Below are 64756 nucleotides of genomic sequence, written 5' to 3' on the forward strand. Positions count from 1 at the left end.
TCTCCAAAGAGGCAACACGGGGGTTGCAGGTCTCACACACTTCCACTTGCACGCACAGGAAAGAAACCCTGCTGCAGGCAGCTACTTTCCATCCAGCCTCTCCACACCTACCCGCTTACGAGCTAAGGATGGAGTTTAAGCCGGGATCCAGAAAACAGCCCTCACAGACCTTTGGGGAAAGCTTGGATCCGAACTCAAGCAGCGTGGCTCCAGCTTCTTCTGTCATAAACCCCACTCTCCCACCTGGGGATTAGGAAAGCAAGCAGTGCAGGTGTTCTCCGAGAAACACGCAACCCGGGCACGCCAGCGCTTTGGAAACCTCAGAGCAGCTCCATTAGTGGCGGCTCCACTGCCGCCCTGCAGCTGGGAGAGCCCTGCGCCGGTTCCCCGCCACGCCGGGGCTGGAAGCTGGCCAGCGAGCCTTCCTCCAGCTGCTTGTTTTTGCCATAAAGAATCCAAAGCCCAAGCCAGCTTTAGTAACGTTTCTCCTCTGCAGAAACACCGTTTCAGCACACTGAAGTTTCCACTTTAAAGAAACTTTTGCCATTTATAGGGGCCAAAGGCATGGGGGAAGCGGACCCTTCTCTTTGGTGCTTGTATAGCGACCCACAGCACCAGGTCCTGGGCTGGACCGTGGCCCTGCAGCACTGGAACAACAACCAGCAGGAGAAACAAGTTCATCGCGGGGACCCTCAGGGCACCAGAGAACCTCAGTGGTGGAAAGTGCCCTACCCCATCCATCTCCAACCTCCACAGCAACAGCATCTCCTTCGGGGCAGCATAGGCACGCCCAAATATTCTAGACTAGGACGAAATCAAGGATTTTCAGCTCGCTCACTCCTCCTTTCCCTGAAGTCACACTGCAGTAGCTTCTCACCAAAGCTGGAAGAGCTCCAGTCACTGCGCTGAGGAAGGAGCAGCCACCAACCACCAGCAAACACCTCCAGCCACACAATGCTGTCACTGGCATGGATTGGTCTATGGCTTGTGTTTCTAGCACAGAAGTTTGGTGTCTCGTCCAGAGATGCTTGTACCAGCCCTTAGAGCAGGACACCATATCCATCCCCACCAGGCTGGCTTTTCCCTCCCCCAGAGTCATCACTCTAAAAGGGCTGGGGGGACCGGAGAACAACCTCTCTGCTGTATGAACGTGCGCTCCACAGGGCAGGGAAAAGAATTTAGCTCATTTCCCTCTCCTTATTTTGGGTACAACCCAACATTCCTCACTAAAGCCAGCTCAAGGGCAGCTTGAGACAAGTGGAAGAGCGTTGGGGTAACAGAAATGGCACGAGCACACCCGAGTTGAGAAGAGCCTCCAGGCGCTAAATATCAGCTTGAGACGTGCTGGCAAAGCCACATAGAAAGGGCACACTGCCTAGCTCAAACTCCTGACGCTTATTCTTTGTTTGTGCAAGCACCTAATTCCCTCCCAGATGTTTGCAAAAGCTCGGGAAGTTGGCACAGTCGCAAGGAGTTGGCCTTTAATTAACCAGAAGTCAAATACAAAAAGGACGTCAGCAACCTGTGAGCTGCACTGCTCCCTCTGACCGGAGCGTACAGCTCTTCTCCGGGTCCGTACGCACCCGTGTCGCTCCATACCAAAGCTCTTTCATGCCAGCATGTAAAAAAGGACTTTGCTGGTGCTGCTTACATTTCTCCTGATGCCCTTTCGACACGCACCATTGAGCAAGCTGAACAGACGCATCTCCCACCCCCCTCAAACCGTAGCTGTAACGTCACGCTCCCCAAGGACGCCGACGTGCCCCGTGTCAGTCAGGTGAAAAGCCACCAACGCAGAAAAGCAGAGGTTGAGACAACACAACCACCGTCTCAGCCACACCAGAAAAGCCGTCCCCAATGTCCCGTTGAGCCCTCGCAGCCGCTGCACAGCACACAAACACGGCTCTGCCTGGATGCCCCTGGGTTTCCGAGTGGGTCCAGCCAGCACAAATCCTCTCCAGCTGCCTCCGAAATGCTGCTGACACCCAGAGCCCCGGGATGCCGACGTGACTCACAGCCGCAGCAGCCCAGGGGGTGCCCCACGGCAGGGATGGAGAGCTGTGGGCCAGTTCTTGCCTGTCACACCGCAGCAGGCAGGTGACACCCACAAGCTGCGCAAAGGGATCCTGTAAAGCTGTCCTCTGCCCTGGCCCCACGTCCCTACACACACGCTCACCCTGAATTAACTTGAGTTTCCATCACGTGTATTTAAAGAGAGGGACAATAGTACCAGAAACGGGCCATGAATATATGTCATCCCTGAACAGAGGTAGTGGATCTCCTACAATTTGTTAAAGAGAGTCCTTTCCCCCTCTTCGTTAGTGTAGAGGTTTTTGCATTGTTCGCCTGGGTTCGGGGCTTCCTGGACGCAGCCTCGCCAGGATGAGCAGCAAGAACCTAACTCCTGCTGCCGCCCTGCAGCGTCCGCTGGCTGTACGGCTGGCCCCGGTGGATCTTCACGTGTTTGGCTAAATGGTCACTGCGGGCAAACTTCTTCTCGCAGGCGGCACACTGGTACGGCTTGACACCGGAGTGGGAGCGCTTGTGACGGGAGAGCTCATCCGACCGGGAGAACCTGCAGGAGAAGGGAAGCATGGTGGATCCAGCCTCCGCTGCTGGACGGGGCAGGGAACACGAGGACCGCAGCACGAAGGAGGCTGAGGTCTGTCTCTGCCACGGCCTCTTGGGGTGACCCAGACAGGTCACTTCTGCTCTGCTCCATCCAACCTACCAGCGAGGCACGGGTACCCCAGGCTGCTGATGGAAGAATGGACAGAAATAAACCCCTCCACGGGGTGATTTAGAGATAGGAAAGAGGAAGAGAATTCACCCATTGAGATCTTAATTTCTTTCCACTGCTCTTAAAGGACACTGTCCACCTACTTCCTTCATTTGTTTCAGCATTGCTGAAACCTTTTGGGACCTGACAGCCCCGAGGCCGGGTGCTGGGATAAATTGCTTTTTGGGGCACCAGCCCAGGCTGGCAGTGGCTAAAGGACACTGTTCACGAGCCTGGGTGAAAAGGCTTTACTATCGCTCCCACATCCAGCCAAGAGCATCGTGGTTGAGAGAAGGCTTGTTCTTCCTGAGAGCACGGGTTCTCCCGGCAAACTCGGAGCATCCCCTTGTTTCTCAGAATGGCAGGAGTTTCCACTGCCAGCCTGGGCTGGACTGGGAGCAGGGGAGAGAGAAGCACCTGTGAGCTGGTTTAAATACCGAGCACAAGGGAGGAAAAGCAAACGCACCCAGCCCGGAGCACAGCAGCAGAGGATTCCACGCCGCAGCAAGTTGACTGCTGTTCTGAGGCTGCAGTAGCCAGGACCACGGGAATACCCAGCGTTCAGACTGTGCCTGTGTAATTCCCACACCTGGAGCAGATCAGCTGAACAGCCTGGAAAGTCCCTTTAACCACATGCCTGTCCCCATTTAACTCCTCCGTACCCTTTCTTCCACCTGGCACACACAGATCCAGACCTGGGGGCACCTGCGGCAAGTTGGTCCCCAGCAGTTTTACGCCACCTCAGAGGTCTCAGCGAGGCCCGGGAGGTGGTGGGACTTCAGCATATCTTGCATGGCCCAGTGTGAGGGGAGTGCTGGAGAGGACTGGACAGGCTTTACTCCTGTTCTGCCTCTAAGGAGCCAACACAGATGGCAGGAGTATTAGGACAGAAGGGTTTTTCCATCTGGCTGAAACATGCCCACGCAAAGAAGCACAAAGCAAGGAGCTTCAGATGTAACCCCAGACTCCCAGCGATAGGATTTCAAGCTCACACCTGGTATGGTAAATACTGCGGCTGCTCACAAAAGGCTCTGCGAAAACAAAATGCGTCCCAAGGCCATCCTCAGGTCTTCCATGCAAACCACTGACTTCTTTTCCAGCTTTATTGTGAGAAGCGAGTTCCAAGGTCTCAGCTCCTCATGGAAAACAGGGCCAGGAGAAATGACAGATATATTGACAGAACCCCAGCCGCAGCTGAGGACATCACTTGACGAGATAACTGCTCCCCTGAGGGGAGGGCAGGGCAGCAAGCGAAGCAGAGCACAGCATCTCGGCAGACAGCCTGCAGGATGCTACCACCATCCCTTTCCTCCTTCCCAGAGGGAGAAGTGATGCTCGTGTTGTTGCCGTTGTCCCCCTCCTCAGTCCCCAGGCTCTGAGCATCAGGTGCAGGGGGGTTCAGCAGTACTGGAAAAGGGGCTGATGTCTCTAAATATGTACTGCGGGTACAGGTGAAACGGAGGGACAATTGCTGACAGCAAAGGGCCAGCAGCTTGGCAAGAGAGACTCCCAAAATTCAGATCTAGTCTCATACCTTCCGGAGTTTCACCGCCCCGAGCCAGAAGCCATAACACACCATCCAGGGAACCAAGGCAGCAAGTGTCTGCCAAAGCATTGCATAAGAAACCAGGAAAGCTCAGTGCTGCCAGCACCAGTTTTCTTTGTGATATGCTTTGAGATCGGCTGATGAAAAGTGCTACGCAAGACCTGAGGACTATCAGCCCTTCTTGCCAAAGGCTGCACTGAGCATCCTGCCCCCAGGGACAGGTACGTGGGACCAGGAAGAGAACACCACAGCCGAAAAATAATCAGAGAAGTGCAGCAGGATTAATAAGCAGTGTTAATTTAGGGAACGCAGATGCGAGAAAATTATAACCACCATCATATGCAGAGCAAACGCACCATGGAGATATGCTACAGGCCCATGGGTGTCTGAGCGATACAAGCAGCCAGGGCAGGCAAACAGCAAGAGAAAGCAAAGGGTTGCTAAACAAACACTGAACAATGCGCTGGCTCCTGAGGAAGCGGTGGGACTCCTATTTCCTGGGACAAATATTAATGGAAAAAGCCATTTTTGTGGCCCCAACTGCAGAAATTGTCCCGAACCAGACAGGGAAAGCTTGCAAAATTACACCATCACTTGGAAAAGCTGCATTGACAGAGGGTGTTTAGGCATCCAGCTCAAGGGCGATTTGGGGGGTTTGGGAGAGTGGCAGCTACGCTTCCCCAGCTGGGGGTTTTCGGCACTTTTGGACTGAGTGAAAACTACCTAAAACCCTCAAAAAACTTTACTCCTCCAGGCCTCCTTCCAGGTCTCACCTATAATGCACTCAGGAGAGAAAACTTGTGATTTTATCCTGGATTTTCACTAGCCAAGAGCTCTCCTGCATCTTGGCAAGTGACGGCAGGCTTTCGGCGGGGACACCCACTCGCCCCGCGGCTCCCACTTACCGCCAGCCACAGTTGGGCCAAGCACAAGTGTAGGGCTTCTCGCCGGTGTGCCGACGAAAGTGAGCCTTGAGGTGGGAACTCTTGGTGTACATCTTGCCGCAGCCCGGATGCGAGCACTTATGGATGCGGACCAGGGAAGGGGGGGCTTTCTGATACTTGGGGGTTGCCTCCACCTCTTGCACGTCCCCTGGCCTCGTGGCGACCGGCAGGGGGGCAATTTTGACATATTTTTGGTCCATGACGGTGACAGAAGGCTGGACCTGAGGGAGAAGGGACAGGTTTTGGCCCTGCACGCTGATAACCAGCTGGGCCACCCTGACGCCACCCGTAGCACTCTGTGCTAGCGGGCTGCCACTGTCCATCTGGAGAGGCTGGATTTGGAGGACAACAGGAATGCTCCCAGCAGCTACTGCCTGGTCACTACCACCAGTTGTCCCTCCAGGCTGCGCAGCGTGTGAGACATCTTCTTGAACCACACTGGAGACAGGCTGTCCCCCAGCGCTACCTAAGCTGATCTCAGATTTGATCTCGACTTTCTCTCCAGCTGGGTGAAGCTCGCTTGCTTCGTCTTTGAGGAACTCGGCCTTCTCCCTTAGGAACTCCTCAATCTCCTCCAGGGTGGGAATGAAGTCCTGGGAGAGGCTGCTGCAGAAGTCGGGCAGCCTGAGGTGAGCCTCGCAGACAGCGAATTGGGGTTTTGTGTCTTCCCCCTTTGCACCAGGCAGGGGGAACGAGGTGCCTTCAGGGTGGTTGGTGCTGCCTGTGAGGAGATGGCCAGAGCCTTCTGGGTGGCCGGACACCCTCTCGCTGCTGTGCCCCCGCGGAAGGGATGGCGGCATGCTGCGTTGCAAGGCACTGGCAGAGCTCTCGAGCAGGGAAGAGCTGGTCAAGGAGGGCAGCAGCTCGTGGCAACTCACAGAGACCATTTGTTGACTCACGTCCTCTCCCCAGACAAAGCTCTTGGCTCGACGGGATCAGAAACCTCTGTAAGAGCTCAGCTGGGGCTCCTGAGGCTGGGGAAGTCTTCGTTCATCTGCAAGGGAACACCACCAAGGTTATTTCCAAATTATTTTTTAAGAATAAACAAGAAAACCTCAACCTTTGAATAAAATGGATTGTGCATTAGAAAGAAAACATCAAAACTAGTCAGTGGCCTTTGTTTTTAAAGAGTCTGTTGCTCCAAAAACACATGCTAACTGTTTTCCTATGCAGGACACCAACAGGCTGTAAAGAGCTAGATTCCCCCCAGAAGCAAACTTCTCCGGGGAGTTTATTAAGGTAAAAATACACAATGAAACACTTCATCCCTCTTCCACCTACGCCAGAGGGCAGGTATGTGCTGCTAGACGGCAGAGAGGACGACTTGCGGCTTACAACTAGGAGTTAACTGAGATCCAGGAGAGGGTCCTGGTTTCTCCACACTGCCAATGTTGGTACAACCGCAACCTGGTGCAGACCCGTGACGGCTGGATTAAAGCTAACTGCTTTGGGAACAGATAACAAGGCAGCTCTGAGAGCGCCTGCTGCCAAACTGCTTGGGGCCCCTGTGAGCCCTCACCAGTGGCCACGCCGCTGCGGTTCCGCTGGTGATCGGCGCCTGAACGAGCGCGTTTAAAGCCAGTTCAGGCAGGTCTGCCCCAGCCCAGTCCCACCTCCAGAGAGCATCGCAGACAGACTGTCTGGGGTCAGCTCACGGGGCCCTCGAGGACACAAACACCGCGTTTCAAACAGGTGAGAAAGATCACAACATCTCCGGGTTAGACCTGTGTGGTCTCCAGAAGGCGGCTGGTCTCCCAGGATTCAGCACATGGAAGCCACAGGCCCTGCTGGGAGCCCAGTGCCGGAGCAGCCACACGCCATCCCTGCCCCTGCCAGAGGACAGCCAGGGGGATGCATCCTGCTCCTGCAACACCCGAACCACCCGAGAAGGCAGGATCTTCTTACTTTTCACCTTCAATGCAGAAAGTGAGCTTCCAAGAGAAAGAAAACCTGTGCCAAAGTCTCTTATGAACCTTTTCCAGAGTAAGTCACTGAGTCCATGAGATTTGTAGAGCTACAAACCAGTCAAGCCAGTCCTTGTTATCAGTGCTCCTCAGGGTCCCGAGAGCTGGGAAAGGGGATTTTTGAGAAGCAGTTTGGATGTGATATAAAGGCTCTTCTCCTTAAGAAGAAATAATCCCCACATCGTTCAAAATCTGCTAAGAGGAAGATGTCACGTTGCTGGGGGCCATTTGCAGCGCTGCCCACAGTCTGTCTCCAGCACAACTCTGCACCAACAAGTCACGATGAGCAGAGGCCATCGCTGCGCACACGTGAGGTAAGAAAGGTGTTTGGGCCAACCTCAACCTTCAGGCTTCAAGTTTTCACCACAACACAAATTCGTGAACCATCGCCTTCAAGGCAGCACCCAATTTCACTCCTTCCTCCACACCAGTTTTATGATCTCTTTCTGATCTCTGCTTCTCTGACTCTCACCTCTTTCTGCAAGCTTCAGAGGCTAGAAGAGCCTTCCCCCTCTGGCTACCAAACACTGCTGTTTACCTCTTCCAGAAAGGCTTAAAACCTGATTTTCCAACAAGGTCTCCTTGCAGAGCAGCTCGGGAAGTCTCCATCCCTCCAGTATGCCCCCAGGACAACCGAATTAAACTATAAACTCCTCAGCTCTGGAGCTGAGTACATATCTTGCAAATTCAGCGTGAACAGTTTTGTTGACCTGACAACAGGAAGAAAAGCACAACCAGAGGGCAGGAAGGTCTGGTGGTTAAGATGCTGGCTTGGGACTAAGGAGATCTGAGCAGGGTCTCCTGCTCTGCTGCAGCCTTCTCATGCAGCCTCGGGGTACTTGCTGGATTGCTCTCCTCATCAGTGTCCCATCTGAGTGGGGGCAATAGTAACGTCCTACCTTGCAGAGCGGTGCTAAGGGGAAATGTGGGACCTGGTGGCATGCTCCATTACTAACAGACTCTGTAGATACCTGTCACAGGTGTCAGCGCCTTCCCAGTCCAAGGCATTTTTGCAAATTACACGTCAACAGTGTCGTCAGCCCAGAGTAGCGACTGCAAGAAAATGGAGACCTGACTTTGGCCTTCGGTGAAGCATACTGCAAGACAAGGTCAACGTCGTTTTCAAGCTTCACTTTGCATTTCCATTCCTATAGTTTTTCAAATCCCTAGGAGCACTCAATTGCTGTATGAAATCAGCAGATGTGCAGCTGGAGCACATAGAGAAAAAGCAATTTGCCCAAGGTCAGCCAACAAGCAAGAGCCGGGAACTCAGCCGAGGGTTACGACTCTCCTCTCGTGACCAAACACCACGAACAAACACCTGTAACTTCTTCAGAGCCGGGACTGACACTCACTGTGTCCGTGCAAAACCTGGACTTTCAGGACAACTCCAACACGCTAAATTAGTCGAACACTTAGAGCCAGCCCCACGTGCAGCTGATCCCTCAGTGACAGGGGGATGCCCCACACGCTGACCCACCAAGGACAACCGAGCGTGGGCAAAGTCTGTCCCCACAGCTGAAGTCTGTCCCCACGGCTGTCCCCAAACCCCACGGCGGGGCACGGAGCCAGGAGCAGGCTGGAAACCCCCCGGGGTCGAGGAGACCCGACCCTGACCCGGTGACCTGCTTCGTCCGCGGGGGGAGGAAAAAAACCCCACCACCACCCCCCCCACCCCGCCGCCCTTGTCCCCGCCGAGCCGCCCCTCCGCGGGTGCGGGCAGCTCCGCGGAGCGCGTCCCTCCCCCGGCACCCCCTTACCCGGCTCCGGTCCATGCTGGCACGGCGGCTCCGCGGCGCGGGGGCGGCTCCCGCCCCGCCCCGCCCCGCCGGGGGCTCGGCTCCGGCCGCCGGCCCCGTTGGCGGCCGGTGCCCGGCACGGCCCCGCACGGCAGCTGCCCGGCCCCGAAACGCCCCCCCAGCCAATGAAACACCCCCCCCGGGCCGCCCGGGGTTGGGGCTGTCCCGGGTCCGCCGCCTCGTCCGACTGCTGGAGCCGGTCCTCGAGGAGATGCCTCGGACCCTGCCGCCGCTTGCCATCGTCTCCTCTCCTTGTTCATTTGCGCTGGAAACCGTCCAGTTTCTCCAGCATTTCAGGGGAAAAAAGTCGAGTCCGAGCAGGTAGCAGCAGTAACGGTTGCTGCCGGCATCCATTTGGATACAGGCTTTCATTTCAGGAGGAACAGTTTTGGCAGTGTCATGGTGTTCAGATGCTGCTGCTGTGATAGGGAGGTGCATGGGGTCTTCTGTCCTCGTCCTGGCTTTACAGGCACCTTGTGGCTTCCTGAGGGAGTCATAGAACAGTTTGGGCTGGAGCCCGTGCAAGGCCGAGTTGAGAATGGCCTTGGGGCTGCCTTTGACGGAGGAAAGTTTTTCACAATGAGAACAATCCGCCACTGGAATAATCTCCCCGGGGAAGTGGTGGATTCCCCATCACTGGTCACTTTGAAGATTCCGCTGGACAGGGTGCTGGGCCATCTTGCCTAGACTGCGCTTTTGCCAAGAAAGGCTGGACCAGATGATCCTTGAGGTCCCTTCCAGCCTGGGATTCGGGGATTCTCTGACTGTCGGCTGAGCCCCACCGGACCACGCAGAGCAGCAGGTTCGCAGGCCGCCTGCCAGCAATCCTCTGCCAGCAGCAGTGGCTTTCCGGGCTCACAGGGTCACTCCGAAATGCCGGGTGTTCCTTATGGCGTGACAGGAGCCACACACCCTGCGACAGAAAAAAGCATGAGAGTAACGAAAATGACAGCGTGCTGCCCATGCACAGAGCAAACACACAGAGAGAGGAACTGTGTTTACCTTGGCGCTCTCAAACCTCTTGTAGGGTTTGATGGTGACAGTGGTTTGGGGTTAAATATTTAAGCAGAAGAACAACTTTGGGGCAAGAAGTGCCCATCTAGGAAAAGGGAGTTTCTCTTGCCCACCACAGCGAGCCCCACAAACCCAAGGAAGTGAGTGCAGAGTTTCTTTCTCTGCTTGGTAAGAAGCATGAGATTTGAGCCTGAACAAGAACTCCTGGACCAGAGCAAGGCTTCAGATTTGGAAAAAAAAAAAAAAAAAAAAAACAACAAAACGAAAGACCCCCCAAAAAACCAATCGAAATAAAAAAACCCCAATGATGAAGGTGCATGGCTATTTGGAAAGGGCCGCCCGCAGCTATTCCCCTGACTCGCTGCTGTACCTCTAGGTGTCACTTACCCCATGTCTCAGCAACACAGTCTTTAATGTACGTGCTGATAATACTTAAATTCCTTGCAGGGACCGGGAAGGTCTTCACTCCTCAGAATCCTCAGGCACTACCTACTGCGATACTGCAGGGTTCAAACACAAATGGCTTTGATTTACACCGTGCCACACAACGACTGGCGACGGCAACAGGGAGCAGTTCTTCCCCTGGGTTTGTACAGCACCTAGCGGAGCGAGCGGGATGTTCACGCCGGGGACCCGCCGCCAACACGCTGCAGCGAGTCACGGGGAACGGCAGGCGGCTCCGCACCGCCTCGTCCGCCCGCTCGGCGGAGGAAGGGGGAGGGAGCGGAGCCGGCCCCTTCCCCGGGGGGTGCTCGGCGGGAGCGCCCTGCGCTCGGGGGTCTCACCGGCGGATCGGGGGTTTGGCCTGGGGAAGGTGCAGCCCCGGGGCTCGGCCCGGAGGTGGGATCGGGGCCCAGACCCCGCTGTGTCCGCAGAGGGCGGGGCTTCCCTTCGCCCCGCCCCGACCCCGCCCCTCCGACCCCGCCCACTGCCCCGCCCTTCACCGCCACGGCGCCCCCCAGCGGCCGTCGGCGCCACCCCGCTCCGTCCGTCCGTCCGTCAGCGACACACACACACAATCGTCCCGTTTAAACACCTTTTATTTCCTCCTTTTCATAAAAATTTATAATAGCCTTCCTCTTAGACCGTATACAAAATATTTACTCTACCGAATAAATAAAACATGAACATCTCGCAGACAGTACGTGATCTCCAAAGAAAAAACAGCATCCACACATCCTTCCTTCCCTAAGCCGGAGATTCAGGAGCCTCACGTTACCAAGACATTCTCCCTGCGCCCCACCTCAGCACCCCTGGCACTCGGAAGGGAAGGCGAGGCACAGCGTGCTCCACCCGGGAGAAGAAAGCACAAGTGCACCCACTGCCTGACACGGGAACGCTGACAGTGACCCCGGCTTGTACCCATAGCTGTAAGTCCTGCAGAAAAATCATGTCCTAGAGAGGTTTCTATGTTCACACAAGTCGTATCAGTAACAGCGTGTAAGGGATGCGCTTACCTTCACTAGAACACGCCTTGTCCCCTGCTGCTCTACACGCGACACACATGAAGCTGGTCCTGGCCACACGCCGGGTTGGCCACAAAGGACATCTCACAAAGAAAGGAGTTTTCTCACCAGATGCTCTGGAAAATGCCTCTCCTGTCAGCCCCAGCGACAGCCTGAGCTAGGAAGAAAGGGGTTTGGTAACAACAGAGCACATGGATGGGGCCATCGCAGTGACAGCAAATGCAATGTCCCTTGCGGGTTTGGGGACGACAGCCCAGCTCAGGACCTACACAGCCAGCTCCTGGCCAGGGCCGGGATCACGCCGGCAGGAGGCTGCCACCATGAAGGGTTATGAAGTGCTTTATGGACAGGACAAGGCCACACCGAGGGGGATGCTCCCCACCATGTCTGGGGCTGAGCCAGTGTCGCACCCCAGTCCCTCACGCTGCTGCAAACCCCTGATTTCCCCCAAACCCCTCTTCCTCCTGCTCCCTCGCCCCGATCTCAACTCATTCTCCTCCAAGACCCCTGCCTTGTTCTCCTTTCTTGTATGCAGAAGCCTTGTCCCCCGCCTGCCCACCACCCACCCAGGACCTGGCTGCACGTGGCGGTTTCCCACTGCCTCCTCTCCCCCTGCCAACAGCCACGCTTCCAGGGAAAACGGCCCAAATCTGTTTGGGCTTGAACTCCCACGGGGGACAGGGTTAGCGAAGACAGAGCTGGGTCTTGGCAAACAACTCCTTCCCGTACCCATCTGCCCACTCTGTCAGCAGCTGGCAGGGGGCCCAGCAGACTTCTCCTGGAGTAATAGGAGGGTAAGACGGAAAGGAGCAATTACTGAATTCGCTGGGTTTCACTCCAGATGGAGAAATGGGAAGAAGAGTGCCAGGGGGAGGGGAGAAATCCAAGAGTCTCTTGGTGGATAATCAAGTAGCTCTTCTCAAACGTGCTGAACTGGCTAAAACAAGAGCAGTGCAGCCAGAGGACAAGTGGATACAGAGCCCCCGGTTCAGACTGGGTCGTGTCTCTCCAGCTGGAAGGGAGGATAAGCTCTGCTATCAACCCAGCCACAGGTCAGACCAAAGCAAGATGACGGGCGCCCGTCTGGGATGCAGAGAGCAAGAGCAGCTGGCTGCAGAGTCACGAGTTCAGTTGCTCAGCGGTCTCTTTTCTGAACATAAATGAAGTCAATGCAGGCACCTCCCCGGAAGCATATGTGAATTATGAGAAAACTGGACAAACCCAGCCTGCCCTCTCCTAGGACCAGTGAGATCAGAGCCAGCTCTCCACATGCAGACGCCAGACTTGCCGAGGAGACCTGGGTGCCAAGTCCAGGACCCAGCGCAGTGAAGGGGGTGGGAGAAGAGGGCACATTTGATCTGTCAGTGAAGGACAGGTCTGAGACCCGACCTGCACTGACTGATCCTACGCCCTCCAGCTCCAGAACCTGCTGCACATGCTCTGAGCCCAAACCTATTCATGTCCACCAGCTACGGCCAGGCTACAGCTGCACTGAAGCCACCTCAGCGGATGGAGGGCAGGTCACTCGGGGAACCTGGCAGACTTGTCTTCTTCTCTTGAGGGACAGATACAAGTGATGGATCAAGAACTGCAGCGTCTCCCTCCTTCATGTTCCAAACCAAAGGGTATTATAAAACAAGGCTGTCTCCCCCCCCAGCCCGTTGCTTTTTCAAGGATCACTTGGATGCCCGTAGTGAAGCATTTAAGGCCTTTATCATCAAACCCGTACACCTGAAGTTTAGTGTGGAAGTACTCCTTAGGCACTTAAACCAAATGGCTCAATTATCAAAAACACTTAGCATCGTAGCAGCCTCCACGTGTGAAGATTCCCATCATTTTACATTAGAAAAAATAAAGGATACTTCAGCAGTCAGGTAGGGACCTGTTTGAAAAATCTTGGGCCGGAGGTTACTGATCACTAGGAGCATTCATCCAAGAAACACTCCACCTTTGGCAATAACATTTTGCCTCAAAGACTTCCTCCTGAAGCCTTGAGTGGACAGACCAGGGTAGGAAGTACAGACAAAAAACTGTTTCTGTAGGTGGTTAAGCAGCTGCCAAATCCATCCCCAAAACAGCTGCATTTCAGCACGCAAACCTTGTTGTGGGAAAGGGAGGCTGGTAGGCATATAATTTGAGAAGAAATAAAATAAAAACAGTCACCCTTTACGGGAAAGAAATGTTTAAAAAACTTAGGAGAAGCCCTCTCAGGACCCGTCTGCAGACAGCAGGGGAGTAACCTGGCTTCCATGCCAAGGAATAGTCTGACAAGACCTTGCAAAAATAGCAACAGATTGCCCTTCAGCAGAGCCTCACCACTGCATCTCACTGCCCACACACCTCCGCAGAAAATTCGTCACGAACACTTTGTTTAGACCAGCCAAAGTTAAGGACTGCTGAACTTCTGCATACTCCCAGCCTGGCCTCCAAACACGCAGTTCATGTTTTGCTCCGTGCACCGCAGGCAGCGTTTGGATCATTTCGAAGTTTAAGTGCTGACTGTGGGCCAGGACCTTGACTCCTACTTGGTGTGCGGGTAGTTTTTGAGTGGTCGAAATCCGCCACAAACAGAATTATTCCACGCGGATGGGGAATGGGACTGGCCAGAGGGACACACAGCGGCAGCCACTCTTCTGCCAGTGGAAGATGACTCACAGCTGGGAGCTCAACAACCTCAACAACGCAGGAGCATTTGGTCCCAGTGCTAGGGGAGCAAGAGGGCCTTTGCCTTTCTCAAACGGGTAATTGTTTACGCTGTGCCTCATTAAGAACCTTGACTCCTGTCTGGAAGTAAAATAAAATAAATTAAAAAAATCCCAAACAAGCGTAACAGTAAAGACATAATCTGGATCAGCAAATGACAGGCACAAACAGCATCAAGAGTTTCTGTCCTGCTCCGCGTCCTGTCCAACACACCAAGAACTAACTAGGCTGTGTAAGCGGCGGCAGGCACGTTTTGTCCTACCTCCCTCCCGTTCACGGTGCTGTTTCCAGCACACTCTGGGTGCGCTGGCAAGGTGGTAACTCAGCCACCGCACCGGGATGCGGGGTGCTCTGCAAGGTGTGCTCCTGCCAGCCGGCAAGCACAGCCCCGAGCCTTTCTGTCTGGAAGGAAGAGCCTGGTCTAGAAGGCTGCTTTGTGCCCACAGCTTTGAGGGAAAACAGACACAGACAGTGACCAACTCCAGGTACCTACTGGAGCAGTGACTGCTGCTGAGTTCAACTAGCCATCAGTGGGTGTCAACTAGCCATCAGTGGATTTCTCCAGCTTCCTCGGGGATGGTACCCTTGTTCTCAGGTAGCCTCCCAGGAGAGCTCTCCCTGTTCTACTTCATTGTCACAGGATGAAAACCCTCCAAGAACAGATTTTCCCTGTGTAGGGCAGCATATTTTAGGGGCCAGGTGCGGAAGAGCCACAACAGCCTAGATCTGTCAGGGGAGAGAGCAGGCAGCAGTTCTGAGCGCTGAGGAGTGAGAGGTCAGAGTTACTGAGAACTGCGTAAGAAAAGCTAAAAACAATTGTTTAAAAAAAAAAAAAAAGTTAAGTCCATTCCATCTGATGCAACTTGGTACATAGGTAAAAGGTAAGTCACCTTTTGGAATTGGTCCTAATGAAACGTTACTTGTTTTTCCAAAACAAGACATAGTAACTTTTCTCCTAAATGGTTTCTCCCAGTCAGAACAGAGGTGGGAAAGGACGAACACGTGCGTGCACATATATGCACCCCCTTTGCTCCGAGGCCAAACCTTAGCCACCCATCTTTTTTTTTTTTCCAAGGAAATCTCCTCCCAGTGTCCTATTTGCAGAAGTATTGCTCAAGAAGTTGAGTAAAACTACAAGAGGCAGCGGAAGAGGATACAGCTATAACTGGAAAACAGGAGAGCCAATGATTTCTTCCTCCCCTCCCCATACCACTGCCTCTCCTGCTCAGTTTAGGTAGAATTACAGAGAAACACGACCCGTTATTAAAGGAAAAGTCCATTTCCTTTCTCTCCCCTGTACAACCCCCTTTGGTGCTGGCTGTGCAGTGCTTTCTTTTGATAAAGGCACCTTTGGAAAGCACTTATGGCCCGAAGCACAATGCCCCGATGCCTCGTATTTACACCTGAGATTAGCCCTGCTGCATCTCTCCTGGCCCCAGCCCACAACTAGCCCCCAGGGCTACAGCAACAGCATGGGGAGAGCAGGTCCCACACGAGGCCTCCCACAAGCGGCCGTGTGAACACACACACATCTCGTTTTGCCACATGCAGGCACCCGCGCGCTGCCCTTGTGCCTTCCACGTCACACTGAATACTTCGCCATGTCACTCTTATCAAAGACAACTTTGGTTGCAAAGTAAATGGCCACCAGGCCAAAGCCGGCAGCTGACACCATGTAGGCAGTCACTGACTGCGTAAACTGGACGATGGACCCCATGAAGAGGGAGGGGACAACCTGAGAGAGGAGGAAAGCACTGTCCAAAATAGCCAGGTCCAGGCAGATGCCTCGTCCGGGAGCCACAGAGTCCGGTTCTCCCACCATCATCATGAGCGAGACGTCGCAGGAGGAGCTGACGCACAGAGCCGAGCCGGCGGCTGGAGGAGAGGAGGAGGAAGAAGAGAAGAGGCTCCCAGCATGTCCATTCTGGTAAGGCAGCTTCTGGCTGGAAAGGAGGCCTTTAGAGAAGGCTGATTTCTTATTCAGTCGAGCTGCATCTTCCTCTTCTTTGCTCTTATATTTATGCAAAAATACCTAGAGGAAAGAAAGAAGGCACGTGAGGAATGAGAAGGCAGAGGTAGGGTGGAGCAAGCGAGGTGGGGGGCAGAGGGGCAAAGCCACTCTGCTTTGTGTGCCTTGGGTCAGGCTGGTAGAGGTGGGGAGCGCCTGCAGTGAGCCTGGCCCACGTGAGACGGCCTCCAGGAGCCAGCCTGGCTTTTCCCGACTGGCACAGGATTCAAAGCAACCCTGACTCACCGGGGGAATCTGGCCAAACGGTGCCTTTGTTATGCTGGAGCTCTGGAGCTCAGCAGAGTGCTGCAGCCCATAGCCAGCCCGGGCTTTGCACTTGGGGACATTTTGAGCTGAGCCCTGGGTTGTCACCTCCTCACTGGGTGCCAAGGGAAGCCGGGCACCAACTGCAGCTCACCCCATCCTGAAATCGGCTGATGCACACCTACAGGAGAGGACTGAAGGGCTGGAGCCCACTTTGGACGTATCAGAGCCAGCGCACTCCAGCGCAAACAGAAGTGTTTATAAAGTAGAAACTCAAAACCTTCCTGCAGAAGAGCCCAAAGGGCAGATGAACAGTTCAGAGCCCTGGATGCATGACCACTTCTTAATATCTGATACTTAAAAGTGACACCAGCGTAGATGACACAGTGCTGGGAACTGAGGAAAGAGCTCTTTTCTCAGCTCTGCAACGGACCGTGCATGCGTGACCTCAACCGAGTTGCTTCATCTGCCTGACCTGAGCCTCCTCATTCAGGCTAGGAAAGGGAGAGGGAAGAAAAATCTTTTTCTCCTCACCCATTTTTTGCCTCGCTTTGTTCAAGCTGTGAGACCTCTGGGGCATGGCTCACTCCAGCAGTATTCACACAGAGTTATTTGGATCAAAAAGCTCTCCACGTTAACGCCAACAACTAATGGGCAGTCACGTGCAGACAGCAAAAATGTTGCAGAGCTCCAGCTTTAAAACTCCAGGGCGTTTGCAATTACGCACGACCACTGGTCTGCACAGGGAAGAGCAGATAACGAGGGACACGTTAATCCATTATCTGCACGGTGAGACTGAACAAACAACGAAAATAAAAAGGCAAAACCAGCACCTGTTTGAGAGCAGAGAGCGCTCTACTCAGCTGCAGGGCTCAGAGGGGCTTGCCTGAACTATCCTTCATTTTGGAGGAGGGACCTGCGGGTGCTGGAGTGCGGGCACTCCGGCTCTCTTGCAGGCCATCGCAAAGCTTTCAGCAGCCCTGGCACCCACCCAGCTACACCCAGCCCTGCCCTGGCGTATGTCAGCACCAGCCAGGCTCCCTTCGTGCCGCCCCGGGCCATGGCTGCAGATCTGTAGCACAAACACTTTCAGATTCAATCGGAGAAGAGAAACCAGATGAGAAGAACTTCACTAAATAGCAATCATCTTCCAAAAGCTTTACCGGGGCTCTGCTCAGCTGCTCGCTGTACCCTTCAGCTCCGCAATTCTGCCCAGGCTCATGAATTTACACTTAAATGCATCAATCCAGGACTGTCACTTATCTTATGTGGAGCTTAAAAATCCTGCCACATGCCTCCTATTGCCATCAGACTTCAAAGTACCTCAAAACCTGGCACAGAAAGGGCATTGTGCGAGCCAAACCAGGATGTCCCCCACAGTTCCAGCCCTTCATATTTGATGCTGACATTCCCCCAAGCCTGCTCAGCTGCCCTGAAGGCCCGTGCCACATTTCTTGGTTTCTATACTGACCCAGGCTATTCAGAGAGACGAGTTCTGTCAAGCGTGTTTGAATACCTAGTGTGGAGAATTAATTTCAATCCAGAGAAAATGACTTACACACATACTCACAGGAACGAGCTTAGTGAGAACCTGCGCTTTAAAACCAAACCTTGTAACACAGGAAACAACCACAGGAGCCACCAGTGCCTCCATCAGCAGCTTCACCTCCCTCTATAGTTGATGGGGAGTGGTGGGAATGAGGAACCCAACTCTCCCTAATCTCATGCAGAAGACCTGAGAGCCCACCATGCATCTCACCTCTACCGAGCTTCCAGGCACTGTTAGGACATGCAGGTCTTTTCCTCCTGTTCTAGACAAGGTTTAGTGGCCATGCGGAGATGAGAGGCCATGCAGGAAAACGGACGGACTTACACAGCCTGCGCAAAGCAAGGAGCTCCAGCGGAGGTGGCCCTGCAGGCTTTCGCCAACGATCCTGCACAGGGTGGAAGCAACAGCCACTTTGGATGCCCCTTCCGCTGATTCGCTTTGGGAGGAGTGTTTAAAGTTAAAAAAAAAGTGGGGGGGGGGGGAAGAGGGAAGAGAGGAAGCAGGAACGAGGGAAGGCGAAAAGAGATGATGACAGATTTCAAAAGTAAGAAAAAAGAAGAGAACAGAAATGGGGAAGAGGGAGAGATTTCTGTAAAAGGCATTTTAGGGACTACTTCTTGTGGGGTCTCCCTGCAGCCTGCTGCAAAGTAGTTGGTAAAGGAAGGAGGAACTTTCAAGTTAGGGCAACAGAGAGACCAAACCCAGCTATACCCCACACCTCATTGTACTAGAGTGTTTCCCTGTCAAGCCTTTGGCAAATATTTGGGCATGTGGCCTTCACATTCCCAGCCCGTGGAGTTTGGTTTTCATTCCATTGATATTATGTCCATGGGAGATCCCAGCCAAACCGAAGCTTTTGCAAAGCAGAACACTCCCTCGTACCCCTATTTTGACAGGGTGCCTGGTGCAAATTGGGATGGGTTGGTCAGAAGTATTTGTTCAATGTGAACATCTGGATGCCTGTGGTAAAAACTCCTACTTATTTTACTGCATAGCGAACCGCCTGCCATTGGGATGAAAGAGCTGCTCTCAAACCACAAATTAATTTTGCATTTGCAGCACAAGAGAAACTCCTATTAATCCAGTGTGCAACTCAGGAACCTCCTAGGACTTCTCCACAAGGATAACATCTGTGGGACAGGATTACTAGCTTTTGTATTGGTGTCAAAAGTTTCACAACGTTTATTCTTCTTGGAGTTAGGGGAATAGGAAGAACCTCAGTTTATGTACAAAAATCGGAAAGCAGGAGCCCTAAGAGCTGAAAATTCTTGAGGTTTTCAGCACCTCACATTGGCAGTGCTGCAGATGTGACTCGGTTGCAGAATGCACACAGGTATAACTAACCTGCATCAGTTTCCCTAAAAATATGCAGAACACAGAGGACCATAGGACATCCCTTTTGATACACCAATCCTAGCTGATTTCTCCCATCTTACCCACTCGCCACTTTTTAAAATTGCATAATACTTGCTGTAAGCAGGGGATGCCTAAGGAAGGGGATGCTAAACTCTCTTATCTCCTCCATTTCAGATGAGTCTTCAGAGAAGACACAGCCCGGAGACAGGAGGCACACGTGGAAAACCTTTGCACAGAGGCACATGTTTCTCTTCCATGGGCTGATCTGACTGTACCAGCCACAAGTGGCAAAAGAGGCTGGCCGAGCTGTCCTCACAGCTAGCCAGCACATTGGCCTCTGGAGCAGATCCCTACCTGTTTTTCATGATGATAGAGTGATGCCAGGGTGTATGGCAGGATCTGGAGTGCAGAGAAGGTGAAGCCCGTCAGAGCAGCTGAGATGGTCACAACGATGACACTGTGGGAAAGGCACATGACGAAGGCAGCCACGGGGAAGAACACCACGCTGGCCAGGTAGACCGCCCGCGTCCCAAACTGCTTCACCATCCGGTCCATGATTGTCGAAAAGAAGATGGATGTGACGCATTGCAGGAAGAGGCCCAAACTACCCATCCGGACACCTGCAGGTAAGCAGAGGTGTGAGAGACACTGCCCTGACTGCACCCAGGCTTCACACAGCCGAACGCCTTTGGGCCTCCTTCCCTCTCCTTCGGTGCCCAACTCAGGACAGTCCATGCAGAGTGTGGCACAGCCGCAACCACCTGGCTGGGTCAGGAAGCAGAACAGCATCACCTAACATAGTCCCTGTCTGCAGCTCCCACCCTCCCTCCACCAGCAGCGAGTACTTCCTACTGCGCTCCCAGGCACCCCGGTCTAACTAAAGGGGCAATGGGAGATAGGAATCCAAATGCCACTCTTGTCTTTCGAAGTCGTTGGCACCTTTCTACTCGTGATCCAGGATCTGTCACCTGCTCATGAACCAGGATCTGTTGTTATCTGATGCCAAAACCAGCAACAGAACAAAAGGAATTGTGCTTAAGCCAAGGTAAAGTACACAACATCCACTAAACGACTGCAGTATCCGGTAGCAATCCGGACCTTACCCTTTGCAAAGATCTATCAGATTTCAGGGAATTAAAACCATTAACTCTTTGAAGCAAGGATCATTACTCAACACATGTTTCTATGACAGCTAGCACAATGGAGTCCTGACCTGCTGGAAGCTATACAGTGCAAGTGTTAAACAATAATTAAGCTCCCTCTAAGTTAAATAGACATTCAGCACAAAGAGGCAGTGTACTGCAGAGCTCACGGAAGCAGTGAGTGGAAAACTCCGAGGGAAAGATATACAGCTGCAGGAGGAGGGCCAGGAAGGTGCCTCCAAGAATAAAATACTTAGATTAGTGAGAGGAAAAGAAGGGCTGGGCAGCAAGTCAAGGCTCTGGCACAGCACAGCAGGCAAAACAGGACAACAAGCAACAACAGTAAGCAGGTAACATGCGGCAGTGAGCAGCATCCCGTGATGCGGACGCGACAGCTACTGACTGCAGTGGTAGCACTACCAGAAAGCACTGGAGAGAGGGGTGAAAACTGGGGAAACTGCTCGAGGGCTCCCCAGATACAGATGTGAGATGAGAATCTCACAGTAGCACAAAAGGAAGATGCAGCAAAGCCCACCTCACCGCTTCTGAGCACGTCCCGGCTTTCCAACCCCTGCCCTCCAAGAGACGTGGAGCACCATCACCCCTCAATAAAAAAGAGGGAATAGCAGTAAAAGGACCCGGCAGCAGCAACCACAGCCCGCAGACAGAGCCGGATACGTCCTGTTCGGCATGTAACCTGCCAGACTGTTCTGCCACTTAACAATTCAGCCCCAGGCCAGAGCTGCGCTGCCAGATCTAGTCCTATGCTGGGTAGCTCAGAGGACAAAGAGGTGTTTCCCTATTTGGTCCACTGTGCAACGCTCCGGGGGCCATGGAGGAATGTTTTGTCCTGACTCACCTGTAGAAAGTCTAGTTTCCTGTAATGTTTTTTTGCATTACTAGCAAAGCTGAGCCCATTCCTAGCTCCCACTAAGCACTCCTATCCTAGGGAATGGGTGCTGCAGCCTTAGAGTGGCTGGTTCACTTCTCACCTTCATCGTAGTGGCGTCTGGCATCCGTGCCTGGCTTGGCTCTGGGGACGCCATGGTACAGTCCTTCCCCAACAAAGTCTGTGTAGAACAGCATGAAAGTCATGAGTGCCATCCAGCTGCAGAGCTCAGCCACGAACAGACGCCGGATGACCTTGGGGATGCGGCAGTAGAGGCTGTGAAGCCGTGGCACCAACGTGCAGAGGTTTCTCAGGGCCTGCATCACATGCCTGGCCTGCAGGAGACAGGAGCTCCGGGAGAGCTGGCAAGAGCAGCAGGCAGGAGGTGAGGGCTTAGGAGGAGCATCCTTCAGTGTGGGGCCATCCAGGACATCTGCCTGGGTGGCTGCCTCCTCTGTCACAAAGAGCGTGGCCAGCACACAGCCGAGGAAAATGACGGCAAGGAGGCTGAAGAGGCAGGTCTCCTGCCCTCCCAGGTACGGGGCCAGAAAGCTGCCACCCCAGTCAATGGCTGGAAGCAGGTAGCCAATGCAGCCCCCCAAGCTGATCATGAAGGCGTACATGGAGAAGGCCTGGCGGCAGTTGTCTGGCTCCTGGAAGAGGTCTGAGAGCAGGGCTTCCAGCGGAGTGAAGCAGACCTGGCCGCAGAAATCCAGCAACCCGATGCCCAGGATGAGGAAGGCAATCTCCAGCGGGCGAGTGTTGAGGGCAAACAGGCTGGCCAGGCTGCTGGCATGTGGGATAACGAAGAGGCTCAGCAGGACTCCCAGGCACAGCATCCAGATGAAAGGTCGCCTTCGGCCATAGCTGCTGTGCCAGTGGTCACTGGCGGATCCAATTAGCGGGACAAAAACCAAGCCAAGGACAGGTCCTATCCCTGGAAAAGAGAAAGAAGTGGTGTTAGGCAGCCAGATCTGTAGGACACTGGTCTGTATGCATTGTAAAAAAAGCCTGGGATGTTTCAAGAAATCAGTAAGCTCCACTGGGTCACAGCCCCCTCCTCCAAACACAAGGCTGCTCTTGATGTAACAGCAGCCCTGCCACCACCCTGCAGAGACAAGCCTCCATGCCCTTATTTGCCCCTGCCCTCCAGACTCGAAGGGGAAACAAGCACCTCAAAGACGACAAAAAAAACCTGCCTACCTAAAACCATGGTCATGAACTTCTCCTCCACGCCCACTTCCAGCAGCAGCGGGGGCACGTAGGTTATCCCTGCTGCCAGGCAGACCTCCAGGCCGAACGTCAGGGAGTTGACCAGCAGGAGCTGGGTCTTGCGGTTGTGGAAGAGCATGCTGACCCAGGCTCTCTGCGCCATGCTGCCCCGACACCCCTTACTGACAGAGGGCTGTGTCGCTCCAGCTGCGGCACTCCCAGGGATGCCCCAAAGGCAAGGTTTGGAGCTTCCCTTCCTGGTCTGCTGGACAGATGCTGCCTCCCATTTTTAGCAATGGTGAATGAAGGGTCTTTTCCTCTTCCTCGTCTTGCAAGATGTGGCCCCAGCAATGTCGGGGCTGGGCGTGGGCAGGCAGGGATCCTGCTCCAGGCTTCTCCTTCTGCTCACATGCTGTGGTCTGCGAGAAGAGAGAGCTTGTTAGACACAGCGGGGTCCAGGGCAGGGGAAAAGGCTAAAACCAGGTATCACACAGACACATCATCACTGAGAGAGACAGTCCCCATCCCCACAGGCTTGCAGGCAGGGGAGGAAGATGAGAGGACATCTGGGAGAGCGGCAGGGTTAAAAGACACGAATTACATTGGTGCCAGGTTTCTCTCCAAGGGCTTGTGACAGGTGAGACAGGCACTTGTCAGACACGGTTTGGGAAAATCCAATCCCGCCTTCGGGCTAAGGGAGGTCTAATGACCTCTCCGTGTCCTGTCCAGCCCCATCCTCTCCCGTTGTAGCAGAGAGACAAAGGATTTAGGGTCCCCTCTCCCAGTGAAATCAATTAAGAGTCCCCTTCAAGGAGCAGGGCTGCAGGCACTCGCCTGCAGTCACACAGGGTCATCTCCAGAGACCCTGGTCATTAGACGCCACTGCCTAATGACCGGGGCATCCTCCGCACTGCCCCGCAGGCTCCCGGGGAAGCAGTTTCACCCAAATCCTGCCTCCAGCCCCTGAGACGGGGCACAGAGAACAGATGGTGCCTCTGTGGAGTTTCACAAACAAACCTGACCCACTTTAGCCTCATCTAACAGTGAACGGCAATTACCTTACTCATTAGTCTGAGTCATTTATTTGCCCTGTAACATGCTCCCTCTCTCCAGCTTTCTTCAGAGGGGAGAGGCCACCAGATCAGGACAGGGGCTAAGCAGCTAAAGCAAGAGTAAGCAGATGTCTCTTAGTAACCTGTTATGAGCCTGCCACTATGTCAGTCTACAATCACAAGAAATCCTGCAAAGTTATCAGCATCGAGTCCACCAAACTGCTGTTTCACTAAAAGCACCTGGGGAAGAAAGTCTGTAGGTATGCTGCGAAAGGTAGAATGGGTTAGCAAGTCATTAAGCTCCTGCACAGACACTGATTTAGGAGTAAAACAAATTGCTGCCTAATTCTCAGGATTCATACGCTCCAACTTCTCACCCTAAATGAGCCACTATCGAGTTTCTCTCTGGGGACAAGGCATAACAGGTCCTGCTGGCCTGAATGTGCTTCATGACCCATTTCTGGACTGTGCACTGCACTCCCAGTGTGCACGGACGCTTCTGCCTCCTGTCCCACCGCAGCACAGCCCCCAAGTGCTTTGGGTCCTTTGGGATGAAGGAGGCTGAGCAGAATGTGAGACACGCAGGCGGAGGAGTTTATCTCCAATTGCTCCCTCCCTGACTGCAGGGAAGCCGTAACCGCGTACCTGCCTGCCTGCACACCCTCTCCCTGCCAGGGCAGCTAGCTGGGACACACTTTCCTTACTTCGCTGCAGAGAGTGAACCATCAAGAGACATGAATTTTGCAGCCTGGTCCCCCTCTAAATTCTTTGCCTCGATTACAGGGAAGAGGAAAAGACTCCTACAGGGAACATCTCCAGGCCAACACTCGCCTCCCTCCCCAGCCCGCTGAGGCAACCAGTGCTGGAGGCCACGGCTGGTGGAGCAGGTCAGACCTCGCAGGGCTGGAAGGGCTGCGGGATGCAGGAGGAGCTGCTGAACCAGCAGCGCTGGCCCTCAGCCTTGCCATGGCTACACTGGGCAGAGGCAAACCTCCACGTTACCACCAGACATGGTGCAAATTAATGTTCCCTGACTTCACAGAGCACGTGCATTTGACCTCCATCACTGCACAAGTGCTGGTAGACAGGTACAGTTGGGACAGTTTCTGTGTTCTCCCTTTTCTCTTTCTTCCCCTCTTGCCATCAGCCAAGTAACCCACACAGAGATGACGGGGTGAAGCTGGAGGTGTGGGATGAGGTTTTTGCAAAACGCAAGCATCGCTCCCCGCCTCTCGTTGGAGGAGAGGCACCACTCCTGAGCCGAGGAGCTGACGGGCTGCCAATTACACACAGTAAGTACAGATTATTTTCCTTCCAAGATCCCTCACCTTCCCCCTCCACACTCACTTAGACCTCAACTGTCACAAAAGATATCTCCTTTTAACAACTCTGAACATTTAAATGACTTGCCCAAGGTCAAATAGCAAGCTAACGGCAGAGGGGGAACAGTAACAGTTTTCCTTTAATCACTAGAGGAGGCTTCAAAGGAATACTCAGAGGCCCCAGATACGCTCAGCATTACTTCAGACGCACTCTATCTGCAAGGAAGCGATTGGGGGCAGCAACCACCTTTCTTAGATGTGGGCTAGACACAGGATGTCTCAGCCTTGTTCGTTTGTGATGGGTGCCCAGCTGGCTGACAGCCTTGGGATAGGAATTTAAGCTGCAGCCCTACAGCTCCAGCAGCACAAGCCCGGGTGCTGTTAGCTAGAGGAAGCACATTCACAAGCCAAAATTAACCGAGCCACTCTCGCTCTGAGCTAGAACTGGAAAGGAGATGTAATGTCCACCGTCCAATGTAGTCCAGGGTCTGGAGGGCTTACAGAGGGGGACTAATCCCAAGGTAAACCCCAGACATTAAGTAAAAGATGTCCCACACACACACACAGAGAAAAAAAAATTGTTTTCTTCTCTTTTATAGCACTTGGGAGGAAGCAGGAATCTGTCCATCTCCCCGACTACCTGAGAATTTCAGTTTTGAGGCAGAGGCGCTGAATTTCTTATCAGTAGGTAAGAAAAGACCCGTCTCTTCCCCCCTCCACACCCTCAGAGGGCTTTAACAAAAAAAAACAAAACAAAAAAATCCCAGTATTCCCAGAAGCAATACCCATGCACAGCCAGAGATGAGAAGTTGTCAATAGCAAACAAGTTGTAGATACAGTTGCAACAGATTATGAACCCTTTTCTGTTTAAATTGCATTTTACCCCAATACTCATCAACTGCTTTTTTTATGTTGTTCACAGAATACAGAGACACAGATTGGTTTAGCTGGGAAGAAATGCCAGTGCAGCCTAGGAGAATCAGCAGAAGCGCTGATCTGCAAGGACAGGGGCAGAGGGATGGAGAAGGTTGGGGAGGCTCACAGCAGCGGGGCTGAAAGGAAGCCAGAAGCCAGGACTCACCTCCTCCACGCAGCGAGAGAGGAGATCCGGGTACACGGCTTCAGGAAAAGCTACTGAAGTGGTTTGCAGGCAAGCAGAGGTGGAACCGAGCTGCAGGTACACAGGCGGGTTTGGTTACAGGGCCCTCCCTGCCTCCTGATAACACGGCGTTATTATTATCAGTGCATTATTGGCACCAGAACCGCGCCAGGGCCCCTGGCACAAAGCAAACACGGGCTGCAGGCACCGGCCCCGCGCTGTTCACAGGGGGCCGAGCCACCGCTGCCCCAAACCAGCCCAGAAGCCCTGGGCTCACACCTGAACTTCGCCCAAAGCCCTGTCCTGGTGTTAACATTTGTCACCTTCCCTTGCTGATCCGCTGGCACTTCAAAATAGCCAGCAGAGAGAGATTTAGTACATGGGATTTTTATTTTCTTTTAAAAGACAAGCAGATGCTCCCTTGCAGCTTTGCAGTTAATAATCTGTCTCTCAATAACAGTCCCAGCACCAAGACCAAACACTTCATTTAAACTGCTAATCTTTTCTAGGACAATTTATCTGGCAGACTACACAGGAGGACTGGTTTGAGTCTGGCGCTCTATAACTTTGTCCCGAGCTGGAAGGAGTCAGTTAGGCAAACCATCTCCTAGCTGAGAGACCCTGGTCTCCCAGCAGCAGTTACACATCCCACCCAAGTGGGCTGGTTACCGCCTGTCCAGCCCAGTGAGACCCAGCATCTTGTGATGGGAAGACCTTTTAGGGTGGCTGGTCCAAAAAGCTGCACGACAGCAGGCAATTCTTGCCCTCTGGCCTCAGTTTCCCCAAACTTCTACAATAGGGACACAGCGTTTCTCCTTCCCCAGGGAACACAGTGCCAAGCACCTTGACCAGGATAACAGCCAGCCTCCCCAAAAGGGGGGATACCAGCCCTTCTGTGTAAGGTTTCCTGCACTCGGAAGCAGAAGGGAGCCACGTGTGGGGCTTTTCCACAGCTGCTCACTGAGCTGTCGTGCCATGGGGACATCATCTGTTGTTAAGTGCTAAGGCTCTTCCCCTGCCCTTCCCCTCCCCCCGCAAGAAGAAGCAAAGCATCTTTAAATCCAGGGCTTCCCTTTGACTTTTAAGCTTGCAAACCAAGCTTTTCCTTTCCTTTCTCTTCAGAGAAACAACAGATCAACTCCGAGAGGCTGGTTCACCTGGCAGCCAGGTAGGAGGGCGGGTCCTGGGGGCAGGAGCAAAGCAGCACACGCTGCCGGACAAAGGCAAGGAGAGGAGAGGGCCCTCTGTCACCCACCTGCACCCAGGAGCCTTTCCAGCAATGGCAACCAAAGCAGAAAGGATTGTACCTCCTGCAGTCCCGGAGTCTGCTGCCTGCTCCCTCCCCTCCTGCTGGAGCACCCAGGACAGGGAGGAAGGCAGGCAGTCCCTGCGGAGAGCAACCCATCCAGCAGCACCAGCGGGGAGAAGGAGCAGGGGTGAAGCCAGGGAAAGCGGCTTCCGAGAGTCCATTTCTCCAAAGGCAGCAGGGCAGCAGATTGGACTCACACGTTTCCCCGACTCAGAGCTTGTTCTCTGTTCACACGCTACAGATAAAGTTTTGACAAAACTCCCCGTGCTCGGCGCGGTACGGAGACGCAGCAAGGCCCTGCTTGAGGAAAGCTGCCATCTGAATTTGATGCAGAAATGGGACTGAATTTACTGGTGATGTCAGACGTACGGACTCGTTTACACGAAGCGACGCCATCGCCAGGAAACGTTCACTTCCCACTTCCCCTCTCTCAGCCAGCACCGACGTTGCTCCGTGTGCCCTCGCTAACGGACTTTGAACCGCACCTTTCGCTTTTAGAGGAAACAAACCCCGAGACACCTGAAGAGAGCGGAGTACGCGCAGGGCGCTGATGGACACGCACAAGCAAAGACTGAAAAAAGTCTCTCCTCCTCCCAATCTCCTCAAATCTTTCCAACATAGGATCTTACAAGTAATCGCATCTAAATAGCGCCTAGACAGAATGAAGATCGAGAGACGGACAGTTTAAAAAATAAAATTTGGGTGTAGTTACATGGCACAGAAAAACTCATTTATTCCTCAGAAGAATCCACACCCTGCCACTCCATAATCCTTCCAGTCTCTCACATGGGTGCAGAAGGGACAAGAGATGTTATTAAATGTGGTAGCAGCCTCTCTGATTTACGAGTCGTGCACCTACCCTGCAGTTGAACAAATAGCCACAGTAATGACCAGGCAACACAGAATCAGATCCATCAACTCTTTGTGACCTGTCAGGCTTCTGTAATAACCTGAGCCCTGTCTTATACGGGAAAAAATTACCCCGCAGAAGCCTCTGCAGCAAAGGAAAAGCCATAGCTTTTTGGAGAAGCATCGGAGGGGGGTGGTAGGGGCCGGTGCCGGAGGCAGGAGATGGAGCTCAGGCGGGGGCTGCTCCGGTCCAGCAGCTCCCACGTGAGCGGGACCCGCACCGTCCCTCCCCGCATGGCAGGTTCGTTGTGGAACCCCATTCCCAACAGGCAGCAGAGAGAGGGGAGGGCGAAGGGTATTGCTAGCCCTTGGGTTTCCATTCATAACCGCAACGTTACATTTCCAACCTTCCAAGGGGCTCTTTACGAATGTTATTAATTCCCCGCTCCCTGGAAGCCCTTTGGAAGAAAGGGTGGGAGAGAGCACAAGAGCGAGTGCTTAGGGAAGGGCTGTTCATCCAGTGCCAGATCCTTTCACAGCTATCAGTGTCCATTCACTGCAGCTGAATGTGAAATACACCATGGAGAATAGCTCTGGCAGGCTTGCGCGGGATGAAATGGAAAACTCACCTGACCTCTCCTGACCCTCTCCCCTTCCCCCCCCCCCCAAATCTCCTTGACCCCATTCACAGCGTGGGGAGAGGGGAGCGGTCATTAAGCAGGGATGGGAGAACTGGCGATTTATTTAGTCTCTCTGAATTAACTCTGCGTTTCCTTTGAGCTCAGGGGCTCCATTATATCGGCCTCGGCGGCTCAGCTTAGGGAAAGAGCAGCAGCGGGTGGAAATCCCCTCCGACAAGAACAAGGAAGACCCGGGTGCCCCAGCCCATTTGAAATTCCCTCCCTCACCCCCCACAGTGCAGTGTCCAGCAGCCCAGACATCAGGAGATATAAATATATATATATATCTATCTCCAGGACAAATGCTAGATGCTACAAAGCTGTCCAGAGTTACGGGAAGGGGGGCAGGTCCCCACAACAGCCCAGAAGACCTTCCCTGCCGTTTGGTCCAAAGGGAGACATTTGAATTTGTCAGGACTGGGGGTCAGTTCTTTCCTGCCACGCTGCAAATTCTTCATTGCAGCACCTACAACGCGACCATCCTGCTTTCAGGCCTATCTAAAAGCCAGAGCTTAGTTCAGGTCCTTTTGTGCTCACTGCTCTCCTGATCCCCAGCCCAACAGACACTGGGCCAAGACCAAAGGCAGTTCACTACCATCTCCATTTTGTGAATTGAACATAAGAAGCCGAAGAGAGAAGAAGGGGCCAAGTTTGAAGCAGATGGAGCCATCAGCTGGTTTTCAGGGGGCTGCATCTCCCACTATCTACGGGCCACTAAACCAGACTGCACTCACTCAGATGCTGACCAAAGCTCTTGTCTCCCGTAATCACTGAGCCACTCACCTTCCCTGGCTCACCGAGACGGAGTTTGAGATGCAGCCTCAGGTCCTGCCAGGTTCCTGCTGCCTCGGCTGCACGGCGCAAGTCATTTCAGAGCTACCAGGACACATCCGCAACTGCCAGGGAGCAGAGGTGCGGCAGAAGCCACTCGGTGACCTCCCCTCTACCTTTGGCTCTCCTGACCTGGGAGCTTGTTCATCCTGATGGTTAGCAGGGTTGGGCTGTTCCAGAGCCAGCCCAAGGGACTGCTTCACATCTGCAGAAGCTTTGGGAGGCAGTTTTTTTTCTGCTATCAGTGGTTCCTTTAGGTAAAAGTGCATCTGTGAGGGCAAGCGACTGTTGAGTGTCTTCTGTGTTTTACAGTACGCAGCAAGGGCATGTGAAACAGGTCACTGTCCCACATTCCTCAACCGCATAAAGCAAAGACACCAGGAAAAGGCAAACGAAGGTCACTATGAGATGGATGACAAGGTCAAAATATTTAAGAATGGGAGCTAGGAAAGGATGCTTTCCCAGCCCGGCAGGCTAACAGCACTGTCCTTGCTCTGCCTGTCGTACAGAGAGGATGCTTTCCACGGTGGAGAAAGATCTGTCCCGCTTGCCCTTCATGCCTCTGGTATCTCACGGTCCTTTCAGGAGCTGTGCCTATAGCTCTATGGATGCTTTATCCTCGCCCCGCAACACGAACATCAAACAGACAGCAGGGCAGCCCACAGGCTCCACCGACCCCCCCATCCCACAACCCGCTTCTTCCCCTGCCAGACAAAGGAATTGCTCCTGGCGGGAGGCTTCCTCCCAGGCTTTGGCTGCCTCAGCTCCTGTGCCTCAGCTCCCGTGCCCACCTGTTTGACCAGCAGAAGAGATACAGCAGCAAAGAGCGGCCAGTTCCAGCCCGTCCTCCTCCTCCTCCCCTCACCGTCACAAACAGGAACCCTGTCTGACTAACGAGGTCAGGAGGCCGTGCTGACACTTTTGGAGCTCGCTGTGCTTCTCACAGGGACAGATATCAGCCCAGCGCACACCGCGATGCCAGCGGGTGTCATTCACTCTCCTGCAGTTGGCAGGCGTCATTGCCATGCTAGCCCAGCGGCAACACTGGCTCCAGGCTGCCCAGGGGATCCTGCTGCAGTCCAGCCTTGGAGGAGCATGGCCGAGATAAGATAAGGTGCAGAGAGGAGCTGGGCACTGCGTTTCCTGCAGACAAGCAGAGGCCAAGGCTGAATCTTGGCTTGCTGGTCTGTAGCTCAGCCCCATTTCCACCAGGGACGCCGCAGAAGGTGGCTGCAGTGGAGGGCCAAGTTCAGCTGTGACACGATGAAGGACTGAGCGCCCCAATAAATACCCCGTAGCTGAGCTCAGCTGCAGAGGGATCTTCAGACTGCTTGTGCCTGCAGGATGATCTCACGTCTAATCACCAAACTTCATTAAGCACACAGAAGCCTCACACACTTCTAAACACACGCAACACAACCAAAGAAGAAGCATTTTCAACCTCTGCTCTCGAAATCCTCACTCCGTCTGGTCACCCTTTCCTGAGTCGGCATCAGGTCTGCTGTAAACAACTCAAGACCTCCAGACAAGGCTGGCTGGCTCTACGTCGGAGCTACAGCTTTGTTTTGCTACCGCATGACCCAAGTTCTTGCTTTTATTCATGAGAGGAGCCCCTGTTTTGGAGCGTGAGAGGAAATGAGAGATGATATAGTTCTGCTTTCACTTGAGCTCATTTTTGGTGCACCCATCACCCCAGCATTTGGTCTGAGTCAGCCTCTCCCCCACCCCCTCTTCTTTTTTTATTATTTTTAGCAGAAGAATAAAAATGTAAATTGAACTGGAAAGGGAAAAAATAAGCCCCCTCCAGGTGCCCCCCTTCTCCGCAGCGTGGTAACGGGCACAGATTATATCCGGCACCACATGACTAGGGCCCGTATTTATATGTCAGTGTGTAAAACCCACCCTGCTGAGCCGCCTTTTCTCTGCCTGAGGCTGGGGGCTTCTGCTACGCGTCTCGTCAAACAGGTCCACAAAAGGGATTAAGGAGAGCCCCTCAGCCCCGCAGAGTAATCCATCAAATTATCCCTTGTTGGCGTTGCTGTCCTCTTCAGGAAAAAAAAAAAAAAAAAAAAAAGCAAAAAGCAGCCCTCCAAAGGCTTTTAAAGGCACTGAAATTACACTTGAGCCTGAAACACTCCACCCAGCTGCTGTAGCCCACAGCACAATGGGCTGGTTGTAAAGGGAATACCGGGAAGCGAGGAGAAAGAGACGGACACTGTTAAAAAGGGCAGCAGCTTCCCCATGTCTGGAGCTCCAACAGGTGGCTCGGACCCCCCGGCCCCCGCAGCAGAGCCGGCCCCGGTCACGCCAGGCTGCACCTCCCGTACAGGGAGGCTCTGGGACGCGTTTGCTGTGCCTGGACGGACCCACGGACACGTCCTGGCAAAGGCAGAGTCTGCACCGAGCCACAGAGCAGCGCCCAACCCTCTCCTGCCAGGGACCAGGGCTGTCGCCCCATGCTACGCTACCTACCCAGTCCCCAGAGCCAAACAGTCCTTCAAAAACCCCTACAAAACACCTAATGCAGACAAACAGACTTGTCTAAGGCTCACGGCATCTTCTCTGGTGTCCCCAACAGCACAGCAAAGCCAAAGAAAGATCGCACTCACCAAAATTCTGTGAATGCCTGCTTGGACACTGAATCTGTATTTCCTTCCACCGCAGTTACCTAAATAAAACAATTGCACATGAACTTTTGCGTTGGTCATCACCACCCTATTTTGAGGTACGAAGTCCTCTGCCCACCAGACCTGCCTAAGCAAGCACATGGGATTTCATACATTTGCATTACTGTAATCCTTCTTAGGAAGAAATGATCACCGGGAATGAAAGAGGGAAAGCGGATAGTAAAGCACTTACCACAGCAAACTGGAACTGGCAAAGAGAAGGCCAACCAGTTCTGTTGGAAGGCTGTTACCGTGTACAGAGAACACATGGCAATCCCACTACATGGGTTACCTCAGCACTGAAACAGTGACACGAAACTTCTGAGTTTTAATCACTAGTGCTGAGTAAAAGGAGAATAATTTCCCCATCAGAGAAGAGATGGGAAGGCAGAAACCCGACCTGTGTTATTGTGTCTACTTTGCAACGCCTGTTCACAGGGCTGGGAAAATGGGAAGTGAAATTCAAACTTCTTGTTTCCAACGAAAGCACAAATGCTGTGTAACGGGACGTCTGACTCCTCAGCAAGCCAACGCCGTACTCCGGCTCCTCCTGCCTCTGGCACGCTGTGCCTCCAAGGCAGCTCTAGGACTTCTACCCCATGACTCTGGCTTTATTTGGAAAGCTGTGACAGTCATGGGGCCAGCTGAGTCTCAGGGCCAGCCCTGGGGTGAGGAGGACAGTTCTGATGTGCTGGCAAAAGCCAGGGGACAGAGCAAAGGCCACTGCTGGCACCGACACATGAGGCTGCAAACCCAGACCATCAACTACGGATGCCGGGCCAGCGGTGGCCAGGAGCTCTGCAGAAACAAACTGCCAAGCCCCGGCAGGATGGCTGACGGAGTGTTCGTTAGCTCAACAGGCTGATTACAAAGCAGCAGTGAGGGGTCTGACAAATTTAACCCCAGCGGGAGCTGCTACCACCTAAAACTGAAATCCAACCTTCCCTCATTTTGCCAGAAGTCACATTGGCCAGGGTCTGTGCCGAGGAAGAGGGAGGAGAGCAACCAGCTAAAACTCCACTCATGGCAGTCCTCAGAGAGCAACAGGCTCAGACTTATACAGTCCCTTTTGCTTAAAGTTTTGGGAGCATGACCTTATGCTCTTCCTCAAAGAATATACTTTCAATCCTAGACGCACACAGAACTAATGGGCTCTTTTGTAATCACATGGTAGTTAGTCCATTTTTTCATGGTAATTTTCTGGTCTGCAATTCCAGTTATTTGTGCCCCTGCTGGAGAAGTTTGATGCTAACATATCTCTCAGCAAGCCCTTTGACCTCTGCTGGCAGGTTGGTGGGTTTCTCCCTCTCTGTTTTCTGTCTCTAAAATGAGGTCATGGCTTTGAATGAGACAAAGAGCCTTTGCAGCTTGAGGAATAGCCCCAAGACAGCTGTGAGTACAGAACCCCCATCAGTCACATCAGACCCTGAGTGCACGAGAGGCAAACGAGCCGGGCAGCAGCGCACAGCTCTCCTGGGAACGGCTGGGTTTTACCCCCCTGCTCTGAGATGAGATCGTGCGACTGCTCGTATCAGCGCCGGTGCGAGAACGGCTGTGGAACAGGCAGCCACCCACGGTGGGAGCATTCAAAGTGGGAGAGAACACAGCAAAACTCTCCCAATTCTTTGGGCTGGAAGTTGCTGCAAGATATCGCTGTCCCTCTGGCAGGGTCACCATTTCCACCCTGCTGGCTGCCTCTCCAGCCACCCGTGTCCCCAGCCCACCCTCTCGGCTGCAGGGGCCGGTGGAGTTGAGTTCATGCTGATACACCAGACTGTCAGTACAGCACCTTCTGCCACACCAGCCACGGGCCAGCACCCTCTGCCAAAGGGACAGGTGAAGAGCACGTGTGCAGGGAATAACAGGATTTCTCCGGGGTGCTTTAAGGTCAAAGACCACGTATCAGAGTCCCAAGGTCTTTCTTGTAAGAACAGCAGTTTTACATGCCTGGGGTAGCAAAAACTCTGCAGAAGCTCTGACTTCTGCCTGCAGCACACTGACTTCTCCGTGTTAACGAGGGCCCTCAGACCGCTGCTGGAGCAGAGAGTCTTTTCCTTATCATTACAGACCAGTCATGAGGCCTGGGTCTGAAAACATGAGATTCTATGATTTTACTCCTGCCTGAAATCGCCTGGGTAATTGCAAAGATAAGAAGCAATCAGATTCTATTTTTTAAGACAGATAAGTTTCACTGGAAGATCTTTATGGGAAACTTAAGAAGCCTTATCCTTCCCCTGTTCTCACTATCCGTTTAATGTGTTACGGACTCTGAACACGCAGGGATTTAACATTAAGCTGTACCCGTTCACACAGAACACACAGGAGCACAGAGTATCTGGAAAGGGAGTTTTACACTTGTCAAAAGACAACGCTCAAAGCTGCCATTTCTACAGGAGGTGAATGGAGCAAGGCATTTTTACCACCCCCCTCACTCCTCTCCCTGTCTCTCCTTACGAACAGGAACCTAACTTCTGTTTTGAGCCCTGGGAAGAATATCAGCCCTAAATTTTTAGCTTTTTAGTAATTAAGCACGGAGTTCAAGTTCAAAGCTCCCTGGATTTTGCAGAGCCCTCTGAGCAGGGGTGCTGAGGCTTTTTGTTGCACATGGTTAGTGTTTCTTGCTCTGATACAGAGCACAGACTGCATCTATCAAGAAGGACAGGCAGGAAAGTGGTCTGAGCGCCGAAGTCACTTAGTTCTTGCCGAAAAAGTCTTCTGTAATGCCAGAGGATAAATGAAAGTTTGTGCATTTCAGACTCCGAGCAGAGGCAGGATTTTCTTCCTGCGCTGGGCTCTCTCTTGCCCATATTTAGTGGAGCAAAGTTCAGCGAGCTACAAATGAAGCAGAAAGACCTCAGATATTCCCGCAACATGCTCTAGGCTGCCTTGGGCAAACAGCCAGGGCACCTCGGGCGGGCACAGTGCTGGCTGTGCCCAGTGTGATCCGGGAAAAGGCTTATCACCAGCACCGTCCCGGGCCGTTCTGGCTGTGCATTAGCATGTGCTAACTAGCCTCAGTTACAGTCTTCTGTTAGCAGAGGGGATAGCTAGCATTCCCTGCTCTTGCCCAAAAGGCTTATACGCTGCTATCAACATTGGCCACAGACAGTGATGAATGGGAGTATCTGGGGGCAGCACAAATGTGGACTGTGTTCACAGAAATCAAAGATGAAAGAGGCCCTGTTGAATCATCTTCCCCGGGGCTGCTGCAGGACTGCTCCCAACAGCACATTCTCCAGTGATTTGTCCAGTCTGGATGGATGGATCTCAAGCACTGAGGTTGCAAGAATTTCCCCTGAAACAATATCCATGGGCTAGGAGATTTAATAGCTGGGAAGCATCCTTCCTTCCTCCCTTCCCTCCCTCCCTCCAGTTATCCCCTGTGCTCTCCTTTTTATATGCATGGTCAGAGCCCCTCTCCAGACTACATTTAGCCACTCTCCTAAACCTAGCTTTAGTCAATTCTCATGAAAAGCCACCCTTCCAGGCCCATTAATTGCTCAGTCGGCCTTGGCTGTAGCACAGCAGCCTTTTGTTCTAGCACTGCTCCAGCTGCTCCCACCACCCCTCGCACACAGGAGCCGTTTGTCATAAACATTCCCAAAACGCACCTCTGGAGTCCAACAGCAACAGTGCCCGCACAAAGCTCCCCCGTCACACAGAGAGCCGGTACCTGGTACGCACCGACCGCTGCCTTGGAAAGCCACTGTCATCTCATTGTTCCTTTGTGCTCCATCTCTTTGTGTTTATGAACTGCCTCTCACCACAGACCTACAAGGAAGCTCTCTCTGCGGCCAGAACAATCCTTTATTCTGTTTGCACAGCTCTAAGCAAAAGGAGAATTTTTTTTCCAGAATCCGGACCAAGGTATCACAGCGACAACCAGTACATCACACGGGGAGAGCACTAACAGAGGACACTCAGCAACAGCAGTCGCACCTCAGGTCTTGCAGATCACCGAAAGGCTTTGGGTACCCTCTCACAACAGAAATGGCATCACAGCCCTGGGCAGGGGAAAGGGAGCAGCGTAACACCCTGGGGCAGTGGCAGACGCTTCTCCAGAGGCAGAGTACAACCCAACATTTCCAGACAGAGCATTGCTGATGGAAAAAGCAGAAAATCACCAGCAGGGAACTCACGCGCAGGTTCCAGAGCAAAGTAGAGGCTTTTTGTCTCTCTGCAGTGAGTGCACTTATATCCGCTGGGAACCTAACTGAAGGCCCACTTCTACCCATTGCTCCTAAATTAGAAGCAGGCGATTGGGAAGAGATGGCAGAATAGCGTTAGAGCTGAGGTTTGATCACCACCTCAGATCCTTTGATGTAGGAAGTCGCATCCCAGCAGGAATCATTCTGAATGTTTGGTAAAGAAAGTGTGATCCATGGATTTTATTGCATGTGCCATTTCACTGAAAGTCTTAACCCATAAATCTAAAGCAAGATTTAGATGTTATCCACAACTTCATTCCTGAAGTTGGCTCTAGCCTGCTCTGCAAGAACATTAATGCCTATTGAGTGCTGACAACTTGCATGGATTTGAGTCACTGCACTCATTATATTTGCAATTTTCTTCAAGTCCTAGCTCCTGGAAACAAACCACCATGGAGAAACTTCAGCTTCCAATAAAATGAAAGTGGAAAAAAAATCTGCTCCCTTGATTGAAGGGAAAAGTCTTAGACCTCACAAACCAAACCCAGCACCCATCATTGTTTTAAGTTTCTTTTTTCAAATAAACCTCATTATCCTGCCAGAGGCCATGCTTACACCTTCTGAGTATTCAAAACCTGGCAATTATGAGAATTCATCTACAAGTCACCAGAAGTCAGTTCTGTCTGAAATCAACAGAGCTGATTTCATGTGCTACTCAAGCAAGGTTTCCTGGGATGTCAGACAGGGCCAGGTCCTTGAGATCTGGACTAGCAGCAGCTTCTTTTAGTACACGTTCAGTAACACGGAGAAAGAAAAACGGTTCAGAGCGGCAAATCAAGCACCTGCTTATTGCTGTGTGTGTTCCAGCCACCCTCCAGCATTGAGACAAAGAAGCCATTCGGACCACATTCCTACATTACAGTTCTTATTTTGCCAGACAATATTGGGGGTCTGTTTCTCCTCTTATGCAGGCTAGCAAAATGTTAAACAAATATTTTTGAACTGCAAGAGAACTGACATTTTAGGATATGAAAACAAGGAGGAAGGGCACAAATTTGAGGACCTCCAAGGAACAGCATGCATACAAATAATAATAACAGAATGGTAACTGTATAGTTCCACTTAGTTATGTTTTTTGAACAAGCAACTCGATAGCTTGTTCAACTATCACGCACATCAGCAACTTCTGCAGTGCTGTTATACAAGATCAGACTCAGATTCTTACAGCAGCACAAGAAATAGAACAGGTTTCAAGGGATACATGGATTCAAGATATTGTCAGTCTTAGTTAACTGAGCAATACAAGCATCAGGACACAGAACTCCAAAAATAATCCTTTGGTTTACTATCTTCCTATTCTTTTGTTTGTGCTGAGTGCAAGATTTCCTTTATGTTATGCAGAACCATCCAGGCAGTCTTCTATGAGCACATCTATTGCTTGACACCCTTGCAGAGACTGCTTTAAAGTTTCCCCGTTTTGTAAAAGCAAGGATTCCTCCGTGAGGGTCTCTGTCCCCTGTCTTAGCGGAGCCCTAGGGTTGCTGTTTTCACGTGGACAGTTTTGATATCTGATATTAAGCATTCAGAAATCAAGTCAACATTGAAAATAGCTGACAGCTGCTCACAAGCTTCTCATGACTCCCTTGCTCCACTCATAGCGCAACCTCGATCATGAGTTCGACTGGACAGCTGAAGGATCACAAGACTCCACAGGTTGGTGTCTAGGGTTAGTTTTAGTTAAATGTAGCTGTCTTACGCTGACTGACCCCCACCACCTGCAGAGACCACACAGCACGATCATATGATGGAATTATTTGCAACAGCAGAAGTGAATGGAAGAGATTGACCAGATATAACTCTTTTTGGTTTCTGCATGCTCCTCTCCATGCTGTCTGCTGCTTAGTTCTCCTGAGGTACAAGGCTTTGCAACTACTATTACCCTACGACTACCAGCCGCTGCTCTCCTCCCATCCCTCTGGTCCCTTTGCTTCTGCTCCCTCGTAGCCTTGAATCCATCACAAACCTCCACAACTTTCACCCAACGGGTCAAGTGTTTTGCTTTGATGTTGCCTAAGCCGTGATAAGGAGATAGCAACACACACATTAAAGAAAACCCAAAACAGTCAACTACCAAAACAAGACACTCCTTGGATGAACTGCTCCAACACAGAGAAAGGTGGAGGATAAAAACAAACAGATGTTACTCACACCACTTACAGCTCGTCTGCAAAGCTCGACAGTCCCACTGTGACAGAAGTGGTATAAACCTCCAAAGAGACTAAAGCCAGAGGAGTGCATTAGGGCTATATCCATTGCTGTGTATGACATGCTTAAATTGCCCGAGAATATATAGCCAACGAGTAAAAGACCACCAGCAAATTACTTTGCAATGCCTGCTATGCTGTTTTTCTTATCATTTAAGCAAGCTCCTAGCACTGGTCCAGTCTGGTACCAGACCTGACAGCCTAACAGGCAGCCCGAATCAATCCAACGGCTAGCCACGGCCAGGGAAGAACACACAAGCCCAGCAGTATGCTGAAGTTCTCTGCCACATCACTGCCTGCAGTACTCCTTAGAAAGGGAGCAGTCAGGAAACCACCACCGGCATAACTTTTCACACTGTTTTTTATCAGTATAAAACTATGGAAGCCGGAGATTGAGACTAATATAATCTAGCAGATTAGAAATATCAAGACTACCGTTACAGAGCATCGATGTTTGTCTTCCTTTGCTTTTGTACGTTCCTCAGAAGTAATTTGAAACAAGAGCTTCTTGTGGATCCAACACAAAAGGCTCTGGGTTAAGATTTTCAGAGTGATGCAGGCAGCCTGCAAACGGGCTAATATTTCCAAAGAGGCTTTGCAAAGAGACACACGCAGTTAGGCTGGAAGAGCAGACTTTGCCCTGTCACTTCATCATACAGTGGATTTAATGCTTTTAGAACCAGCTTTTTTGGTCCATACTCTGAACAAAGCTTCTACTAGCTTCATTACAAAACTTTTTTTTTTTTTTAAGGGCATGCACTCACAATGCCATCGGGCACAGTCATCCAGCCATCACCCTAAGCTCCATCTCCATGCGGAGGCTTTAGTCAAAGACCAGAGATGCATAACTCAGGGGGAAAAACCAAAAAGAACCCGCCCCCACCCCACCCCAAACACTGCCACTTGAGTGCTCCAGCGAAATAAACAGTTTGGGGGAAAGGTTAGCAAGAGTTTACGCTAGACATCCATATTTTCTAGGGACTGTGGCAAAGATAAAGCAGAACAAAGGCTGTATTTTCTAACTCAGCGATCAGTCCAGTGATTACAGCTTCTCACACCATGGATATTGCATACCTCACTGCCGACAAAAATTGACTGCACCTTCAAAAAGATGCTGCCGGTGGAGTTTGTCCGGAGTACACTGCAATATCTACTGTTACTCTATTATATTACAGAGATGATAATCGCAGAGCCTGTAAAATTACTGCTTTGTTCAGAGATAACGTTACTGTTATCTCTAGGCAGTTTCCACACAAAGCCATGCGGCTGGGGCCTTCTAGCAACCGCTCCACGTTGGGAATAGCAACTGCTCCACGTTGGGAAATACCTTGAGGTTCAGGTACTTCAATTGGAACCTCTTCAAGAAGACAAGGCACTCTCACAGATGAGCTGCACAGGCTACACATGCAACAAGCTGCAGGGGAACATCCCCACCAGCAGACAGTGCAAGAAAAATCTCCCTACAAGGAGAAGTTTCCTACTAAATCCTAAGATTGGTTTATGCCCTGCAATACAGGATTTATATCCCTTGTAAAGCTCTCATTTAATTTGCTATTAATTCTGGAGATTCTTGTTATCCATATCAAATTTCTAATCCTTTTTTCAAATCCCATAAGCCAGGCACTCTTGGCTTCCACGATGTTTTGTAGTAATAAGTTCCAGAGTTTAAGGCACTGCCTGGAATCCAAGCGCAGGGCTGGGAATCTGGCATTCCTGGCTCCACCACCACAGCCACTCCCCACCGAGTGGAAGGGTAGCAGCTACGGATGATGCAAGAAAGTCCAGGTAGCATCACACATTTAAAAAAAAAAAAGAAAGAAAATTGCAGGTAGGGCGAATAACAGAAAACATTTAAAGGCTGGTACACGTTTTTCAGGAGTGCCTGCATGACTTCATGACTTCAGTGCCCAAGTCATTTGGGTACTTTTGAAGTTCTTACTCATGTTCTATTTCTATAAATTTCTAGTTACTCTCATGCTGCACAGACAAACCCTGCTCCCTCAAACCCACGTCTAGAACTAGAACAGTGCCAGCATGGGATACGCTTTGAGCCTGGCCGCTTTCTCTGTCTCTAGATGAGGACCAGGAAAGCTGTTCCTAATACGTTTCCCTTCCAATTATTTTTTTAAAAAACATAAGCAAGAAAATCAAATGTCTGGCCAAGTCTGGCCGTCACCAGCGTCAAAGTATTAGTTTATTCTTGTGCTTTTCTCTTCCTCCTAAAGCTGTCACCCACAGGAAGACAAATTAGCCTTTTAGTTTATGTTTACTATAAACAACTAAGGCATTTTATCACCAAAGTCTCCAGTCCTGCCAAAGTCAGTAATCAACGGAATACCCACATTATGACATTTAGGTACCGTTTTTAAGAAGACAGCCTCCTCAAGCTCCCACTACAGCTGAAGGGGAGAAGACAGGCTAACCTGGCAGCAAATCTCAGCAGAGCCTACAATTAGGTGCAATGAAAACTTCCTTTTGTCAAGTGCTGGCTTCCTTTGATTCTAAGGATTCACTGACCTGTCCCCACAAGTCTTCGGGATTTCTGGAAGTTCACGGTCACCTCACGCTTCCCAAACTCTTTTCCTGTTCAACAATCTTTAAAATGAACTTGGTCACAGCAAATGCTCATGGCACATCCGCGGATGAGGAGGGCTGAGGAGGTGGAGCACAGCTCATCACCTACCTGCCGCCGTCCGGCTCCGCTCCCTGATGCGCCGCTGGATTTTGTTGTTTTCCCACAGCCGACGATGGGTCGCCGGGAGCATCAGCGGGACCAAAGATGAGTCTGCAACTGCCTGGTCCGATCGTCCCCGGCCGGGACGCGGCGGAGGAGCGCTCTCTTCCCGTCTGCAAGTACAAGTGCTGCTCTGACCCCCCAGAACCCCCCCGGCGGCTCCCCCCGGCCCGCCAGAGGGGGACCCGCTCCCGCCTCTGGCGGCCGCATCCCCGCCCGCTGCGGCTCGGCATCCCCGCTCCAGCGGGGCGCGGACCCCCGCACGCCCCCCCGGCCCCGGCTCCGGCTCCGGCTCCGGCTCCGGCCCTACCTCGGCGGCGGCGCCGCCCGGGGCTCAGCCCGCCGCCCGGGGCTCAGCCCGCCGCCCGGGGCTCAGCCCGCCGCCCGGGGCTCAGCCCGCCGCCCGGCCCCGCTGCGGCGCCCGCGCCTCCGCCGCCGTTTAAATGGGCAGGTTGGGGCCCGGCAGGGAGCATGCGCTGCCGCGGGCGGAGCGGGGCGGAACGGGGGGGCTCCGCCGCCCCGGGCCGCCCCCCCCCCACCACGTCCCCGCCGGGGAGAGCAGCCCCTCGCCCGCCCGGCCCCGCTCCGCCGGGCGCCCGCCGCCAGCCCCGCCGGCATCAGCCGCGGGGGTCACTCATTCAACCGGTCCACGCAAATAACTAGCATTTTTTAAAAAAAGAAAAAACAAAACACTTTCTTTTTCCCCCCCTCTTTTCTTCCCTTCTTTCTGCCCGGGAATTGCCCACAATATGAATAGTTTCTTGTTTTGTTTGGTTTTACTAATCTATTCATTACTTGTAATTGCTTGGATTGTATGCAAATGGATTCCATGCGATGGGAAGCTTGTGACCTGGCCCCTGGACATTATTCATGGTAGATGACTGCTTAAAATCACATGGCGTGTGTGCGCACAGGAGGGAGAGAGAGCTACAGAATACATATGCCTATACAGAGATCTAGGCATTCTATCGGTATCTAACTTGTCTCACTATAGCGAAACAGAACCATGAGTCGAGGAAAAATGAATGCTCTTATTCATACATAACAGCCCTCAAGATGAGAACCCTTAGAACGAACAGCTTTCCTTAAACATCTGCATCAACAAATATCTTTTTTTTGTGTGTGTGTGTGTGTGTGTGAACACTCATGAGCAGAGGATCGGAAAAATGAGAGAAGAATGCAGTTGACAAAACCAGCTGTTCTTAAATTAATGTTTGCAAATGCTTGGGCCAGTTCTTCAGCTGATTGGTCATCAAAAGCCTTGTGCTAGTTTGTACTATTTAAAGATTTGGCTCTCTGTTTTGCAATGTATTCATCCAGCTCTACTAGTTGCAGAAGCATTATAAAGATCTAGTTATTTTTAACCTTCATAGAGTCCCTCCTTTGAGCAACTTTGTACCTCTCAAGGTCAAAAATCCCATTTCCATGTCACATTTCAGCTTGGATCAGCAGGATCGTCTTGTTTTCACTGCGAGCAGCTGTTCCCTCCCAAAGTTTGCTGAAAGGACTCACCCTACATGGAAAAAGCAGAGAAGCACCTGCATTTGTTGTCACTTGAACTGATGAGAACTCACTCATTGGGGTGGCTGACAAGGAGAAATGACACTGCTGTTTCCTGCAAAAAGTTTTTTGGCACTCCAGATGCAGCTAGGAACCCACAATAACCCCCCAGCAAACCCAATAAAAATCGCTGAAGAGCTTTGCTATGACTTAACTTGGTAAAGTGCCAGAGTCCAAATTTGGGCGGGGAGAACTTGCCCCTGTTTTCTAGTCGGGGAAGTTCACAAGCAATTAAATAACTATTAGTGCTGCTTTTATTTTTTTCCCCCTTTTGCACTGCAGCATCTGACTCTCCCTCGGTGCATTCCCAAATGCTGTGCCTACCCCGAGCCCGAGGAGCTCAGCATCGCAGGGCTCAGTGATGAGACCAACAACATGAACGCCAGCTTCCCATCTTCTATTCCCAGCTCTAGCTCTGACTCACTGCGCGATCGTGGTTCAGGCACAAGCAGACGGTTTTCAAAAAGAAATTACAGGCTGTGGCGGTGGATGCTTCTGGACCGTCACCGTCACCGAGAGGAGGCTCTGCTCGTTTCACTGAACGCCACAGCGCGCTGGCACCGTTTCAACAGGCTGGGAGTTCCGCGAAGCTTTGTGAGTCGAGAGCAGAAGAGCAGCTCCATGTTATCATCTATACTAACTACAGGAGACAGGGCAGGTCATAGAGAGCCTTGGCTTGTTGCTCTCAAAAATCATAAGATTAACATTTATGGTTACGTACCTGTAGAAAAGAGCCAATACCTCCTGGAGACGGAGAGTCAGAAGTGGTGGCCGAGACCAGAGACAGGGGAACTGACTTTGCTAACGGGCAGATCACATTTTCTAGATTTACCAGACAGAAAGTGTGATTAGCTACGGCCTAATGGAAGATGAGATTCCCAGTCACAGCAGAGCAGATTAGGACAACGGATATTCTGCTACACCAAATTCATTCATGTTTTGCTTAAATTCCTAGCGCATATGACCAGCAGGCCTGAAAAACTTCCCTTCCATTGAGGCACTATAAAAAAGTTAGGTGCTACTGCAGTATTTCAGCCTTCCCATCTCTCATCTCTTTTTCCCTTTAATAAAGCAGCGATAACAATATTTACACACTCTGACAAGCATTTGGCAACTTGATGATAACGGCTCCAGTTGGTGCGACATATCTTTATTGCAATAATCTCTTCAAATTCCAGCCAGCCGCTCTGCCCCTCCATGGAAAGCATTCGAGGGTTCTAGCTGCGGGTAAACGTGGCTCCTAGTTCCTCCCTCTTCAGTGAGGAATTTCCACACTTCGCTTAAAGCACACCTTCATCTCGCCTGGCTTCTGCTGTACAGGACTGGCTCTGTGCTGAACTGCCATGTCGTGTACTAGCTCCTGGTACGAGGGGCACAGAGGGAACCCTGAGCTCTTCTAAGTGTTTTTTCTTTGCACAACTTTCCCCCTTCGTCTCCACAATGCCACTGCTTTCATTTACTGCCTCCTGCTCATGATGGTTAAATTCTTTGGGACGAGGCCATGCTTTTTTCTAAGCTGACAGCAAGGTGCTAGTCCTGCATAGATAAAGAAAAAAATGATAGGACGAGGGGTAACAGTTTTACACCGAAGGAGGGGAAATTTAGGTTAGATCTGAGGAAGAAATTCTTGGCTGTGAGGGCGGTGAGCCCCTGGCCCAGGTTGCCCAGAGAAGCTGTGGCTGCCCCATCCCTGGAGGGGTTCAAGGCCAGGTTGGACGGGGCTTGGAGCAACCTGGGCTGGTGGGAGGTGTCCCTGCCCAGGGCAGGGGGTGGCACTGGGTGGGCTTCAAGGCCCCTTCCAACTCTAACCATTCTGTGATTCTATGAAAACAAAAAATGAACAAAAATTACTCCCCTCCGGAGGAATAAGCACTGGAAGCTACAGCCAAAGACGTACGTAAGAGAGATTAAGGTGCAGCCCATCAGGGACAGCCCTTGCAGAGCTGTGAGCAAACACAAATTTGAATCCCATGGTCCCCAACAGAGCAGGGGCAGCTCTAAGGGCAGCTTTTCCCCTGCGCTCCCTCTCATCAGCTCTTGCACCTACGCAGAGTTGGAATGCCAGTTTCCAACACACCGGTTCTTGCCTACAGGGCCTGAGCTGAGGCCTTCCACAGTCATTTCATAAACGTCACTGGGGAAAAGGTGGCACATGTCACCACAGGAAGGAAAATACAGCCACGCACTGGTGGAACTTCCACTCCTCCCTGCTCAGGTCCTCCTTCCTTCCACTACAGCTTTACACATCCCACATCTGCCAGACAACGACTCCACACAACTGAGGAAGACGGGAGCGTGGAAAGACTAGACGTTTCCTGAGCTGCCTTACGTGTTCCTGTAACTCATCCACCAAGCAGCCAAGGGTTTCAGAGCACATTATACATTTTCCTGCTGCAGGGCTCCTTGCTGACAGCTACTGAGGATCTCACACTTAGTTCCCAGAAACACTTTGTCAAGGGCCCAGTGGGATCTTTTGTGGGATCAGCAACTCTGAAAATTTAGACCATATACTTGGGTACCTAAGCACGGCAGTAAGAGCCTGACATTTTTTATACTAATGTTTCAGTAGATCCAGTCCTGGACTTATAAAAGAACCTGATCATTTTGCTGAAGTAGAACTAGAAGGCTCAGAATGTTGCAGGATTGAGCCATCATGGGAATCTGCAAAGTAGATTAATTTATCAAAAGGGGAAAATAGAGAGTCAACTGCCACCTCAGCTGCTCGTGCCCGATTAGATCATAGCATAGATTTGCCCTGGTTTTATCTAAGTCTCATGTACCCAGCCAAGTGGAGCTCATGGTATCTGCTAGATACCATTTTGTGCTTAATTACAAAAAAATGCGAGCGCTGAACTTGCTTGTAGACTGTCTGCTGACTCACAATGCAAACCTTTCTCTCTCTGTAGGCTGAGAGAATAAACCCGTCCTCAGCACCCCACCCAGGGAGGTTTGGCGTGACTATTTACACAGCACTCAGATACCGAGATGGAAAAGTATTAGAAAACGCAAAGTAGAAACACACTTTGGGGGTGCTTAGTGCTGTTGCCTGGAGAACAAAGGTGAGAATTCATGCTGGACACTCAAGGCTTTTAGAAGGATCTTTGCTGCCAAGCCGACAGCCCCAGACCTCTCGTGCCAGTTGGGAGCGATGCTGCCAGAAGATGGACTTTGGATAATTGTGTCTAATGCACCTTTAAAGAGAAAAAGCCACTGGAACAAACAAAAGCAGCACCCGGCTGCGCAGGCTGTTTATACTCGAGGTAGCCAGAGCAGGCGGCTGCACTTCAGGGCTTATCTTCGCTCTCTTTCTAAACAGGAAATGTATTTTTGTCCCAAGCCTTTCAGGAGAAGCCACCAGGCTAAAACACTCAGAATGTGGGGTGGCAAAAATGAGCATTTCAACTCCCTCACGAGACCTCAGAGGCGGTGGGTGGGTACCCAGAACAGCAGGGGTATCGCCGCTAACCACGATGAGAGGAACTTTCAGGGCTCGGGAGCTCGGCAGGGCTGGGAGGTCTGGCTCTGCGCCACACCAGGGCTCCTCCAACATATCAGCTGTAGGAAAATCAAGGGATGTAAGTGGGGCTACCAGATCATCTCTTGTGCATGCAAAAACTGCCACAGTCGGCATAACTGAGGAGGGAGAACCTGGGGCAGGGAAACAACAGAAATTGCATTTTCCGTGGTTCCTTGGTGGAGGCATTACCTCTGGTTGGAGCAGTGCCAGGCTCGGAGGTGCCCGTTCCTGAAGACTGAAGAGAACAGCACAGGTTCTTGCTTCCCGTCCGACAGCAAACCAAAGCTGCAACATCCCACAGCTTTACTGTCTCCTTGCTTAGCGCCATCCTCCCCAACTAATGGTGCAAGCATCTGGTCTTTGTGTAAGACTGCAAGGAGAACACTGTGTCAGCGCTATACTGGCTTTGCACAATTTTTATGTCCTCTAGTCTTGCCTTAAGTTTCATGATATTTAGTCTCAAAGCACTTGGAGTCATGGATTCAGCAAGGTGGGGTTTTTTGTTGTTGTTTTTTTTTTTTTCCTTTTTCTCTTTAAAAAGATCCATTTCTACATCTTTCAGTTGTAGAGAAAAGCTTGCAAACATGATTGGCCAAAAACTGCCAAAACCAGAAGGCAACTAATTTTTTTTTTTTTTTAATTGGGAGTCTCAAGACTTAAACAATCTCATGATTTTTGAGACTGCAAAGCCTGTCTCATATTGGAAGGACTGCATTTGGTGAGAGAGATTTTCTTGTTTGGTAGGGAGATGGGGTCACTGCGTACCACTTACTGGATTCCACGGCCTTTGCAGCCAAGCAAACAAACTTGCTCCCTCGTCAAAATCCTTATTGATACTGGAACGGCTCCCACTGTTCACAGCTTAGCATCAATGTACTGTCCCTGCAGGCGATGCAGAAAGAAAGAAGCTGTCCGTGAAACTGTGTATATGAGCGTTGCTAAACCGGGTTTGAAATCTGGGCATATCTGCTATATTTACAGAGAGCAGGACAAACATTTTAGCATTCCCCCTGCTGTTCCCTGGGCTGCATTCTTAACCTCTGCCTCTTCTAGCCAACGTCCTTTCCCTGTACACAGCATCACGTGCTCAGTTGCCTTCCTTGCCTTTCGGGATGTAGCCAGAGTTTTGAGCTGTGCCACCCGCCAAGTGAGCTGTGGTTGCACCTTGCCCTGCCAGGAGGACGCTGCAGAACCTGGCAGGGAGGGATGTCCTTGCTACGAATGTACAAGGAGAGACAGCCAACCACAACAGCAGCACAAAATCCAAACAACTTCACTAAGGGGAAGTTAGAGAGGAACTGAACAACGCCTCTGCTGAATCCTCTTCCCCCGCTGTTGCTTTGCATTTACGTTTTTTGCTGTCGCCTCCAGTGTGCAGGTAAGCCCAGATTTCCCCTGTGTAAAAAGGAAGCACAGCTCTGTTTCGGTCCCCTGCCTGACAGCAGCCATGGACTCCAAGAGTGCACACTCCAGCTCTCTGAACCTCTGGCTACTGTGAACTTCCATCCTTAGCCCTGCTGAGCCATGCCCCCCATGCTCTTTAACCCTCCGCACCCCAAGGACAGCCAGGAACCACTTTGGAAAGCTGCTGTAAAGATAAGGATCACTTTGCACCATCTTATTCTACTGCCTACAGCGCATCTCTGATACCAGCCTGCCTCTCCTTCCCGAACACATCACTCCTCACCCATCTCAGTCCTACAATGAGGCAGAGAAGAATTTCCTGGTCAGGTCCTTAAGGAACAGCCCAGTAGATGCCAGGTTTGGAAGGGTCCCACTGTCCTCCCATGTAGCTCAAGCTTTCCTCATCAGCGCATTAAGTAACTGTTTGCATCCTGCCCACTTCCTTCCCACTCTTACCCCAAGGGGGAAAATTTTATTTCACTGCAGCCCAGAGTCACATTGCCATGGGGCAAAGCAGACAACTCTGGTGTCAGTTTACCATTTCCAGCTCGCAGGATAAGATTTGAGGGCCGTCCTTGTGAAACAGCCTATTTTGATTCAAATCTGTTTAGAGAAAGCTGCCTATGGATTGAGCTCGCTCCCACCCTGCATATTTGGTACCTGCAACTTCAAGCTACCCTCTGCCTTGCCCCCCTTTAGTTCTGCTAAGCTAGAGACAAAGCAATGGATTTCTTTCTGGCTCGGGTGCCAAGGAAACTGTCAGCTCCCATTCAGTCTCCAAGCCATTCCCTGCAACACATTTGCTCAGCCGCTTGCAAATGATGCGCCCCATGAGCCATCCAGTCGATTTCCCAGGATAGCTTCAGCAACGAGCGCTGGCCAGGGGACCCTGGGACATTAGGTAGGTAACAGACGAAACCAGGGGCCCTGGTATGCAAGAGGCTGATGACCTTGACTGAACAATAACTTACTAATACAAGTCCCTCTTGCACAAGGACAACTAGATGAAAAAGCTGGTCTTGCTGTTTGTTCCAGTTGGGGGCCATCTCATCTCTTTAATGAAATTCTACTTATTTGCAAAGGGACATAAAAAGTTCCAGTTCCTTGAATAAAGCAGGGCTCAAACAATGAGAAATGCCGCCTTTGATTATAACTCCAAACCCTTTCTCCAGGCAGTACCACAGCACTCAACTCACACTGGAGGTGTCCCAAGACTCATTCTGACAGTGCCCTTGGCTTTTCTGTCCTACTAAAATTTTTTTCCTCCCATCCCTACTTCTCTCACATCACCACAACTCCTCCAGCCGACGTCCTTTGCTTCTGCCTCAGCAAGCCCTGCTGCTTGCATGACAGTTCTCAGCTTTGCCAGAGAGTTTTGTGCGGAACTTGGAGTCAGTTCTTTCAGAGTAATTCTTTGGCTCCATCACAGGCTTGCACACTCCTGCAGCTGGCCTAGCAGAAAACAAAAAGGTGGTCCTAGGCCTAGGTCTTGACACCTGAGCACAAGAGGAGATAGGACAGATGGGATTAAAACAAACAAGAAGAGGGCAAGAAGGGTGAGAAACTCACTTTGAATGAAAGTCCACCCTAAAGCAAAGCCCCTGACGTGGTCTGAACCATCACCAGTTTCTGAAGGGAAAGCCCTCAAACTGCTGATTTCCAGCCTCCTGAAGCCTTGTAAAATCTCCAGGCCCACCTGGCGGCATATCGGCTGAGAGGAAGAGTTGCCTCTCCAGTAGAGGAACAGGTATCTTTTAGCCAAAAGAGTCAGAGAGCCTAAACGAAACACGCCACGTTCAGAGGGCACTCACACTTCTCATCACTGCAAACTGACTTACAAGATCCCGCGGACATCCACGTACCCAGGTGCAGCACATCACACACGAACAAGGACCGAGCTCCCAGCCTGAAGGAGCTGTCGGAATTTATGTATATCTAAATATACATTTTGCAGTCTAAACTGAGATCAAACTCCACCCATGAGGTAAAGAACTATGCGTTGTTGTGGATACTGCCAGAAAGAAGCGATTTCCAGGGGTATTTGCTCCAGCAGCTCAGCTGTTAAGAACAGTAATAAAGAAGGCAGAGAACTGCCACAATTCATCATTATTGGATGAAACAGGAAACCTGAAACAGAAAATAACTATAAAATATTTACAGAAACCACACCAGCCATAGTTGCTGAAAAAGAAATTTCTTGTCAAACCAGTTGATCAAGAATAATTATCTATGAAACTTTAAAAGATTAAAGTTTCCTTTTTCTTGACTATTTTATTATACAATTGATGGGCAGATATTTGCTTCAGGTAAACAACTGCACCCTGTTTATAGCCCACAGTGCAAATATTTCCCAGCATGTTTATTCTGAAAAAACTTGTACTGTACTGCCAGGAAGTGACTGCAGAAGAAAGACACCCAAGCTACGCTCCTTTCCAAAGCACTGGTTGGAAGCAGCTGTTCGATAAGCTGCATCTTTGCTGGATGGTGAATCCTGCCTTAGAGGAACTCGGATACTAGAGTCAGGGGAGAATGAGGCCATACACCTGTCCGCAAAGAAACGTGTAGGATTGGGAGAACCTTGATTCTATTTCATTAATTTAAAAAAAAAAAAAAAAAGCTATCACCAAAAGAATAAGACTTTTCCATTCAAATCTCACAATGACAGAACAGGGCAAACATGGCTATCTCATTTGCTTACCATCATCCGAGGTTTCTCTGTCTTCACAGGTCTTGCCCTTCTCTCCCTTTAATCTCTCTAAAAGCTATTTTTCTTTCTGTGTCACGCTTCTCTAGAATTTTTATTGCTATTTGCCATGCCTGGAGTCAGGAAGGAGGTATTCTAGAACCAGCCGAGGCATCAGCTCCTTTGCTTCTGCTATTACCAAACAAAATAAAAAATATTAATAGTGAGTGTGCATTGATAACTTTGTGATTAATTCACCTCCTAATCAGCCTCACTATCTCAAATCCTAGGGACGACTTTGACCCAAATGTTAAAAATTGTTCCGTGATGAACCCTACTAGATATTATTGTTGACGATTCTGTGTCACTCCCAGCCCCAGCAGCTCAGGAGACTTACTAAGGGGTCACTGGCATTCAACAAATCACTTGTTTAACAAAGGAAGAATGGGAGAATTGCCTGGGGTCAAGACACACAAACATCATTGGAGACTTTCCCCAGCAGTGGTCCTAGACAGAGACCCCCCTTTTTCCATATGGTAGAGTGAGTGCTCAAATGTGATGTGATGAGCACTGTCAGAATGGGATCAACTACAGAGGACGATCTGTTACCCCCCTTATTCCCGTTTTTTAAGGAGCTGAGAAACCTCTTCTGGAGTAGATTTAGCTGTCGCTTGCCTTGATTTTTATAGGGGATTTTTTCTCTTGTAGAAGCCTAAACATGAGAGCTGGAAAAGATGAGACAGCCTTGCCACCAGAATGAACACAGGTCAGGTCGTTACCATTCCTCCTCTACAGCAGGGCGGCTCAAAAGTCACCAGCTGATAGGCCACGGCCACTTCACAGTAAAATTCCGAAAAGAGCATCTTAAAAGTGTTCCAGCTGTGTACAGAGACCAGACACACGCTGAGAAGTGCACATGATTCAGACAGCATCCGAGTCAGCCTCATGAGGACAAGTCTCCTTGAGGTTCTTTCTCCTTTTCCTGACTTTTATACAGCATTTCGCAGCTTTTCCACCACATGACCCCCAGTTACAAAGAAAGAGAGCAGCTTCTCTCTCATTCAACTATAGCAAAAGGGTAAGGCTGCAGGGGGCTGACATCAAGTCTGCTCCTCGGCCAGATCGAGAAGATTCCCAAGAACTCAAATAATTTGTTTCTACAGACTTTCCCCTTTTTTGGTTGGTTTCGGTTTTTTGGTTTTTTTTTGTTTTTAATCACTGTAACTTCCAATATATTCCAATGAGGAATGTGCTGTAACTAGCAGCAGGTTGAGTCCAAGTTTATTAGCAAGGCTCACTACACACCAGGACAAATTTGTCTACACTAGCAAGTTTTTAACCTGCTACGCAAACACAGCCCCCTACGGCAGATGCAACACGTGCCTAGAGAAGGCATTTCCCATCCGTTTCTTGAGGTAGGTCCACATACTTCAGAGAAAAGTCAGGAGATCAAAGTAAGTTTTGAGAAATGTTACAATATCAGTGAGGAAAAGGAGGTGGTGGCTTTTTTTCTTAAAAAAAAAAAAAGTATGTTATGCCAAAAGCTATTCTGCCAATGCTGCCAGATAGACCAGGTTTATGTTTAAAGCTTGTTTAGTTGTTTTGGTGTCAGCAACGCCTTCAAGCGTTTAAAGTCTTGGGAATTTTTGTTTATTTTAATTAGTACAGTGTTCTACCATTAGATCAGAGAACTGGTCTCTTCCTTGTTGGATTTGAACTAAAATGACTGAATGTACAAAGAGAATAATTCCCTAGAGCCTACTTCCCACGCTGCACTCGGCGGGCACATTGGTCTCAGCTGCTCTCTTCCCATACGGAATACTGCTACAGGGCTACTGGGCATCTACCAGGTTGTACCTGGGGAAGCAATACTAAGAGGCAGAGAGCTACCCTTTAGCCAGATTTGCCAGGCGTCAAGGGAGCTGGTTTCTCCTCCCCAAATTGTCTTAGGGTCCAAGCTGTAACATGGCTTGGGTACCTCTTAAAGAAGACTTCGTAGTTCCTGTCCTCACCTACACTCAGCACGGCCGTCTAGCAGAGACCTGGCCAGTGGAAGGCAGAGTCCATGAATCTAAAGCGGACTGAAGTCGTATTTCCGGAAAGAAACAAATATCCAACAAGCTCACCTTAGATCTGAGCCAAGATAGCAACTTTTAGCACTCATATAACAAGTCTCTTTTTCAAAGCGATCTATTCACATTAAGAATATTTATATTTGCATTTAAGTGACTTGGGAAAATGAAATATAAGAGGTAATGCAAGTTAGTAAACTCTGCAACTTGGTCTTTTAAATTGAATTGCACTTGGTGGTGGTGGGAGAAGGAGATGCAAGAGTAAGAACAAGGACTTGCACCCAAGGATATTTTCTTTTTTCCTTTTGGCACCCTGCTCAACAAAAGAAGGAAATGGGGAAAATGTTTAAGAATTCTCTTAAGTGGTATTATGCATTTAAAGGTGCAAAACCAGTTTAATGTGAATAAGACTGAAAGAACCTGAGTCACTTCCAAATGTGAGACCCAGTTTGCCTTTGAGAAATGTGTCACCTATTGGTTTAAAACCAACGTACCAAACTGTTTCTGGGAACAGAAAGAACAGTTTCAAACGCAGTATCGTAATCAGCAGTGAAGTAAAATGAGGAAAAAAAAAAAAGCCAGTTTAGGGAAAAAGAAGTGATGGCTCTATATAATAAATAGGATTATACTCAAACTATTCCTTCCCTTCATTCATTTCTCAGGAAGTGAAACAGAAACACAGCACACGCTTTATGAGAGCTACGATAATATCCTCTTTATAAAACATTCAGAAGACCATTTAGCTAAAAAAAAATTCCAAGCAGAAAGAGACATTTTAAAAAAAAAATAATCAGTACTAACAATCTCACATGAAGAGGAGGACAGAAGTTCTCAGACATAAACCACTCCAATTAATCAAAAATGTCTGAAAATGTTTGTAATGAACAAAGCTAACAGGCCTCACTGTTAGGGAAACCCAGTAATTGATAATGCTAACCAAAACCTCCTAACAAGGCCAACTGCTTAGTTAGAAATGCTTAAGGAAAAACGATAGTGTGACAACAGGAAATTTATTGTTGCTGGAACTGTTATCTTATCTACTCAAAGCAGAAATGTTATTCGACCTGAAAGAAGAGATATTATTCAAATAAAATACCAGTCTCTTCAAGCTGCAGAATTTGCAAGCAAATACAAAGCAAACCCTTGAATATAAACCAAAACTTATCATTCTGAAGGGTAACTGAAATATTATTGAAGAGAGAGAATGGGAAATGGCTTTGACTTTGTGCAAGATTGTTTTCATTTGTTGTCCATCAAAAAACATGCAGGCGCAGGAGAGCAAACTGCAACCAGGGTTTAAGGCCAAGGGTTGAATTTGACCTAGAGACTTTAATTCAGCATCGACTTTAAAAAAGAGCTATCCCTTACTGGTCTTCTCATTCATGGGGGGAGAGTGCATTCCGATGGTTGCCCACAGTGGGATAACAGCACTTGAACCTGATCTGTATCTATGGAAAGAGAGAAAAAAAAAACCAACAAAAAAACACAAAACCATTTCCCAGTCTACATAAGACTCTGAAGCTGGAGATGTGTGTTAGCCCAGGATGTGGTTATGAACTAACAAGCAGCACTCCCGGACCAAATTCAAGTCCAACATATCATACCTTAGAGACGTTTAGTGCTTTTCAATCAGTACGTGATGAACAAACACGGAACATACACCTTTCAGAGCTCTGTGTTCTCCTTACCCTGCACACCTAGGATCGCCTTTGTACCAACTCTGCGGGAGTTTAGATTATTGGCGATATCTTTCTATACTTGATTTACCCTATTGCAGTGAAAGAAGTAAAAAAAACACACCTGTTCGCTTTGTGGTTTGCTGCGTCAAAAGTATACCTAAAAATATGCTTTTAAAGGACAGGGAATTTGCTGGGAAATCTCCCTATTTCTACAGTTTTTCCAGGTTTCCTTCAACATAGAAGATGGGCAAGAACAGAACAGCAGCTCTTTACATCAACTTCGTCCCATTTACTCAGTCTTTCAAGGCCACCTATAGGGCCAAAACAAGCTGTACTGCAGAAACCAGATCTAATCTTGAATTCCTCTGTTTGACTTTTTTTTCATCCCCATACCAAATACTACCAAAAGAAACACAAACAGGATATTCCTGAGGCAAAACTCTGTTAGATTAAAACTTGACAGCTAGTATTCTTTGCCAAGGGAATCTTATCCCTGGTTTGGCAGCGCTCGCTGTAGTTACAAAACCCTACGCGTGTCCACTTCTCAGATGCACATCCATTACATGTGAAAACAAATCATTTGTTTCTGGTATTAATTCCCTGTAAAATGCTACTACAAAGCCAAGGGTAACTTTTAACTTACGCTGGCAGAGCATCTGCCTACAGGACTGAGCAGTCAGTAAACACACTGGGTTCAGAAGAGCAGTGCTGAGGAGAAAAGCAGCCAGAGGCTGCGCGTACTAATAGGATGGTCAGAGACTAGTGGCAGTGGGAAGAGCAGCTCTTGAAAAAGAGGTCACAGATCCCAGCATTGCCCCATTTCTTAGTGTTTACTTCTGGGGACAAAAGAAGTGCCACACCTGCTAACTGCTAATTAATCCTAAAACTGAAGTAGTGTAGCAGTACCTGAAGGTAACTCTACAGCTGCTCCAGATAAAGAATCCATGTCAGGACTGCAGCATATAACTGCAGATACCACAGCAGTGAGGTAGAAATACCTGTCAAGGTTAATTGGCTGGTATGTTTCAAAAGAAAAGAGAGGAATGCCATGAGCTCCATTATTAAACCACTCCATTCCAGAAGCCTGGGAGCACTATTGTCAACAGCAGTATCCAACACCAAACACACCTACTTATATAATTTCATTTTACCACACTATGGAATAAAATAACCAGAACAGGTAGAGAAGCAGAATCTGCCACCAAGCACCAGCTTACGGCTGTCAATAAGCATATGAGATCCTGTGTTGGGCAACAGGTGGCATTTCACAAAGTATCCCAAACAGCCTCTGCAAACAAACACATTAACCCTCCTAGGCTGCAGCTAGGGACAAGGGCAACCTGATCTCCTGCCCTATTGTATTGAACACCAAATATCTCAGAGACCACAGAATCACACAATGGTTTGGGTTGGAAAGGACCCTGAAGCCCACCCAGTGCCACCCCCTGCCCCAGGCAGGGACGCCTCCCACCAGCCCAGGTTGCTCCAAGCCCCGTCCAACCTGGCCTTGAACCCCTCCAGGGATGGGGCAGCCACAGCTTCTCTGGGCAACCTGGGCCAGGGGCTCACCGCCCTCACAGCAAACAATTTCTTCCTCAGATCTCATTTAAATCCCCCCTCTTTCAGTGTAAAACCCTTCCCCCTCGTCCCATGGCTCCCCTCCCTGATCCCGAGTCCCTCCCCAGCTTTCCTGGAGCCCCTTTAGGGACTGGAAGGGGCTGGAAGGTCTCCTCGGAGCCTTCTCTTCTCCAGGCTGAACCCCCCCAGCTCTCTCAGCCTGTCCCACAGCAGAGGGGCTCCAGCCCTCCCAGCATCTCTGTGGCTTCATTAGCGAGCTGCTGACCTGGGGTAAGCAGACACACCAAAATGACTTGTTAGATAAGGTCACAAGCACAAGCGTTTTGCGATACCCCAACCCTTGGGAAAACCAGGTCCCTTCGGATCCCAGAAGCTTCACCCCAAAGCTTCTGGGGTGTTCAGAGAAACACCCGCTGCCGGGTGTTCATCCCGAGGAACCACACCTGCCGCCAGTTTTTAACACAGACACGCACGAGCAAAACACAGACGCAGCGACAAGCCCCGGGATTTGTCGTGCCGATCGCGACAGACCCCGTCGCGCCGCGCCGCGCGCTCTCCCCCCGCTCCGGCGCCCCCTGGCGGCGCAGGGCGGAGCCGCCGGCGGGAGAGGAGCCAAGGATGCGAAAGGGCGGCCGGGCGCGGTGCTGCGGCACGGCGGAGCTCGGGTTCTAAAGGAAACGAGATGAAAAACGCTACACAGGATTTCTTAAAAGCACAAACTCCCCGTGCACCATAACCTCCAGTGCCCGGGAGAACGCTTCCAGAAAGCAACCTGCACAGGGGTCAATTCCTCTGCACGCGAAATGACAACCAGCTAACGATGAATTAGCGCCCATTCCTGATGGACGCTGTTGTCCTCTTTCATATGATACCCACAGAGAACAGGGTGTGCGTATACTGGCAGTGCCAGGGCATATATGGCAAAATAGAAAGACTATCGATCGCCAAGGGGAAGCTCATGGAGGTGAGCATCATGTGTGAAAGGCTTTGTCTCTCCTCATCATTGATTTTTATAATTGGTTTTGAAGCCGAAAACCTCCTCACAACTCATGGAACAGCCTGTAGAACCAAGGACTGGGTTCTTTACTGCCAATACGACTTAATTCTTCACAACTTCCCCTCAACACAGAGGGAGTAAGGGGAAGGTGACAGGCGCCAGCCTGGCCTGGCCGAAACCTGACTTGCACTCCTCAAAGAAAGCACCACCTCTGCAAAGGAACGACTCCCCAAAATATCAGACATCATGAAAGATGAACACGTTTTTACATCTCGCTAACATTCACAAAACAAAAGGCAACCACAGAATACCTTTGAACAGCAGAAAAATTACACAAGTCATGTTTATGGGTTATAAAAGCCCTTTTATAAAGCCATTTTTAAACAAAACCAAAAAGTTTACAAAAGAAAATAAAAGATACAGAAGAATGAGTTGCTTAATATATTCCAAAAAGGAGAAAAATAAAAGAGGGGACACAATTCCAACATGCTGAACAATAAAGGGTTCTTTTTCCTTGTGGTTTTTTTTAATACAAAATACAAGCGAAGGATACACATACTTAAAACAGAGCTCAGGAGCAGGTATGCAGTCCTGGGAACCCTTCAATAAAAGCAAAGCAGGGTTTTGTTATTTTTTTTTTTTTCTTTCTTTGCAGGTACATACAGAGACTGGAATATGTAAAATTAAGTAGCACAAAAGACCATCACACAATTCTACCAATGAATGTTGCACCTATAAATTCACGAACATGGTCAACAGTCATGTTCACTTCAACCCTTTGGAAAAAAAAAAGTGTTGTTTTTATTTTAAATAAAGCATTAATGTTACATTCAGACTTAACTCCTAGTACCATGCGGTAGATCTCAGTATTGTCAAGGTATTGCAAAAGTCACCAACCCTACGGGGCCCAGTGATGGCAGCCACGTCTGCAACACACACCCCGGCACGGGCCAGCAGCGCTGGAACAGTCTGCAGCTGCCCCTTTTTCTGTCTGCTCTCGAGATTTAAGAAAAAAAAACAAAAAATTAAAAGGGATGGGGAGAGAAACTGCAAAGAGCCCGATTTTTAGAAAAGCTCAACAGGGGATTGCAAATACTCAAGACAAATATTCACTGCATACCATATAATGATGCCTTGCAGATAGCGCAGGGCCCAAGGCCCGACCTGGAGTCTCCTCCTCTACCTTCAAAGTGATTATTCAGGGTTTGCTGTGACATGATGTTCATGGTTAAACAAAAGTAATGTAGCTCTTATTTACAATTTTTTTGTAACAATTGCTTCTGCAGGAAAAAAAAAAAAAAGTAAAACTCACAAATCTTCAGAACACAAAGGGAATAAGATGTCAGACACTCCCATGCGCGCACTCACACCCGCGCACTCACACACAAAATACTTCAGGGGCTTTTACACACATTATTCTGGCTTAAGCTGATTGAGTATTTCTCCATCCCACCCACTACCCCTCCCAAAATATATATATAAAAAACCCTTGCCCCAATATACAAAGCATATGCACAATGGTGTTTGCAGTCACACTGAGCGTGCTGAGGCCGATGGACCCACTCGATTCACCGCGGCTGAAGGGGGCAGGCAGTCTAGAGAGTCGCTTCCAATAGTGGTTGATACAGAGTCAGCACATGGTGAGAACTTGACTAGACTTAGAAACATTTGTGTTTTAATAGAAAGAGTTCAATGAAAAGACATTCAAATGCCAGTCATCTACTGAAGTGGGAAGTTTAAAACGAGGATACACTTGATTTGGGGAGGTCTCGGAAGGACACTGTCATCTTTCAGAGCTCTGATACTCCTTATGGTACTTAAAAAAAAAAAAAAGCCAACCTGGACAGCAAGAACATAATAGTTAAGTTCTGCTTCCTAGTTTCATTAGCAGAACTTTTATTTAAACCTCCCCAAAAATATTCAAACTTCAGGGAAAATTTTCTATTTGATCATATACATATAGAATATATAATTTCCACATATAGATGCGAGTCCCCCAAACTAACATATCCTACATGCCAGCAACTATTTTGTGACAGTGTCCCTTTAAATATCCATCTGCTTACATTTTCATATCCTGCCTCCCCCAGCAGATGAACATCCACTTCTCAAATATTAAACTCATGGATCAGTTTGTAGTTTTTAAGAACCATGTGTTCAACAATATGATCTGTTATAAAAATAAACACTTCACAAACAAATTACATAAAGCAAAGCACCAGTTTCTACAGCTCAAAAGCTTCCAGCATGTTACAGTTTACTTCCCTCCCTCCTTAACCTGGGTGCCTCAGTGTCTATTGTACCTTTGTGACCGTCACCAGCGGAGGGGGAAAAAAAAAAGAAAAAAAGAAAAAAAGAAAAAAAGGAATTCAAGCACATCTTCTGCTACTGCCCTGGTAGCCCATCACCTGTGGATGCCGCCGTGCGGTGGCAACAGGAGCTGAGCAGGCTCAGCACTGTTACTGGCATCGGTGAGGTGCCCCAGCAGAAGCCACCCAAGGTGTGCTGCTTCTCTCCCCACACACTCTGCTGCTTTGATGAAGTTAAAACAACAAAATGAAAAGCTTCTTGGCTGCCCCATTTCTAAGTCTTGCTCTCACCCACAATCCATTCTGAAACCCATTTAGCTTGACACATTTGGCATTTTCATGCTGATCAAACAGAAACCAAAGGAAATAATCTTTAGTATGAAATTCCAACTGAAATTCCAATTTTTACTGATCAAGTCTTCTGGCCAGTTAAAGGCAGTACTACTGACATATAACTGCGAAACTCAATGTGGTGGTGTGGATTCAGAACGGAATGAATGAAAGGCTATATAATGGAAGTTAGTTATGAACTACCATTTTAAGAGTAAGACCAGGGCAGGGTACTAAGTTAACTGAACATTGGAATAAATTTGTTTACCTCTCTGCAAAGGCTCCAAAACTACAGCTGTGTAACAGAAGACAATCTTTTCAAAGCCTTCTTCTGTGAATGTAACTTTCTGCTCCATGGAGAACTATTCATGCTCCTAGAGAAAGGCATTTTTACAGCTTTCCTTCAAGAAATCAGAATGCTTAATACAAATTATTTAAAGAGGACATTTAAAAATGTGAAGTCTGCAGCTACCGGAAAATGTTGTGTACTAAAAAACCCAAAAAACATGTATTAACCTTCATAATTTTCCTCTTATCTGTAAAAACGTAAACTCCTGCATTTCTAAGAGTAACCCAACAGACCATTAGGGCTTAGTGTTTGCACAATCAGCAAAACAGTAAGGTATAGAAAAAGTTACAAAATCCCAGAAGTAGTACAGGATTTACATAGTGTTTGGGTTGTAACAAACTCAAAGATAAGCATCATGCAGCCTGTAACAGCCATTAGAGATGAACACATGAGAAAGCAGAACAGTTTTGTAAGATAAAGGGCCAAAACTGCCAGGCATAAAATAATCCAGTCCAAAATCTGAACTGAGAACAACAGAAACATATTTTTCACAGCCTTAACTTTAGTTAACTGTGGTAGAAAAAAACCTCAAGAATATATTTTAAATGGAACTTACAAAATACACTCTTCAGAAAAAAGTCTGGTCTAGCGGGCAAAGAAACAGCTGTTTGACCAGATCAGCTAGAGGTATTCTACGTTTAAGTAACCCTTGCACATTTTAATACCAAAAAAACCGTAAGAACCCAATAGACAAGAACAGCTTGAAACATAGTCTGGACTGAAGGGGAACAACTGTGTGGACCAGACATTCATAAAAGTGTATACTATCCCCAAATTGAACGCAAGTGTTTTTTAGAACTTCGCCATTTATTTCCCCGTATTACCCAAGAAGCACTCGTCTAGGAGTGGAGGGAATGCAAGAAACTCTGCTCTCCCAGAGATCTGGAAGGTGGGAAGAGGTGTGGGAGAGGAGAGGGGATTACATTCGCTTCTTTTTCAAGACTGATCCTTCATGCCAGCCTTAAGCTGTTCTGCAAAATTAAACCACTTCAAAAAAAAAAGATTTACAATGGAAACACCGATCATCTTTATTGTAACGGCAACAGTAGTTTCATTATAGTAAAGAATGTTAGAGAACTTAATTTTTTATAAGCCAAGGTAAAGTAATTTACCAGCCTCAATAAAATCCATGGCTATGAATCACACAAGACAATCACTCGGCTGTTATATTAATATTCCGTTCCGCATTATAGGCTCCACACTGGGCTCAGCATCTTCAGGCTCCCTATGCCATTCAGCCAAGTGTCCTTCCTGGTCATATTAGTGTATCACATCTAAAAGCTCTCTAAAAATCCAAACAGGATTAACAAATCTGGTAGCATGCGCACCAGAAATCCAACTAATTAGCTGCCTTATGTTACCTTCAAGAGGCTGGTTACAAAACGTGTAGTTCTGTGACAAAAAAAAAGATGCAAAGCTTATCAGCTATAACTGTGAGCAACATACAGAAAGCACAAAGGGTTTAAGAAAAAAAAAAAAAAAGAAAGAAAAATGGCAGGTCCAGTTTTCAATATTTCCACCAACAAACATGGCAGCAACCTCTGTATTAGGCTTTGAAAACCAAGGCTTGGGTATTTTAATTAAAGATTAAAAAAGGATATGGCTGCTTTGATAAAAACACAGTAAAATGCCACCACACACATTTCAAGTGTCTTGCATTTAGAGGGACATCTTGCTTTTATTACAAAACGACAGCCCTGCTACACTGCTTCCAAACTCCACTTCCTCCTAGCTTCATCTTTTAACACTGTTCCCTATTCAGCACGTCTGAGGCTCAGGGAGCAGAATGATGACCAACAGTTAGAAGCAGACATGTCTGCGTGGGAGCAAAGCCCCCCACGCTGTAGGATGGAAGGATGAAGACGTGGAAGTGGTACGGGGGTGATGTTCAGTATCGATGGAAGTCTGCTGGCCAGCACTGCGGCTGGAGAGGCTGAGAGGTATGACTACATAGCCTTTCCGAGGACAGACGGGGGGAGAGAAGAGAAACACTTAAGCGTGACTCATGGGATCCGAGACTGACCAGAGCATTACAGGAATCCTTTGCTTCACATTTAGAAAAGGACATCCCTCGCCCCAAAAGCTAAAGAATTTAGTTTTACACTACCCATATTTTTTTTTTCCTTGGAAAAACTTTAAAGACATTTTCCACAATACCAAATGGAAACCAGAGTTTTAAAAATTGTTTTCAATTTCTCTTCCCTATTCTGCCCATCTATAGCCAACCTTGGAAGAAATAAAATAGTTAATGGATGTAAGAAGGTTGTATATCTGAGTTTGTATTGAATGAACTGCAATTTGCCTAAAGCAGAATAGTATTCTATCCAGCAAAGACAAAAGATCTTGCAACCTAATTGGAGGGTCTTTTCTAAATAAAAGACAGCGGACCATCTACAATCTCTTAATTGCTTTCCGTGAAAAGTGTGCCTGAATCCAAGAAACATAGGTTTCCTCCCCATGTTTCCTGTTCCTCAATTGGAATTCATATCAACTACATTATTTCTGAAAGTGAACTTGTATCAACAGAAGTCTGTTAAAGCATAGGTTCATTTTTTCCACATATTCAAATACAGAATAATAGTTTTAAAGAACTCTTACCAGCACTGGGAAATCTATTCTACTTAACGATTTGTAAGTATGGTTTCCACGTATCAGTCTCAAACCTTATTGCTTCACAACTGCAGTATCCCTTGAAAAAAATATATATTTAAATGGTCTGTTAATTTGTCTCAAATGGCTTTCAGATTTGGTGGGGGAGGGAGAACGGAATGGCCAACAGAGAACATTGACTTCAAAATATTACTGTATAAGGGTTTCCTCTTATTAAAAAAAGGATACACTGTATTAAACAGCTGAAAGTAAAGACAGCATTCAAAGCCCATGAGTCAAGCCACAGCCAAAACCGTGTTCTACCCCTAAGTATGTTTTCTTTTCCTTTTTCTTTTTTTCCTTTTTTTTTTTTTTAAACAAAGATTTTTTTCAACTGCCATTTAATCTTCACCAGAGGGTGCTTCATCTTCAGATCCCTCATCCCCTGACTTCTCTGGTGGAGGGCTGGCTGATTTTTTCTTTTCTGGGGGACTTTCAGGCTCTTCATCCTCTTCTTTGGGGGATGGGGTCTTTTCTTTTGTTGCCTTGGAGGCTGTGGGGCGGCCCGCCTTCCCTTTGCCTTTCACTGGACTGGGGGTCACTGAAAAAAGAAAAAGCTTATAAAAATTATGATCTCTAGCAAAACCAAAAAAAGCATATGGCTTTATACAAACACGATTTATGAGATGCTTCAGTAGCAGGATTCATTTTGCTTTGACCGTACCACACACAGAGTGGTTTTTGCACTCCATATTAGTAAGGCTGAACTGGAAAGTTAACTAACAAGATTTAAAAACTATTTAATTGCAGTTCCTAACTAATTATTGTATATGATATCATAAACTAGCATAGCTAGCCTACTGTCAAACCAGTACATACGTTGCTATTATGATTTTAGACTTCCTGCAGAAATGCATCAAATTATCGTTTCATTCAAATTTCTCTGCCTTCCTCCACCCTGAAAACATCACAAAGTCCATGAATTCCAAAGAAAGACACAAATTCTATTATTTGGCTATGAGACACAGAAAGTCAGACTGCAGCACCTCCATAGGGAAGGTTTTGCAAACTACGCAGCTTTTGCCCAAGAGACATATATACTAACTCAATCTTTTAAATAAGAATTAAAGCCACCTTATTATTTCCCAGTGCTGCTTTAAATCATGGCAAGTTACATGAATTAGCCCTTCAACATTTTATGTGAATGCTTAACGATCCCAAGACTTCCACTGAGTCTTCCATAGTAGAAAAAGAAAACACGTGCTTCTAAAGCAAACTGTGCGACTATTTGCATAGACGCACCTGTAGCCTTTAGCCTGGGCTTCGGCATTTTCTTTTCTTTCCTCTCTGGCTTGGATTTCTTGGAGACCTTTTTATTTTTCTTTTTTGAACTGCCATAGTCACTATCATCATCATCTTCCATGAGGAAGTCTTCATCGCTTCCTGAATCTGCTGAAAGCACAAAGAAATTTAAGTTTTTTGAAAAAAAGGAAAGGGAGCAGAAGATACAGTTGAGAGATCTGCCAGTTAAACTGCAGAGACGGGAAACTAGGACTCTGTGACCTTATGAGCTTCCACCTATCTGCTGTGCTAATGAAACTGGACATAGGAGAAGATTTTACACTGGGAGGGATAAAGCACTAGCATGATGAAACACACAAGTGATTTGAGGTTCTCAAAGTATGCTCCATCTCCTCAGTAAGTAACCCATCTCAAAATAAAGAGAATCTCTTGACAGAGAGAAGTGATCTTTTCAATGGTACTCTTACTTCGTTCTGAAATCATGTTTGCACTTGGTATTTCATGAACTTACGGTGGTTCATTACCGGCTGAACCCCTCTCTTCTTATGAAACAAACTGTCCTACTTTGATCAATCAAGGATAAAGTACTTCTTTATCACCTGAAAGTAGCATCAATGCCCCAAAACCAATGGGATAGCAAGACGCAGCAAAAAGCATTAAGAACTTTAAAATAATCCTTTAGGGCTGCTTATAAAGACATACAAAGATCTTTGCTGCAAACTTCAAACAAAAATTCTAGATGTGAAAAACATAAGCTTGGTCTGTTGGACAGAAAAGCAATATCAAATAAATTGCCGA

General features: G+C 49.5%; 3 protein-coding genes across 25 annotated transcripts in view; all 3 read right to left on the bottom strand.

Moving 5' to 3' along the window:
- Positions 1-1459: 1459 nt before the first annotated feature.
- LOC141733734 (Krueppel-like factor 15) lies at positions 1460-10580 on the bottom strand. 3 transcript variants are annotated; one of them, XM_074564520.1, is made up of 4 exons: positions 10434-10580; positions 8994-9945; positions 5231-6263; positions 1460-2575 (listed from the first exon to the last, which is right to left on the bottom strand). In XM_074564520.1, exons 3-4 carry the CDS (start codon positions 6154-6156, stop codon positions 2398-2400), a joined length of 1104 nt encoding a protein of 367 aa, XP_074420621.1. In that variant the 5' UTR covers positions 6157-6263; positions 8994-9945; positions 10434-10580; the 3' UTR covers positions 1460-2397. The 3 variants fall into 3 exon arrangements, with proteins under 3 accessions (XP_074420621.1, XP_074420623.1, XP_074420622.1); XM_074564522.1 differs by lacking the exons at positions 8994-9945; positions 10434-10580 and adding an exon at positions 8205-8371; XM_074564521.1 differs by lacking the exons at positions 8994-9945; positions 10434-10580 and having other exon boundaries at positions 5231-6628.
- Positions 10581-11068: 488 nt separating this feature from the next.
- On the bottom strand, positions 11069-47620 carry SLC45A3 (solute carrier family 45 member 3). 18 transcript variants are annotated; one of them, XM_074564412.1, is made up of 9 exons: positions 41900-42117; positions 41539-41702; positions 26091-26180; positions 22627-23054; positions 21527-22360; positions 19747-20012; positions 15951-16247; positions 11504-11669; positions 11069-11423 (listed from the first exon to the last, which is right to left on the bottom strand). In XM_074564412.1, the coding sequence occupies exons 4-9, from the start codon at positions 22796-22798 to the stop codon at positions 11257-11259; spliced, it is 1902 nt and encodes a 633-aa protein (XP_074420513.1). In that variant the 5' UTR covers positions 22799-23054; positions 26091-26180; positions 41539-41702; positions 41900-42117; the 3' UTR covers positions 11069-11256. The 18 variants fall into 18 exon arrangements, 16 of the variants coding, with proteins under 16 accessions (XP_074420513.1, XP_074420510.1, XP_074420512.1 ...); XM_074564409.1 differs by lacking the exon at positions 26091-26180 and adding an exon at positions 32387-32445; XM_074564411.1 differs by lacking the exon at positions 26091-26180 and adding an exon at positions 41373-41438.
- A 9802-nt stretch (positions 47621-57422) lies between these two features.
- NUCKS1 (nuclear casein kinase and cyclin dependent kinase substrate 1) overlaps positions 57423-64756 on the bottom strand; it is a 19882-nt gene continuing 12548 nt past the window's right edge. The window contains exons 7-9 of one of the 4 annotated variants that reach the window (XR_012584341.1): positions 63959-64108; positions 59987-63257; positions 57423-58359 (exon numbers count right to left, since the gene is read on the bottom strand). Coding sequence is in view for 2 of the 4 variants with exons in the window: in XM_074564083.1 (XP_074420184.1) it covers positions 63058-63257; positions 63959-64108 (350 nt within the window). In the remaining 2 variants the exon portion in view is untranslated. Of the gene's footprint in view, positions 63258-63958; positions 64109-64756 lie in introns of all 4 variants that reach the window. The other 3 variants (XR_012584342.1, XM_074564083.1, XM_074564084.1) reach the window with 3 other exon arrangements.

Source organism: Larus michahellis, chromosome 21, assembly GCF_964199755.1.
Source record: "Larus michahellis chromosome 21, bLarMic1.1, whole genome shotgun sequence".
NCBI classification, from domain to species: Eukaryota; Metazoa; Chordata; class Aves; order Charadriiformes; family Laridae; genus Larus; species Larus michahellis.

Coding starts and splice junctions, on each gene's coding strand:
- SLC45A3 (XM_074564417.1), bottom strand. CDS start 22,798: ATGGCGCAGAGAGCCTGGGTCAGCATGCTCTTCCACAACCGCAAGACC. Junction 20,013..21,526: donor CAGACGCCACTACGATGAAG/GTGAGAAGTGAA, acceptor GCTTACCTGCAG/GTGTCCGGATGGGTAGTTTG. Junction 16,248..19,746: donor TCTATCATCATGAAAAACAG/GTAGGGATCTGC, acceptor TCTTTCCTCTAG/GTATTTTTGCATAAATATAA.
- LOC141733734 (XM_074564520.1), bottom strand. CDS start 6,156: ATGGTCTCTGTGAGTTGCCACGAGCTGCTGCCCTCCTTGACCAGCTCT. Junction 2,576..5,230: donor TGGCCCAACTGTGGCTGGCG/GTAAGTGGGAGC, acceptor CTTCTCCTGCAG/GTTCTCCCGGTCGGATGAGC.